Raw genomic sequence first — 54,332 nt, 5'->3', positions numbered from 1 at the left:
TGCAAAATACCAGCGATCATACAGCAGTGTATTTGTCACATGACTTGACACAATTCATGTCTTTTACTGTTGCAGATGTTTGCATGCACAATGCTTGCCACAAATGCCATGATGGTATGCCATGAACGGGAACGGTTTCAAATAAATTCCTGTGGTATCTAATGTTGTAGATTTTTGCCAATGACAACAGTGCCAACTAATTGCTGTGATCACAATGATTCAGATATGATTAAAAAAATACTTTTGTAAGATAAATCTAATTTCAGTCACTGCAAGAATAGGAAACACCATCTTTGTGACTTCTCGAGGGCAGTTATCCAATTGGATTTTTGAGAAATATTTGAGTAAACTTTATTGCTTTGAATTGTTGACTCTAAGTCCTGCCTAGACTTTTACAAAAACTTTGAAAGTATGAGGTCTGTTAAAAAGCACTGATAGCGTATAATACAGAAATGTAAGGCTAGTAAGATAATAAGTGGGGAAAAGGTTTGTTCTGTCCCATAATGGATCTCTGCTAGAGTCCTTGTGTCATTTTTCAATGCAGGGAAGACATTAATGTCTCATCTTGATGATCCAGTGACTCGTGAGGAATGTATGCTGGATGCTGTGGATGCAGCTGGTGCTCTTCACAAACTAAACTTTGTCTACCTCAACTGGAAAGGTAACTAGAATCTTATGCCACCATAGATTGAATATTTACTTCAGAACTAAACTATTTGAGCTATAGATGTCATTTAGCTTTGTTTGTCAGTCTCTATTTAGATATCTGTCATGGTCAGATTAGCCCCTTTAATAGAAGATCTCAAAGAATAACAAACTATACATGAACATTTCTGTGTCAGAAGTAAACTTTAAACTGTTTGACACTGTAAAATTTCCTAGGTGATGCTTGTTGTTCCGAGAATTTGTTTATCTGAAAATAAAAGAAGGTTCATTCATTGGAAGGTGTGTTTTTCCAAACATTCGTTATTTTGAAGCACACAAATTCCCTGTAGTGTTCCTAGATGTTCTTTATCTATAAAAGAAATAGTGTTCATTAATCCCAATGTTTATGGCATTATTCTGAAGGTTCATTTGTCCTAAAATGAAATACTGTTCATTTTTCTGAAGGTTTGTTAATCCAAAAATGAGAAGAATGTGTGCACCAGTGAACCTTCTTGATAACAAACCTTATTTCATTTTGAAGATTAAAAACCCTTGAGAATAACAAACCTTCAGATTAATGAACCTTATATCGTTTTCGGATTAATGACCCTTTGGAATAACAAACCTTCGGAATAATGGACTGTAACCATATTACTCAACTGTCCAATATCTGTCTAATAGTATTGAAAAAAAAAATTACTAATGCTTAGTATTTGCTCTTTTCATCAGAACATCAAAGTACAGTTGGTATCCTATATTTTGAAAATAATTACCAGGCATGTTTTTTGATGTGTCTGGAATGTGGCTAATGCAGCCACTTGGATCAATTCTGCAGAGATAATGTGACATGTATCGGATCCAATCAACAGTATGAATCACTCTATATAAATAGTTGATGTCGACTTTTATCTGGTCAACCTGAGGGGATGTTGGGAAGAACAGAGAACCAACTCAGCCACTGACAAGCACATCTGTATATCTGTTACCATTTATGCCTTGTTAACTTGCAGTATTGTACCTTGTGATTGTTTGTATGGTTAAGTGTAAAGTTGACGGTAGTGTTATTCCTTTCATCTAGTGGATCACATGATGATAACATTGAACCCAACCCACCTGAAGCTGTGTAACTTCAGCTATGCTGTAGACCTAAGTCTTGGAGGAACTGTGCCACACTACGTCAAAACTGGCTTGGATCCCAGAATAGCACCACCAGAGGTAAGACATCATCCTCAAAGAGGAAAACATTGGTATTACAGTGAAACCCCGTTATAACAAGGTCTGTGGGACCGCCGATATTACCTCGTTATAACCGGTACCTCGTTATAACCGTACGCATCAAAAACAAAGAAAAACATAAACACGACTTCATAAACCCATCAATCAAACTTAAGAGTAGCCTTTGCGTTGTTATTACACATTTATGGACCATTATTATAGAGAGAATAAAGGGAAATTATTTGTGAATTGATTTTTAAAAAAGCCGTGAAAAGTAAGGGTTGAAACGCGTTCATTTATTTTTCATCCGAAAATTTCTTCGCATGATAGTTGCACATTATGTTCTTGAAAAGAAAGCCTACTCGGCATGATCATATCTACACCTATCTCTTCCTCTTGTATTGAACCAATTTGAATGAATTATATATATATATATATATTTTTTTTTTTTACAGTGTAAAATGACATTGAACAAAATCAGATTGTATAAAATGCGTTTGTTAAGTTTTTCTCAACACCAGCGCAAATAGAGTAACATATACATGCGTTGTTTACCGTAACTTATGAAGTATTGTACGCTGTTGTTGTCAGCGGGAATGCGATGATTTTGTGAATCATTTCGGCTGTAATCCTATACAATATATGATCGTTGGGCCCCGAAGGGATTAAAAGTGCGTTCTTCATTTTCTTCCGAAAATCTCTTCGCGTTCTGTACATCCGTTCTTGAAAAAATATTCGACAGGGTTCAATTTGGAAGTTTGTGATCCTTTTAACGCAAATCTGTACCTCATGGACTATTTTGAGAGAAAGAAAAATCTTCACTGTGAAATCCAGTGTTAAGTAATAATGAACAAACTCAGATCTATTCAAACTGTTAAATGCGTTTTTTTTTCTTTCTGAACACCGACTCAATTACGTACTAGATAAACATGCGTTAATCAACTACACGTATTTTACGCTACTGTCACGCATCGGGATTGCGATCATTTCATTAATTATTTCGGATTTAATCATACACACTCATATTTACTAGCCAGTAAAAAAAAGAAATGGAAGTCGGAACTAAAAAAGGAAAGGATAATGATGAGTTGCAAACGCATTCCAATTTTTCATTTTTGGCAACGAGTGTCGCTACATGAAAAGTTTCGAATGCATTTGTTTTTCCGTTGCGGTGTGGTCTGACCTAATATCACGCACGCGTATCTTTCGATAAAGAAAATCGAATGATTTCAGTAAATGATTTACACATCGGAAGATATTTCTGTGTCTTATCGCGTGGTTTAGAAGAAAACCTGGAAGGATCTACGGTACTTTTCAAAACGGAAAAGAGACATGGATAGCGTGAATTCAGTTTCGTTTGTCGCGTGTTTGGAAGCGGCAAGTCAAGAAATGGAACCTCGCTATATTCGGTCAAATTGCTTATGTTTTTCTTTATCATGATGTACCGAAAATGTCCTCGTTATAACCGGAATCTCGTTATAACCGAACTCGTTATAACCGATTCGTTCTGCCATAGGTGTACACGTAAAGGAAAACGGGACCGACGCGATCACCTCGTTATAAGCGGTTCCTCGTTATAACCGAACTCGTTATAACGGGGTTTCATGAGTAGAACCAAGTTACCATGCTAATTTGAACATATCAGTCTTGGAACGAGAAACATGATTTCCTTGCTTTCAAAGATTCCTCTGATGCATGAGAAAGCAGAAAGACATATTGACACCGTCAAATTAAATCTGTTGAATAGGAACTAGGGTGAATCACTATTTGCTGTGTGGAACATTTGGTCATTCACACACTTTCTGGACAATATCTCACCATCTTTTCTCTCTTTCTTTATTTCTTTTCTGTGAGCTATATCATATTCCTTAGGCTTCTCTGTGCTGTCATTCACTGTGATACAGTATGTATGTGCAAGTAAGAAGATGACATCACCAGCTCACTCCAAGTGATAAAAGAAACATATACTCTTGTAGCTTTTCTCATCTCCTGTAGTGTGTTTTATCTGCACCATTATACTTCTCATTTTATTCTTTTCTTCTCATAAAACATGATGTATTTGACATAAGGGTGAAGAACATGAAGATTTCTAAATAATTTGAAGGGACTTGGTGTCTGACGAGCAGCTTTCATGAGTTGAAAACTGACAGAATGTAACATTCACATATGGATGTAATTGAGTGAAATGCCTATCTACGAATGACATTGTTACTCCTATGTAGGTGGTTGAAGGGAAGCTGTGTGTTAAGTCAGACACGTGGGGCCTAGGCTGTCTTCTTCACCAAGTCTTGTTTGAAGGTCTTCTCCCCTATCCTGATCTCAGGCACGAATGTCACAAAGACTTCCTCCGAAAGGTCAGTATTTGGTTACAGTTCTTTATTCCCAAGGTTCATGGTTCCCAGTTTACATTATTCCCAATTTCAATTGATTCTAATTTTCACTATTCCAATGGTTGATCATTTCTATGGTTCATCTATTATTCACAAAGTTCATTATTCCCAACGTTTATTATTCCTGAAGTTCAAAGATATTCCCAAGATTCATTACTCCCAAGGTTTGTAATTCCCAAGTTTCATTATTCCCAAAGTTCATTGTTCCCCAGGTTTGTTTTTCAAAGGTTTGTAACTCAAAGGTACGATAGTGTGAAAGTAAAATAAGGTTTGTTACTCCAGAATATTGTTGGTCTGAAAAGGAAGGTATATTCGCTAGTCTTCATCTTATTTCATTTTTTACTGTTGAACCTTTGGAAAAATGCCACAAATGTTCATATCAACAAACTCATTTCCTTTGAGGACTGAAAGACTTCTATATTATACAGGATGGTGTGTTTCAGAATATAGAACATTCCTAATAAAGTGAGTCTAAATTTTCATGAATCTGGACTTCCCAATAATTTCACGAGTGGTTAAATTCATGATCGTGAAGAATACAGTACTGAATGTAGGAATGTATACAAGCACGTCACATCCTTATTGGGATCTGAGTCGATATTGTCATGTTTTTAAATTCGAAATAGCACTAGACTTGCAAAATTAGCGAAAATTAAAACATCGCTAAATACTGTAAAACGTGATACATTCGTGGCATGAATTTTTCGGGAATTGGAGCCGAGGGCCTTTTTTGCATCATGAAATTTTTGCGAACTGCCACCGGCATTCCATGTATATAGTGTAGGCAAGAACTTTCACGTGTATTTTAATTTCGCGAATCTTGGAGCTCGCGAAATTCGCAAAATTAAAATGCATGCGAACATTCCTCATTTTACAGTATTCGGCATATACAATAGGTCTTTGGTTGGTAGCTATCATTCAAGTTATCAATGAAGATAACTGCAAACCAGTTCAGAAGACATTAGAATGTCATGCCACTCCTGAATTAGACCTCATATAATCATATGTAGAACTCATTGGTCTTCATCTTTCAACAAGAATGGCCCTGCATCATACCCTCTTTTTGTTTGCATTGAGCGGGGCTTCTTTTTATGAATTTATTGTGCTGTTCATTATCACTCAGAGAATACTCCTAAAAATTGTGTGGTCAATAAAGATCTACCCATAGAAGAATTGTGAGTTTGAATAAAGGCATTGAAACAATTGAAAGATAACTGAAAGCAGTTGTGGTTTAGCTTCCATCTTATTTCTCTGATACTCAACAGTGTTTACATCATGTTTGATGATGAAATTTTCTCTGCGTAAGCTGGGGTACATGCAGATTGTGATGGTATGTACCTTACATGTAGATTCCTATTTGTCCAAGTGAGCTAATAATTACTAGAAATTGAAATATTAAGATGTGTGTGTTGGCTTTTCTTACTTACATTTTCTCTCATTCAGAGAAAGGAGCCCAGAATGGACGTAGGAGAAATCTTCAGGAAATGTTGGAAACGTAACATGGAGGAGAGACTATCAACTGAGGAGCTCTGTAGTGCATTGGTGCAGAGGTTTGAGTACCAGCCATGTCAGGTCCAGGGCTTAGCAAGGTTTGAGAACCAGCCATGTCAGGCCCAGGGCATGGCAAGATGAAATGAGACAAGACATAGCCTGGTTTCTGAGATGGTAATGATGGCCAAAAATGACTCGGTGCATGCAACGTTTGCAAGAGATACAGACAGCGTGGAAAGACTGAAATTAGAAATCGGTTTAGATCAAGGAATGTCGACAGTCAGTTTGTATCAGGAAATGTAGCTGTAATCTTGCTGGCAAGGTAGATCTGTGGTTTGGAAGTATCTAAAGAATTTGACACCTAATATTACTTCATGAAATCAAACCTTGAGAGTTGTATTTTCCATGAAGGCAGTAGACAATACATGTATGTAGCATATGAGTATAGACTTCATCACCATTGTATTTGCCTGTTACTTGTAAGGCAAAGAATGAAAGATATCATCAGTATAGCAGGATATTGACAATGTTCCACATTCTTGACATGGATATTGCTGAACTCTATGAAGACTGCAGTATCATCGTTTTACTGGACTTTGAAGAAGCATATTCAGTAAGACACAATTATTCCCTTTCATTTCCAACTTGTTATTGGCTGAAGTACAGAAAATCAGCCATTGATTTTTCAGGTGAAGGCTGCTACCTTGAGACGACATTCAGTGTTGGTATGTTCTGTGAACAGCATCAAAGTTATCTAGAAAAATACCTTCTTCAGTTAATCCAGAGTTGAAACACAGATTTGTGAACACTTTAAAAGTGGAGTTTATGTTCCCGGGTAGGGTGCTTACATTCTGAAAAAAAAAAAAATTGTCTTTTTCATACATTTGAGGAATTCACATACCAAATGGATACTAGTATATAAAGTTCAAAGTACAAAGAGCCATGGGCTTTGAGTTTGATTATGTTCTGTATATGCTGTATATTTTGTGATTTTTTTTTATTATTATTTTTTTTTGTGTGTGCAAATTTTATGAGTTTGATGTCATTTAGAAATTCAACTGCATGCAAAAATATTGCCAGTTGCAGCAGCTAAGTGAGCTACAGCTGTTTACATAGCAGTACAAGTAGAAGACATTCACAGAGCTGTCAGGTTTCCCTGATCCTACTGGACGCTTCCTGGTAACTTTAATAGGTGTCTTGTAATCTCCTAGCAAGAGAAAATGTAAATCACCTTGATGACAGAATTGGGGTTCATGTAACTCAACAGTATCTTCCCAAGTGCTCTTTGAAACCTTCCTGATGAATATCAGCAACATTGCGTACATGGCCGGCACCATGTTTTAAAATATGGGGGGGCACTTTATATTTTCTGGTGCCAGTTTTGGGTTTCATCAGCTGATAAGCAAAAAACTAACAAACAAAATAACAAACAAATCTGGGTTTCTTCAGTTGACAAGCACAAAAAAAGGGCAGTTCCCACAAGCTTAACCACACTCTATGTATTGTGCAGAAAAAGTGTGTGTGTGTGTGTGTGTGTGGGGGGGGGGGGGGGGGGGGCCCAAGCACGCCCCGGTTCCACTGGCCCTGTGCATAGAACATATATGATCATACATGTGTCTAAATTATGTGTGTGTACCAGGTGCATTGTAACTACAGTATGTATACTGTAAATATCTGTTTCATTCAAATGACCTTGGAATGATTTTAGGAGTACATTTTAGTTCACAGCATTTTTGTTTTTAACCCTTTGGGGATGGACTGACTTTGCTACAACATGTGCTTCCTATAGACACTTGCCCAAGTATACACAGAACTCTGATAAATGAGTGAATGTTACAGATTGCTCTTTCCATCACTGTACTTCATGATCATTAGCCACTTGTAAAATAGCCGGAAAGTCCTTGTTTGCAAAGAATTAGACACCTCTTAAATTATGGCATACACAGTATTCTAGCAGACATGCAGTCTTCATCATGACTTGGTTTTGATGCCACTACTCTGAGATGGAAAGATACATGAAGACTCCACCTGTCTTCTCAGCTAGTAAAAGTCACAAAAACTTGGAAAGACTGTGATTGGTATAGGAGTCCCATTGGTTACATGAGGAGTATTTTGACTGTGACAGGAGTATGTGTGCATAGTTCTGCACTATATTAATCATGAACAATTACAACAAGAACATCATTATCATCTGTATTATTAGACAAATGTGCAAATTTGATCAGATTATGTGTCATGTGTGTATGAGGGCAGACTTCAAGGCTTGCCCCAGTCTCCTTTGCAATATGCAGAAGATCATTAGTAACTCTTTATTTTGTCTGACTGTATAAACTCAATTATATATTTGATAAAAAATGACTGAAATAACAAAATGTGGTATTCATGCTTAAAATATAAGCACCCCTTGTTTTAACTACAATAGACTTAGTGTCAACTCATGTGTGATACTTTCTCAACACATTGGTGAAATGACGAACATAAAAAAATGTGAATAGATGATTTGATGTAATTTGTTGTCTAAATTGGAAATCCTTGTATTTTTGTAAATTATTTGTATTCTGTATGGAAGCTTTTCGTTTGCACTTACTGTCACACACTGGTGAAAAATGAAATCATGTCATGGTGCATTATCTCGTCACTGACACTGTAAGGCAGGAAACAGTTCAGATTCTTATTTTGATATTGATAGTTGTGACTATTGATATCCTGCACTATATGCAATTTATTAGCATTATAATTGTATATATTATGCAATTGTGAACAATAGTCAGTGGGGGGGGGGGGGGGGGTGGGGGGATTACTCAGTTATGCCAACCAGTTGCTTCACTGAAATGTACAAATTGTATGTGTATATTCAGATTTCAAGACATTCCAAGACTTACTTCTAGACAGTCAGTCTGTAATAACAATGAAACTGAATGCGGACTGCTCTGCACTCAAGTTTGAGTTGTGGAGGGTGAGTTTAAATCAGTTGTTCAGAAATATGAGCCTTGTAAAAAATGATTCCAAGATGTAAAGTGTATAGATTATGTTTCCTCACCAACCTCCATCCAAGCTTTGGAGTATCACCAATACTTGGATGAAGTTTGGATATCTTGTGTAGATGTCATATCAGTACTAAGAGCATGAAATACAACTCGAATGATGCAATTTTTCTTTTGACATGAGGATAGCAAGCAAGTGAATATGAAGACTGCTTCAGGTTTTATATTAGCTTGCTTCTTTGTTGAGACCAATATTTGCCCTGCAGCTTTCATGTTGCAAACCAAGAATCAAATTAAGGAAAGTCTTTTGAACACTTCAAATCACAAGAACTTCTGTGTTTGGTTTTATTCACATGTAAAGCTAATCTTAATGACATTGTTGTTTCATTACTTGAAATGATGGTTCCATGACATTTGCTTCTGTGACAGTTGCTCACATGAAATATCTGCACGCTGAACCAAACATGAAACCTACCCACAGGCATAACCCTGACACTAATCCTAATCATGACATCAAACCTAAAACCTTATCACTACCCTAACCCTAACCGTTAGTCGTTGGAGAAAACAAGACTGCAACAATCTTTGCAGGAGCAAATGTCATGTCACTGAAATGACCGATAATGATTTAATTCAGTAAACTGTCTTTCTTTGTTAATGAGTCGATTAATCACTCAGACATATAAACGGCAAAAGTGTAATTTCATTGTATGAATTATATTTGAAATCAATGTCTCCCGTAATGTTGGCATCATGTTTGTTCTTTTCCCCTTTTTTAAATCTGCAAAGTTTTCTAATGGTTTGTGTGGATTTTATTTTTACAAATAATGATGTGTATATGTATATTTACCCTGTTAACCTATTGAAAATGAAAAGAAGAAATCGGCCAATATCAGCCAGGATTTTAGCTCCTTGATCTCAGTGCTGTATTATAAATACATGTATATTGTGATCATAAACAAAGTGAATATGACATGAAAGTGAATTTTCTTCATGTGGTGTGATGTATGCCATGTTTGGTTGTCATCATGTGGTGTGATGTATGTCATGTTTGGTTGTCATCATGTTCCTTCCCCTTTTCCACCCATTTCTCATTTTTCTCTTACTTTCTGTTTTCCAATTCTTTTCTCTTTTTTGCCTTTTTACATTCTTCTCTTTCTCTGTTGTCTTTCCCCTTCTACCTCCTCACACTTCATCTCTATTTCTAGTGTCTGTCCATCCATCCATCCATCCATCTATTTATCTATCAATCTGTCCATAAGTCCATCCATCTTTCCATCCACTCATTAATTTTTTATTCATCCATCCATTCATCAATCCATTCATCTTTTCGTCCATCCATCCATCCATCCATATATCCATCCACTTATCAATTCATATATCACTCCATTCATCCGTTATTCTATCCATTCGTTCATTCATTCATTCATTCGTTCATTCATTCAGCCATTCATTCATCCATCTGTCCATCCATTTGTCCATCCATTTGTCCATCCATCTATCAATCCATTCATTCATCCATCAACCATTCATCCATTCATTCATCCATCTATCTTTTTATCCATCCAGCCATCCATCTATCCATCCACTTATCAATTCATATATTAATCCATTCATTCAGCTATACATTCATTCATTCATTCATCTATCCATCCATTAATCCATCCATTCATCCGTATTAAAAATGTTATACAACGTGTACATGTATAAACAGTGTGCATGGACAAGATGCACCACATGATGTGTGAATGCACTGGACATAATTTGTCCCAAGGTCAGATGACACTAATCTGGCTCAAAAACATTTTCTGCTGTAACTTCAGCAAAAAGACAAAACAAAAACAAGTTCAGTAGCCCTACCTGTAGTAACAAGTAATATGGCATGGTAAGAATGGTTGGAGATACGTGTAGAAAGACAAATATCTACTGTGTGAAGAAGAGGTCAAGTTCGAATGTCACTGTTAATCTATTACACGTATTGTATTTCCTAGCAATTACGTCAGCTGGGGATGTTTAGTCGGGATGCAATTTTAAATTAGTGGACATATTAGAGATAGGACCTAAATTTGTTTGTACAATTACATTTAATGTAATTGCACAAACATGCAAGAGGTTAAGGTCAAAGTCATTTAAAAAAAAAAAATCTAATTTCAAGCGATAACAGTACCAACGATAATATTTGGGAAAGGTGCACTCAGTTGCTTGAAAAGACAGGGTAATGTGAAAGTCAAAAGGTAAATGTCAAAGTAACAAGGTCTTAATTTAACTAACAGTGCAATTTACTGACGATTCAGTCTAACAAGTGGGATGGTGTAATGGATTGGATAGAAATACAGTGTACACTCATTTGAATGTTACTGAGGAGCCACGTATCGGCTCTATATCTGGCAGAATGATACAATTCAATTAAATTAAACTCATTTAATCGTGCAATGAAAATATGAAATTCAATGCGGGATTTTTTTTTTTAATTTAAGAATGATGGTGATTCGATAAAAAGGGAAGAACATGAAAAATCATAAGATCATAAGTAAATACACACAAAGTTGATTTTAAAACAAGATCACATCACACAAGACCGACTCAATTGACGTATACTAGAAACTTCACAAATCTTATTCATGTGGAATACATACCACCTTTCCAGTACCGTTTCTAGTCCCTATCCACCTCCTAAGCAGGCCTGCCCAGAAGCAGCGATATAATCGCCATCCCCACCCCGCACCTGCGTAAATAATACGTAATGATGAACATGATTACGCAAGAAAGCGGATGTATGCAGTCCACTTCACGTTGCAGTGGAATTGTTCAAATTAACCCAAAAGCGCAAGTCGGTATGTGTAGAAAGAAAGGTAAGAAAAAGAATTGATTCAACATGAGTCGACGTAAAATGAGAAGATGTATCCACATTAATTGCTAACCAACTGGTCTTATTGTCTAAAAACACACAAGTCAAGTGGTCTTGCAGATTTCTTAAAAATAATCGTGTTGTTTTTCTCTTCTTCATCCTCTGATGTTGACATGCCTACAAACTTCGTGTTCATGTATCTTTATCTGTATTGCTAAGATTCCGCAATTATTTACGTTGCTGTACACCCGAGACACAAGTCCAACAGTCAACAGACTCGATGACATAATACAATGATGTGATGCCAATGATACCACTTGTTCTTGGCAAAGCGTGGATATGTTTCCAAACATACTGCAATCTTCAGGAGAGAGAGAGAGAGAGAGAGAGAGAGAGAGAGAGAGAGATGGGGGGGGGGGGGGGGAGAGGGAGAGATTGTGGGGGGGGGGAAGGGAGCGAGAAAAGGGAGAGGGGAGGGAAGATAAAGGGGAGGGGGCATTCTGAACGGACATAATTATGACTCGATCAGCACGGGCAGGATTCATGAACGATACAGGCCTACAATACAGTTCAATCTTTCTTGTAAAATCCAAGTCTTATTCTCTTCATGTTTTATGTGTTTGTTTGTTTTTGTTTGTTGTTGTTTGTTTGTTTGTTTGTTTTACCAATACCACTAGATGTACAATCCTCTGTGTATTTTTCCTGGCGTGTAGGTCTACTATACGTTGTATATACACACGTTTACCTATAATAGCATTTATTATGTACATCGTGTCGCAGCTCCGGGAGTTGGCTTCCATTCCATGCAATGCTTGAGATTCACTTTAAAGCCCGTTTTTGATAGATCAATTCAATCTCTGGATATTGCCAATCATTTAGTGTGGCCATAGACCCTGTCATGAATGAGATTATATCAAATAACACCCCACATACACAGACATCACGATGCAGTTTTACAGTATGAGCGAGACGGATCAGGGGACATAATCTATACGACTGGCGATCTGTAGCTCCATAGTGAGTCAAAGCAACAGAATAAGGAAACAGCTTATACCCATTCTTGTATGTCGTCCCCAACAGGCAGGTACATCACAACGAGCTGACCCTCCTCACTTTTACCAACCAGGAGCCTGTCTCGTAAAAAGATGCAATAATTCAAAGTCTGAATTAAAAAAAAAAAAATCAGGTATCAGCCAATCAAAATGAAATATTTTGAGACTTGTGTTTGATTTTCTGACTTGAGCTTGATCTCAACTTTGTTATTAAAAATGTTATTTTATCATGACATAAACACCTTCATTTTGTTCCAGTTTTTACCATTAATAAGGGAATGTAAAGGATTTTCAGATACCAGCGCTATTTTGGCTACCAGTTTGGTGGCCAGTTCGTCGGCCATCTCGAGTATCTTAAAATATTCAAGGATGAAAAAGCTGCACCATCCGGATTCGGATTCAGCTCCCTCGAAAGAAATTGTTTTCAATTTCTATCGTTTATGGGGAAATATATATGGGAATTACATCTTTTCTTGCGCCCATTTTCGAAGCCATTCTTAATATCTCAAAGTCTTCAAAGATGCAAGGGCTCCATCATCAAGATTCGCATTCAGCATTTTCAAAATTAGCTGAATCCACTTAAAACATGTGTCAGATGGTAAAACAAGGTTCAGCCTCCGGCACCCAGACCATATACAAATTATCCTACATCCGTAATTATTTGCTTGCCTATATCTTGTTCCTCATTGAACAGCGCCCTTTTGCAACGTCCAGTATAGGTTTCAAACTTCTCTGTGAACAAAGTTCCATCGATCTGGAATTATTTCACAGATTGCATAGAAAATTGGCTGTTAGTTATTACAGTGTGTTATAGCGGAGAAATTCGTAAAAATGGCGCTTGGGTCAAAATTACTCGTCAGAATACTAATCCACTGGGTTTTATCGCGTTTCTCCATTAATCAAACTTCTATATTCGATGACACGGATACACGGGTATAATATATCATCTCACCTTCCAGTACTGTAGTATAATCCCTTTATTATTTGGACGGAAAGTTGACACTTTCACAGTATCGGCTGCTCAGCGAGGATCAATATTCGTGGAAGTGTAACTGATTCAATACTATTCCAGTTCATCAGGGGAAATTTACCATCACGTGCCATGGTCTCTACAACCTACAATGTTAGGCACATATGGTTTTCTTAGAAATAGCCCTACCTGTAGTTGTTTGGTAACAAAATATTCTGTCAGGTTCAAGTTGTAAACAGCATATGGGTTGATGTTGACAAACCCTCTCTGTTACCAGCGGAGGATGAAGATAGCTAGGTTGTGTCAACGACCTCTATGAGAGCACTGGTCAGCGGAGAGCTGGCCGAGAGGTCGGCCTCACCGCGTTATTTGCATAAATGCGTCGGTACAGACAGGAGGTCTGGCACTAAACGCTATACCCACTTCACAGCTTGCAAGTCATTATCACCGACTACCACCAACCAGGGGGTGGAGCTCAGTCAAAAAGAGACGTCAACGGCGAAGGGCGTCATGGCTGTAGTAGGGAGATCAGCGATGTCGAAAGAGCTGATGTCGTCGTACTCACATACGAAAAGAGTTGGACCGTATCTACTTGGGAGAACCATTGGAGAAGGAAGCTTTGCCAAGGTGAAAGAAGCTATGCATGTCCTCGTAGGGGAAAAGGTGAGTTTAATTACAAGGCAATCTTTTGTGTCATCAATAAAAATGGGATTGATCATCAACTCCGATCAGTCGGACGATTCGAACAACACAACGTTTTGATGAGGTAGTTAGTTGATAAAATATAGGCCCTATCATCTTGTACTTCAAAAAAGTAATCACGCATCACGAATTCATGCATTTTACCCCCTTACAAGGACAAAGCTTGTTCTCAGATACAAAATCAAAACATTAATTTCCCGGCTGTTGCGAGAAAATGTTAAAAAGGTTAAACTGTAGTTATCTCAACATCTTGGGGGTAATCAAGCTGTTCTTTTGAAGAAATGAAATGTCAAATTTATTTTGTAAGTGTCGTTTGTTGAACGGACTAATAACACTATCCACAATGCGGTAAAGTTTCTGTGATCACCCAATTCGCGTTCATTGATTAGCGATTCAGTTTTCATATTGGGGCCCAAAACTTAATGAAACGTTTCCAACGAACAATCCATTTGTTGAAACTGCCTTTCACAATTAACATAAAGAACTGTCTCCCGTGTGTTTTTACTCTATACTGCAACTATTGTCTGTTGAAAAACAACAACAACAACAACAATTTATTAGCTGGTTGTTGTAGTATATCAAGTTGAATGTTCGGGTCAAAGAAAAAAGAACGGTACTAATTTATTATTATTATTATTATTTTACATGACGTACCATACTGTGTAATTTTTTTCGGCGTTGTATTTTATGTACAAACCAGTTTTAACTGCGTTCATCTGTATGCTGTTATCTGTTTGCGTGTATGATCAATAGGCATTTCCTGTTATTGAGAAAAAAAATCAAACTCTGCTTTTTGTGATGCAGATAATGCTGAAGTACTAGTCCGGCTGTTTATTTACATTCCTTTTTATAAATTTCTTTTGGAGTGGTCGATTAGAAAAATAGTGATGCACAGGAGCGGTCTTCTGCACCGCATAATTCTTTCTTGACGACAAGGTTTTCTTTAGCTACTATCATTAGAGTTGGACTTTGTTTGTATTCATGATATTCTGTATTTCATTATGTCGAATGTGCTTATAGTAATGTTTTCACGTCTAATAGATGAATAGTAATTGTTCGTAGGTCCACAACCAGAGATATGCCTGACATCACAAGTTTAAATAGTATCTTAGCGCTTATCGCACGATGATATCATTATATTCCCGTGGTAAAATACGAATGTGGTGCGGGGGCATGCAGCGTGGATTCTTTACGTTTGACTTTGCCGTATAAACTGCTCGAGCCATATTTCTAACCGTTTGTATAGGATATGACGTAATCAAAATATCCAGATAATTCAGGGACAATCAGGGCACCGTTCCATGAAAGTTGTCAGCCCTGACAAGTTGTCAATTACTGACAATCACCATGGTAACAGTCAGACACCAGAGCTTCTCAGCCAATCAAAACCAAGGATTTTACTGCAGTGGTCAGAGACTGACAACTTGTCAGGACTGACAACTTTCATGCAATGGAGTCAAGGTCAACCCGTAGAGAGGCGTGGAAGTGAAATGGAGAGGGCGAGCGAGGGACATAAAGTGAGAGAAAAACAAGTAGATGCTGAACATTGACTGAACCTCGAGATGACGTTTAGATGTTTATTTAGTCTCAGAAGAGTAACAGCATTTCTTTAAGTTTGCAAATTTAGTAAGAAAAGAATGCATTTCCGTCTTCGTTTATCATTTTGTAAGGCCAGGGAGGTGGTAAGGCCTAGAAAAGTTAGGGTTGCGGCTGCGGGCCCGGAGGGTGGGGGTTGTAAATTGAGTCGATGCCATCCATTCCACCCCTTTGAATAGAAGAGTCTCGGGACGGAATCCTCGGAAAGTCATGGGTTTTGTTGTTGTTGTTGTTGTTTGTTTGTATGTGTATGTGTTTTTGATTTGTTTTCTTTTGCTTTGTTTGTTTGTTTTTGCTTTTTGCTTTTTTTTGGGCGGGGGGGGGGGGGGGGGGTCGGGTGTGGGGGTCGCAGCTCCACCCGATCCCCCGCTTCCGCGTCCTCCTGATGAATGCTGCAACTAGAGAGTTTAGGCGCAACAAAATATTAAATCCAGTAATAACATATTGTCTTTTTAAATATTAGCATATAAAACTACGTTTCATATAATTTAAGTTATTATTATAGCGCCTGCCACCAGTATACCATCAATACAGCTTAGGTGTTTGGCAAAGTGAACCGCAAAATCAACCGCTAAAAGTAGGCCTACGCCTACAATCATATAGTGACATTGTTCACGAAGAATTAGTGTCACTTGGATTGCTTCGTACCCAAGAACAAAGACGATTCGCAAGCTCGCTATTTTTGGGAGAAATCAATGCTGAGGTTGGTAATCCGATGCTGATGGTCAGCACTTGCCGACTTCGTCAGCCTAAAGTGCCACTGTGACCATTGCATCTTACGTTTTACATTATTTCTTATGCTAAAAGTACCCGATAGCAGGCATTGGATATGTCTACTCAGCAAACAACATGTATACTATAGTCCCTCTGTATTATGTAAATCAACACCATGAAGCAAATAATGTTATACATGAGCTGGTGGTATCATGGTACCTGTATTTAGAAGGAAAGCAAGTCAATAATGCTATTCTTGATAGGCCTTATATATAATTGCACGTTGAGTTTTCGCGTATACTTACATAACAGAGACTATTATATTAAAAAAAAAAATCCTGTAAGAATATTAGATTTTGTGATCTCGATCCTTTTCTTTTCTTCCCACTCGTTGGCCCATTTCTAATCTTAACATGAGGCATCTTAATACTTTTTTTTTCTTGCACAATAACCATGGTATTTCGACTACATTGTCCACAATGCCTTATAACAATTTAACCTTGTAAGTATGATTTAAGTATTATTTTGTAACAATTTGTAACAACATACAAAATTATTTAAGTATTTGTAACAATTTGAAACAACATACAAAAGTGTGTGTATACTGCATAATCCGTATACTTTCATGTGTTATCATACATCATTTCTATATATTTTTGTCGATTTTTGATCAGCGTATAGACTGAACAATATCAGGATATCAAGCATTATGATATTGTTATGTGACGTTGTTTATATTAGTGACTTTTTGTACGGGTCTTTTTTTTTTGGTGTATCATTGCAACTATTCTTCATGTAAACATGACAATATCATTCTGCGGACGTACTGTTGTGCGTATACTTTTTATGTGCAATTAGCGCTAAATTCTTAATAGCGCTAAACAAAATTTGACCTTTTCGACTCGGTAGAGAGAACTTCTGGCATGTATCATACTGACATGGCAGAGTCACGGAGTGGCTGTCAAACGACTAGAGATATTCACAAGCAAAGATTGCAGAATCTGATGCAATTTGTGTGTTTGCAAGGTGTTAAGAAAAGTATTGACTAGTTCGAGGGAAAAAAAAAAAAAACTGTATGCAAAAATATATTTTACCAGATGAATTTTTTTCCTCTGACGTATGGAACAAGTTCTGTCAAAACAATGAAAAAAAAGATAAGACCAACAGTGTGTATTCAGCTCCCCATCAATCCCTGTGTTCATCGGTTTCTTGACAGACCCATGACATATTGTTTTTATCATTCGAATTTTCATTTTATTTGATACAGGTGGCCATAAAAGTCATCGACAAGATAGCTGCTAGGAAGGACCCCTATCTGAATAAGACTCTCCGCCGAGAGGCGGGGCTCCTACAGCTCCTTGGGCACCCTAACATTGTGCGGCTTCTGGAAACCATGGAAACAGACAATAATATGTACATGGTGATGGAACTCTGTGAGGGTGGCCCACTACTGGACAAGGTTTGTGAGCGGGGAGGGCTGGAGGAAGGCTTGGCTGGGAGGTACATCAAACAGGTGGTGTCAGCCGTACATCACATGCATCAGATGGGAGTCATGCACAGGTACGTGTTACGAAATCGTACCAGAGAGCGAAAAGTTGGCTCTCGGGTCAAAAGATATGTCCATTCTTCCTTTTTTCACTTGTCATATCAGTTTAAATAATGTAGATAAACATGTGAATGAACGTGTTCGAATTGTGCTGGGACACTGAGGATGTGACTATGCAGGTCTATTGAGTTGGACATAGATCTTTGACTTGTTCATATTTTTATATGGGGAAATTTTTGGATTTATCTTCGGGTCGGCATAAATATTATGTAGGCTAATTGTACGAATTGTCAGTTCATATTTTATGCTTATTGGATCTATTCCGAGTGCATATTATATGTGTGTGTATAGGCATATACAGGGCCAATTTGTGTGGGTACGGAAGCATTTGAATCATCTGCGAAGCTAACCAATCATGGCTATTATTGCGTGAAGCGTGAATTAGTAAACCTTTGTTCACGAGTCTCATCCATCTGTACGTAAAACAGAGTGTAGTAGAGTGAATGTTCTTTCTCTATTTTTTTCTCCTTCCCGCTGTGCTGTCTTCACACTGTGCTGTCTTCACACTGTGCTGTCTTCACACTGTGCTGTCTTCACACTGTGCTGTCTTCACACTGTGCTGTCTTCACACTGTGCTGTCTTCACACTGTGCTGTCTTCACACTGTGCTGTCTTCACACTGTGCTGTCTTCACACTGTGCTGTCTTCACACTGTGCTGTCTTCACACTGTGCTGTCTTCACACTGTGCTGTCTTCACACTGTGCTGTCTTCACACTGACATCAGAGATCTCAAGGTGGAAAACCTATTACTAGATGACGACGACAACGTAAAGATCATCGGTATGTATCCACTTCGAATGTTCGCTCATATTGTATTTATTTTGAGTGGATGTGACTTTTACTTGTTTTTGCGAATGATGTACAAATATTATTTCCTTATTCATCAGCAACAATGCATACTATATTCATAATCTTTGAAATCACTTCCTTGTTTTGCTAGGCGAAATAAAAACAATACAAAATCTCCACAACGAATCATACATCTGGGTATTTTTCAAATGCAAAATAATGAGAATGATATGTTCTTTTCAGGAAACAGATAACACTTCAAATGAAAAATAAGGACAATCTTTTAAAATGATTCTATACTTTAAATTGCAATGGTCCAATTCAAACTTCAAACTCTTTCAAAAGTTCCTTTAAGATTTAGTGCACATAATATTGTTTTTTAATAGATATAAAAGTATGTCCGAATGTTTGCAGACATTCAAAAATGCTTTATATAAAGGACTAGTAATAGTTTTTTATGGCATATTGAAAAGCACCACTTTAATCCCTAGAAAGGGACTTTTATATTTTCTTTACATCATTTAATTGAATATCCAGCGACATCACGAATGGCGGCAGTTTCCATGGCAACGATGGCAGCATATTGATCGAACAAAAGACTAAAACTTCATAACTTAGTTTGAACATCAACGGTAGTCCGATTTTCTACTAATTTAACCGTTGTGTTGGTGCAATAGTTCTGCATACAATAAATCCACGCAGTATGTTTTGGAGTAAATTTCCGTACAATGTGTCAATCATGACCATGATTGTGTAAGTGAACGAAACATTGTCAGTGCTGCTTTGTTGATCGAATTTGTGTGTAGTATAATTACATTGCTTATCCTATATATTGGTTTCGGTAGATTTTGGTCTTAGTAACCGATTCAGCAACATGGAGGGGCAGCACACGGTGAAAGAAGCATCCAGCGAAGAGAGGGAGAAGGGCGGAGTGAAGCAAACACAGACGGGATCTAGTCAAAGACAATGTCTTGATAGGAGAACTAACTCTCGAAATGATGCTATACCTACTGAGCGACAAGGTGAGAGTATGGTGAGTCCACCGTCTGTGAGTCGTACAAGGGAAGGCCAGGACGCACAGACAACCAAAGCAACATCTTTCCCTCATGACGGTAGAGCGGGAAAGTGGCGAGAGAAGAAAGGCCCAGTGAGTAAAGATGACTTGGAACCAGCAACGGAACATGGAAACAAGCAGCGAGCCAGACCCAGGCTACATGGGGGAGCAAGTCTACGTCACAGAAAGGAAGATAAATGTGTAAAAGGAAGAAAAGTAACAGAGGCAGAGTCAGTTGATGTGAGACAAAATGGCCGTGGAAAAAATAGATTTACCAAAGATCTCTTCGGGATAGAAGACTTCGCAGGAACACTGTGTGGAAGTCCTGCCTATGCTGCACCAGAGATTATTGCCAGGAAGCGATATGGACCTAAGGTGGACGTATGGAGCATGTAAGACGATAATGATAGGTCGCATGAAAAGGGATGGTATACTAGGCCTATAATTTTTGTTGAGATGTGGGATTCAGGTTTTAATTTTGTGCAAAATACTTGCAAACCACTACTAAGTCATAAAATGTTGAAGAGCATACAATCCTAAGAGGATTTCAAAGATTATTTGATGAATATCTGTTTTGAAATGGCTGAGATATTGAAAAACAAAGTAAACAAAGTGGTCATAATTAAAGGTGGGTCCCACCTTTTTATTAGTGCTTCTTTGGTTTTGGCTATCTCAGTAATTTTAAAACCAATTTTATCAAATAAAATTTGAATTCCTGTTACAATCGACTGCTCTTTCATATTCTACGGAGGTTTCTCATTATCTCAAAAAAGTTGGAAACCTGAATTACTTCAAATGTAATACCACTCGGACCTTATTTGAGTTAACATCACTTGTGGACAGTATAAAAACGAAACGGTACAGATTTTGTTTAATCGGACATAGAGCTGTAGATTTGGAGTTATCCTCGCATTGAAGAAACATTGGTAACTGGTCAAAGTATTGAAAATTACTGTATTAAATAAGATGATAAGATGTTGTATTTTTAGTCACGAGTTTCTCACTAACCTGAGTTCGAATCTTCACCAAGATCCTTTAATGAATTACGGTAAACAAATTGTCATTCGCATTAGATTGTTGTTGAATTGCAACTCCACAATGACAATATTGTCATTGTGGAGTTGCAATTCAAAAACATCTTAATGCGAATGATTTGTTTACCGTTTACTTTGTAACTTACAATCCCTCCATTCACAGCAATATATTCCTGTGGAGGGATTGTAAGTTACAAAGTATGCAGTGCAATACTTTTCTAACCCATTTTGATGCACAAACCACTGGGATATTGTGCGGCAATGCCATCGCTACCTCATCTAATTCATGTCACTGTGATTGTGAAACTCCAAAAAAAAAAAAATGTGAAACTGAAAACTTGCATAACTGTAGTCGTATTTTCATTTCCGCTTTAACTAGTCTGTCTATTTGATATTACTCTTTGAATCAAGCGTGAACCAGTATAGTTCACCTTAGTGTACCTTCACAGTCATTGTCAATATCCCTCTATGCAGATGGTTGTTAGGATGACGCTAAGATAATAGCATAATCATCAGACATACATTTTGAGAAACAATGTTGGCATCTACGCAGAAACACAAAACACAAATACAACGGTTTTTATTTGTATTTCCACGTTGATTTTGAGATGACATTTCTTTTTCTAAGTTATCATGTTAGTTTTTTTCGTTGCGAAACCGTGTCTAAGGTTCATTTTCACAGCCTCTCCTCTGCTAAACCTGTGTATTAACGAAGTCAAAAGTCACTAAAAAACTAAATACAAACGATGGTCATCTGCTTACTGTGCGGATATTATATACCTTTGTCTCGCATAATGAGAACGAAGAGCAAAATCTGGTCATTTTCGGGACGGAAATGTCAACATAGAGAGACCTGGTATCCTTTGGCGGACACTCTAATTACTCAAGACAAATATTTTAGCATCATTTGTAAGATTACTGATAGCCTATGACTTGACCCATGGTGATGCTAAAAGACATTAGAAAAGGGAGTTAATGGGGGACCTACCGGATTAACATACGCTCAGCGCTTCGTATACGTTTAACAATAGCCGCAGGAATTGGTGTTATATATTGTGATTACGTTTTTTGTGTCATAAATAATCGTAATGACATTTTGCTAATTGGCGCCCCGGCAGTAAAGACCATCTCAGTGTCACACCCTCGCACAATAGCAAACAAATATTATATTAGTAGGACTCCTATTCGCCAAGAGGGTCACAGTGTCACCATACAACACTGGATACACAATTCTATTTTTAAATCTTAAATAAGTAATTGAGCTGCGATTCATCTGGAAGTGTGCTCACATTACCCACAAACCCATAGAACAAATGAGTTATGACCACGATTAATAGGTCCATGTCAGGATCATAATTATGGTAACATGACAACTTGTAAGACCTGCACCGGAATAGATTTATTTCAGAGATTTAATATAGATGGATTGCTAATCATCAATGATTTATTATTATCATTATTTTTTTGCGTGTCTCTTATTCTTCTTGACTTCTCACAGAGGAGTAAACACGTTTGCCATCCTGACTGGCACACTGCCTTTTGTCGTGGAGCCGTTCAACCTCCATCAGCTCTTGAAGAAAATACTGAAAGGTGACTTGGGAAGACTCCCACCACGACTCTCTTCCGGTAAGATAAGGTGTCATTTTTTCAGTACTGGTATTATTATTTTTTTCAATGCCCATTTTACTTTTATTGTCTATACATACACTGCACAATCACACAAACGCACAATGCACAATGCACACACACACACACACACAACATAATATGCATTGTGCACGAACTAGCAAGTACACACTCTAGAAGAGAGAAGAAAATGTACTTTTTCACATTATCAAGAAAGGGAGATGTGAATGACTGTTATCATAATCTAATAAGAATAATGGTGGTCAGCAGAAGAAACAAATATGTGATAAGTAGGAGTATAGATGACAGCGAAAAGGAAAAGGAATGGACGGGAGGAAAAACAAGGAAATTGAAATACAATGAAATTCAAAGAAAGAGGGCACAAAGAAGGGAGATAATTCAGGCTCTCCGACTGAGACAAGAATGAGATGAGTGGCTGCATTAACAAGACCTACGACTAACAACTCGATATGCATACCACCTTGGATACATTGATACAATGGACATGACAAGCAAACCCGTACAGTCTCTTGAACCCAAACGCGATGCGAGTTTTGTGGAACAAACATTTACGAAATGCTGCCTCTTAAAATAAACGAGTTTGTGTTCGTTGAAAAGTATGGTATCACAGATGGCGTGCGTTGTTTCTCGTATCCTATGTCAAGCTGTGTCACTGAGTAGGTAAGGTGAGACATGGCTAATGAAACCAGTTGTGATTTCAGCCTTGGCGTCAGGTGTTAGTTTCTCATCATGAACGGAATCTTCACTGATACTCAGACGTGTTAGACTCGATCGTCAGCCCTCCTGCTAACACACAGTCAAGTGCATATTCTCAGAACGGACCATTCAGGATATATCGATTTCATCTGGCATTGTTCATTAGTCAGGTGTTAGTAGCAGCAGACATTCAAGCGAGGCATTATGACATCAGATTTTATCGTGTGTGTTAAATCTTTCGCCAAACTTGATTGACGCCGAACTCCAAATAACTAAAAAACTGGTGGAGATTGACCTACACAAGATTATGATTTTCATAAATATATTTCAATCAAACTGTGAAAAATGGACGTCTGTCTTTGAATGTCACACCGCACAACATCCAATTATAAATTTTCCCTGCTCGATTGTCGAGATATCAAGAGGAAGAATAAATAAGAACGTAATTAATGAAGTCATGAAGTGTTTACAAAAAGGTGCAACAATTGATACGTTTAGCTTAAAATAAAATTTCCAACATCAGGAATTTGGTCTACTTTGATCTTTGTTTCAAATCGATACCATTATTGACTCGGTATTCATCATTGAAATCATTAATGTTTGTTGTTCGAGCTAAGATTGGCACAAGGCTAAAAAAAAAGTTTTGCCTTCCATCCGCCATGTCCACAATGACATTCTCAGTGCGTGTTTTTGTCTATTATTTCCGAAGATTTCATGACTATTCAACCACAATAAATACTTACTGTCATCTGCAGACTGCAAGAACTTTGTACGGACGCTGCTACAACCTGACCCTAAGAAACGACCAACTATTGACGAGGTCTTGTGCCATCCTTGGCTAGCTGGGAGCTTTAAACCACTACATTCGCTCATCTCAGACCCACCGACCCCGACACCACCCAGCACACCGTGCTCGTCAGTATCCCCTCGAAGAGTAAGCCGTATGCTGCTGGACCACGATGTCATCAAGGAAATCAAAGAAAAATTTGGCATTAAGTCCTCGCTCGTTAGTGACTCAGTGCTGACAGGCCGAGCTGACGAGTTTTCCGCCATTTATTATTTACTCCTGAATCGACGAGCCCACGAAGACGTGCGAAAAATTCGAGGCAGACTTCGAGAGAACTGGGAAACATTTCGAGCGTGCTCCCGAAATGATAGAAGGGTGGATGAAGAAGTAGAAGCAGAGAGAGATGTTAAAGATTCTACAGTCCCTCATTCTGATACAAAGCCCAGCGAACAAACCACAAAGACTGAGGGTGGCGACGACTATCATCGGATGACTAACATCGACGACTTCAGCAGCGAGGGAGAGAACATTGTGGCAGAGGAGGTTATTTAGATCCCTTTCACTCCTTTGCAATAAAACATATATAATTAATATTTAATATTTAATAGTTGTATTTTATTTTTTGTATGAGCTCCCTCATGGAGACTGTATGAGCTCCTTTGCGGAGACGCCCATTATGAGCTCCCTCGGAGCCATCATGGTATATTTAACAGGGGCGGATCCAGGAATTCCATAAAGAGGGGGCGCGTTTACAAAATTAAAGGGGGGGGGGCGCACGCACCCCTCCCCCATTTTTCCTTTTATTTCTTTTGTTTCAACAAAAAATAAAGAGGGGGGGGGGGGTGGCGTGCGCCGGCTGCGGTCCTCCCTGGATCCGCCACTGTTTGATATTCTTGTTTAGTATCTCTAAGATTTATTTGTTTTACATTACTTTTGTCTGGGGCACATTCTTTGATGTACAAGGCCCCAGTTTTTCTCTCATTCTCTTCATTCTTTAAAACAACAACAACAGCAATAAAGCAATATGTGAAATAACTTATATACAACACGATAATTCCATGTGTTACTAGCAAGTATTCATCTGTTTACAGTCTGCAGGGTATTAGTCGTACAATTTGTGTTTACCTACCACATTTACTCCTCGATCTTCCAACAGACTGCCTGGCAGATTGCTGGAAAGCGACAGGGCAGCTTTCACTTCAAAATGGCAATGGTGATTGAAGAAGGAGCAGAAAAAATGAACAAAGTGACAGCTGACAGACCTTCTCCTCCACCAACCAGACGTCAAATCTACCGAGAAGTCTTGGACGATGACCTGACAACTGCTCCCATGGCTAATACACCAACGGAGGCCAGACTCGACGGTCAAGCTGTCACCAAGAATCAAGGAATCGGCAACAAGTTCCATTCCCGCGGGAATCAGCTGAAATCTAATAGCGGGAACCCCTGGATCATCCTCTTGGGGCGTGAGACTACGGATTCTTTCGGGAAAGGAAGCAGCGTCTCGAAAAACAACTCGAATCTCGCTGGTGTGACGACGGCTTGTTTCAAAGGTAATTATGTAGAGACTGATGGCTGTGAAATCGGTAAAGGAAAGAGACCGAAGGAAACATTGGTTCCTGTTTCTGTGTCAGACGAAGGCAGACCAAGGCAGAAAGCAGTTGGGTTAACTCGACGTAAAACAACGGACGGACGAATTCCTGGGCGGCTTTCCCTCAGCAGCAAACGTCCAGTTCATCTCACATTTCCACAGTCACATAATTTTTCTCGAACTACATTTGCGTCTCATTTTCGACAAACGTTTGCTGACAGACCACTCAAACAATCCAACTTGAAATATCCAATTCCACGCAAGAATGAAGGCACTGTTCTGAGTCATGCTAATGAAGGAAATGTGCGCGGTGAGCAAAAAGGAGTCACTTTCAAGAATCCAAAACCACAGAACCGTTTTAGGACAAATGCGGCTATATTGGGGCAGCCGGAGATGGCGGCTAAAGCCTGTGACACACTGGGAAGCGACAGAAGGGAGCGGGGGGAACATAGGAAACAGAGACATGAAGAAGCCGTGAAAGTTTTCCGCATGACCAGAAGAACAAGCACGGTGCCAAGAGAGTTTATCGCTCTAAGGAAGCGACGATCCTCCATTCACTCGAAACGAAAAGAAACGATAAGGTGCCCCGTTACCGTAACGCCAAAATCTAATGTTCCTATACGTGGGAACGGACCGCTTTTAAAGACAAATGTAAAAGTCACTTTAGCAGGCCGTCCTAGCACATCTAGTATAGAGGAAGAGAGAAAGAACCGGGAGAAAGCCGTGGTGTCCATAACTAAGTCTTGCTCCAGAGCTGAACAAAACCGATCCAACCGTCCAAATTCTAAGCAAGATGGTAACGGAGATCAGCCACAGATGCCGCGACGATTTTCGGCGAGTGACGAGGGTTATGACACGAATCACTCCTTAGAAGGGGAAACAGCCACGCTGAAAAAATTGCCTGACATGGCGTTACCAATGGTCAGCAAAGTCCATACATTACCTTCATGTGGTCAGGCTTCAAAAACGATGAAAGCATTGAAATTGACCAAAAAAAGACTGAAATGAAAAGATCATCTCCCATCAAATACACGACTAAAGGAGTCTATTCTTTTCCTTTTTGTGCATGTGTATGAGTACGCTGTGGACCTCCCTACCCCCAGAATCAGCATGACGAGATTGGATAACTGAATTCATTTCACCTTCACAGGGAGATGACAACACACCTCTGTCATGGAAAATTTGCGTATTTAACCTTTTTTTATCATCATTGTTATTTTTCTTTTTGCCTACAAAAATTATGAATCACTGCTCGAAATCTCATTATGTCGACTTCGTAAAGGTGAACATCGACTATCAGTGTTGATGGATACCGATGGAAAATTAATGTGCGAATGACATATTGAGGCTCACCAAGGCAATTTTTGTCTCTAAAATCTATAGGGCGCTTTGGCAAGTTTGAAGATGTCGCCTTCTCGCCTTCATGTGCAAGCATTGATTGATAAAACATTCTTGTCAACATATATAGTACAAATGAAGTTGCGAATGATGAAGAAAAAAAGGCATTCAATTTCGCCTATACTCAACTAGAATTTGCCTTGTGTCGTGCACTCTAGTTTGCACAGTTTGCACTATAATGCACTCTAATGTCATGGAGATATTAGACCACTGACAATAACAAACAATGAACAAGTAACTTTCTAACCTGGCATTTAAATTCTATTTTTTTTCCTATCTACATACAGATGTATATCGTTAAACCCTCATATTTGCTTAAAGCAATGCATAATAGCAAAGCAATATTGCGTAGGGTCCTACAATGTGCAGTATCAATAAGCAAATTTTACGGCTCCGCTCCGCCTGTCGACTGGCAGATTTTACGAAAGGATTTTTTTAAATGTTTTTTCGAGCACCAAATATAACGCCAACTTATTCTTGACTGAATCTATTACACCATGTCAAACTTACTTGCATACATTGAAGCTGAGGTATGGAACCCCTTGCCTGTTGATTAACGAAGCGGACCTTTCACCCCGACTCTGTACTACAATGTGTTATCCTTTGTCATTATCAATATATTTTCTACCTCACTTCTTCTCCTTCTTTTCTTTTTAATGTAGCCATTGGTAGTATTGCCGAGATTATATTTCAAGTACAGTGTATTCCATTTCTTAGTCATATGTTGTACTTACTTTGTACAGTGACACTTCAAATAAGCTAGGCTCGGAGGTAGAACCCTCCAAGCAACCAGCACATTTTGGAGCACTTCGTCTTCTGCTCTTTGTTTTTTTATTCTGTTCAATTTTTAAGAATTTGTTTATTATCATTTATTCGTTTATATACCATTATCATAATGATAATTATTGTTATTATTATCAATTCTATTCAATGTCATTACATTTTTTTTCTACTGATACAGCATCTTGGTTGTACGTCCGTGTCAGATTGGAACATTGTGATGTATAGTTACTATAGCATACCGATATTATTTGAAGCTGCATAGGTAGAAAAATATATGAAAATTGTGAGAATTTCTTGAACCTCTATGTATTCAGAGGAAAGTAAAGATAATTTGTGCCATGATATAATTGGAGGCATCAAAATATACATCAGAAAGATGAGGTCAAGACCTTTTTTTTTTTTTTTGCTTGTCAGCTGCAGAAACCCGGAAGTAGAAGGGAGTAGAGGTAGAAGTTGTTTTGTTTTGTTTTTTTTATTTGCTTATTAGCTCATCAAACCCGGGCCTAGACTACCGCTGGACTGAACGGGAACGAGCCACTTTAACAGAGAATATGTATACATACGTGTATATCCAAGCCATCGGAAATTAACTAGGTGTGTGTGGTATACATGCATTATCAATTATGTTACGGACGTCATTTGGATGTGCGAAAACCAAAGTAATATCAAATCCCAATTGTTTTAATCAAACATCGCATAATTAAGCATTATACAAACCTTGTACAAGACTTTGGCAAAGGTCAATGTTTGCACTCTCTCAAACAATGATGTGAGTGTGTGTACATATGTGTGTGTGTGTGTGTGTGTGTGTGTGTGTGTGTAAGTGTATCTGCTCATCCAAGCATAAACACATGCAACATAGAAACAATTATGAATGATGTGGGATAAGACAATCTCTTAAAACATGTATAATTAGCTTTTGTTCATAGTTGTTTTTCAAAATGAATTGCAATTTTTGAATTGTATTTTTTTATTGACCGACAATGTATAGTTGCATGTATACATGCATGACCTCTGAGTATGTTAGCATATCAAAACTCATATTTCATTCAATACAAAGACACTTTCTAGCCTTTCTTTGTACAGTGTATATTCTTTATTTAATAAAAATCACTCTACATTTAAAAATGTTAATTTCTCACATGATACTTTATGTATTGTGAGACTGTACACTGCATTTATATAGCTCAAAAACTATCTAATAATCATACTGTACATCTCGTACATCATATTATGTATGTGAACATGCATGTGCATCTCCAAGAATTTTACTCAGACAGTACCATTATATAAACTGACAGTTAGCACGATACATAATTATACCCAGTCAATTTATGTAGCAACAGCAACGTAAGTACACTTTGTACGATGAAAAGAAAGAAAGACTTACAGCCTCATAATGAGAAAGATTTGTCTACACTCAAATTATCACAGAATAATGGCTTGGGCAACACATCAATAAAATTCAATTTCATAGAAATATTTCACGTATAATTTGTAAAGGAAATGGAAGCAGTCCGAGAAACCACTTCTGCTGTATCCACCATCTTTCTCTAATACACTAGAAGCTGAAGTAACATGTACACTGCCATTCACACAAGGAAGCTAAAGTCATCTGGAGGTGTGTATAAATTATCTGATCACTAGGATCTCTAAATGCTTCACAATGAATAATCATTGTCATCTCAGTGAGAAGAAAGTACAGAGATCTAATTGAGCATCTTTTGCCAACTCCCACCAAATCCCACAAAAAATAAAACAAAACAAAATAATAAAACATAAAGACAGGTGCAAACAGATCTGAAGACATCAGAGATTTGTGATACTGAGAGCAGACAGAAAGTACTATATGTAGTTTATGTCACATTCTGTCTGTCTAATCATGATTACTATGAAATAATACATTACTTATAAAACGCAGATTTCAAAGAAAATTGTACTGAAAAGGAGATCGCCACAAAAATAGTACAAAATGGTATTGGTGGTCACAGCAATGCTAGAAAGTGGGAGAAGATGCTGATGGTTGAGATACAGTGCACTCCCGTTATAATAAATATGGTGATAACGAAATCTGGTGATAACGAAATAGTTCAGGCTGCAACATTATTCTCTGTATATTTTTTTACTGTTTGTTTGTTTGGTTATAACAAATTTTTAATATAATAACAAAAGAAAACAGCCAGTCCCAAGGACTTCCTTATAAGGGAATCTACTGTACCTGAAACCTGTGTTGAGGTTCATAGTTGCAGGAATGACAAGAATGATGAAGAGGACATGGGGAAAGTTTGCACTCATTCTTTGCTCAACTTTCATGGTTAACATATCTTTTAAAGAAAAATCGACATTATCAGAACTGCAAAAGCTTATACATGTACGATTACACTGACACATACATGTACACTGTAAAACCCTCCATGTTTCTTCTACAACAACTCCAGGAGAATGCATTATATTCTGAAAGCTGTATGGGGGTAACAAATTCAAAGTGTGTAATCATTAACAGAACATATGCTTTTGGTTATTAACTCCTGAATGCTCATTACATATAAAATCCATCCAGTTTTTCTGGTTGGACCATGATAAAGACAACAAAAATGGCAAATCCTCACGATCCATTAAAATACATGTGCATACACATGTAGCAATGAGGTGAAGGGAAGCTCTCATAAGTTCACAAAGCACACTGCAAGTTGTAAACAGTGTGTGGAATAGTAAATTACATTAGCAGCTCAGACTAGCATGAGACTCCATAAAGATGAGATACAGTCAAGTAAAATTCATGTTGGGCACTGAATACATTACACTTACAATTTTAGCAATGCAAATGACTCGATGATACAGAGTGTATGTGTATATCAAATACACTTTGAATGTAAGGGTAAAATAATGGCAAGTTGAAAATAAATTAACTGCTCCTACCTTCCCAACTTTTCTTGTGTGTTAGTATACACTGTACTACAGAATGATGTGAGTAACATTTGTCAAATATTTGATTTTTATTTTTCACCAGCAACTGAAAAACTCCACCCCAAAAACAGATAGTTGGAATGAATCAAGTGACAGTAGACTGAACTGGCAGGAGACATAAAGATAATGACAGTTTATACTATAAAAAGCCAAGATTAATAAAATCTCAGTATGGACATGTCTGGAAAGAACAGCTATTTCACAGTACATGTATTCTCAATATAAGTAGTGTATTCTAAACATGAGTAGGCGTATTCAATAGATTTATGCTGTGAGATTGCCTATACAGTATGTCCCCCCCAAAAAATTACAATCAGATTTTCTTATTGATAACACCCAATATGATTAAGCTGTCTAAATGCTACTTCAGGGTCTTAAAATATAACATCTTTGCTCTATTTTGCAGAAAACCCCATTCAATTTGGTTAAGCGGTCACAGAGAAATGTGGATTGTTGTAAAGCATGTCATACGTCTGATTCTTCGAAGTGTAGCACTTGGATACTCTTGTGTGTGAACACAATAGACGGAACTTGGAGGGAAGAGATTCCTGACATGCTCTACAACATTCCTCATTTCTCTCTGAACACTTAAGCAAATCGAATGGGGTTTTCTGTAAGATGTGGGCAATGAGTATAGTTTCGTACCCTGAAATTGTAAAGTGTATTTGGATTGAGTCACTATTTTTAAAGTTATCATTGCGGAGGGTCCTGTTGTAGTTTGTTTTTGTTTTTGTTTTTGTTTTTGTTTTTTTTTTTTGGGGGGGGGGACATACGGTATATCAAAACATCATCTACATCTCACTTTGACATGTTACTGTGTAAACTGTTCCATTTCAAATCTATGTCACTCACTGAACCATGCACCTAGCTCTGAATAAAAATGTTCCTTAACCTGAATGCAGCATGTCATTACAGGGCTTTCTCCTCTGGTTATTAGACTGTATCAGTGTTCATACCTTCATCTTTGACTACAAGAATATAGCTACAATTAAATTGAAGGAAAACTTAGTATCTGAAAAGAGACTGTATCAATGTACACATAACTAACCAATGCAATGCCAAATTTGATAACATAAAATTCACATTCACTGTCTTATTTCAAACTGATTAATACAAACAGTTGCTTGTCTACATGGGCAAGAGGTGTTGAAAATGTCATGACTGTTTCACTACATAGGAAATCAGGATGCCAGATGTAATGTATTACAACATATGATCTCATGAAAGTAAACACAAAGGCAATAGTGTGGGGTGGATAGTGGTAGTGTTAACAATCCATTCAAACATGATATGCCAGTATGTATGACAGTCTTAGACTGTGATAATTTGTCTTTGCACTGTCATCCAGACAGCCTCAAATTGAAGATGTTTGTGACTGCTTGTGATTCTCCGGTAAACTGCTTCTAACATGGTACAAAAATATAGATATCTTCAAAACTAATCTGCCTGCATGGTGAAATACTACAGCGTCACATATATTTTGCAACAGCACCAAAAATAGGGAAAAAGAAAAATCAATTCTTTAGATTACATAATCTTGATGGTTCCTTGAAGAGACAATGCCCTGAAACTGATGAAATTATAAAACTGAAATGACATTCCTGGTTTGAACAATTAGCCTAGAATGTCCATGTCATCAATCACAGAGAAACAGACTACTCTGAGAAAGATTCATAGAACACAAGAATCCCAAAGGACTCTACACTCAAGTGATTTCAAACTTTAAATAAATCTAAACCACTGTGGTTATTATGAAGATAAGCATTTCACTTGTAATCATGTGATTCATAGTTCAGTCAGTTTATGTTCATTTAAACACTAGAAGCTAGTTTCTATGAGAGCACACGTCAATTCCATTGGTATACATATATAGAGCATTATATAAAAAAGAGGAATGTCTCTCTTATATGAATTCATGGAATTAATCAACATACAAAAAGTACCAAGGTATGCTTTCAAAATAAAACATTCAACTTTTCTTGGTATCAGTGAGAACCCACAGATGGTGCTGGTGTTCATAGGTTGTCTGAGGTATTCCAGTTTTACCAGCAAACAGACTTTGGAGGGAAAAAATCTTAATGGTAACAAGCACATAGCAAAGCACTGCAAATACCAGCAACCACCCATACACACCCATACACACGCACCCTTTGTGTACATACAAACACACACATCAACCACAAATCTACCAACTTATATCAATAGCTGCCATGTAGTGACAGTGTTGAAATGATCTTTATGTTACACAAACGTTTTTCTGGAAATTTCAACAAGCAAAGACATGGCTATTCAAAGACCACCTCTATGCCCTTGATTCAGGCATCATACCATAACATGTGAGCTCAAGATGTTAGAAATGTCTGGAATATGTATTAAATAGCATTACATAGGCACAATATAGTCCGTTGGTGTGAATCATACATGCTTTCAACACACATTATTTTTCCTTCTCCATGCAAAGTGCACAAAGTCACAGGAAAACCAACACAAGATGATGGAGGTAATCTGGCAATTCATCCTGTCTCTATGAAAGTCTTTTGGTATTGCCTCTTGTCTCAAAACCTGGCTGGTTTAGGTGCAGTCCATATCTCTCTCAATGGCATCTTGTACTACCTCTTTTTCTGCTTCAAGTGATGCTTCCCATGAAGAAGTTTGATGGTTTTCTCTTCAGCACTACATGGTTCCAGTATCGGGAAAGATGAGGATGAGGATGATGATGATGATGATGATGAAGATATGAGAGAGAGAGAGAGAGAGAGGGGAGGATACAGAGAGGGGAGGATACAGAGACACTGATTAAAATTCACAGTACTACGAGTCTTAAAGGCATAATTTACCATTTGCAGATGAAACAGAAACCCAGCTTCAGTGCTTCAAATTAGTTCTACAATGTGTGTTAGGGATAGAAATAATCAATCATGTAAAATTTTAAATTCATATTTTAATCAATGCTAAGTATTGTTAAATTTACAAAATATGAATAGTTGTGTGATAGAACTGACCTACAGTGTACTCATATGCATCAAATGTGATATCTTGAACATCTTTTTTTAAATCACCGCTCCCAAAGGTAAACAGAACGTTTAAACATTCCTATTAAAGATCCTTCATGGGGACCATACATACATAACTCATGAATGAATAATTCTGCACTCCCATGATTTTCTGAATTAAGTCAGTTTGGGGCATGTGAGGCTTTACCCCTGGCGTGCCATGGAGACCACTAAACAATTTACACAACACTAAATTCCCTGTCTTTAAGAAGGATGTCAACTGAATTTGGTATCTGGATGTCAGGTACTGGACGACAAAATGATGAAAAGCAGTTAAGGCAAGTACATAAAAGTTAAAACATGTACACTGCGCATTTAGCTGCTTGCATGGCTTTCAAAATAAGCTAAGAGAGTAAAGTCCAGTCATCATGAGTTTTATCTTCCAGGATCAAATTTTCTGGCAATGTTTCACGAGTCATTGGGCCCACATGTCCATGAAGCAACTTTTTACCAAAAAAGTTGCATATATGCTAGAGTTGTAATTTAATCTTTACTGCCAGTGGAAATGATCAATATAATGTCTTATGTAGTGGATAAGAAATTAGCAAATTATGACGGAAACAGCTAAAGGCTCTCATACATGATACTAGAGGCCATTTCTACCAGAAATTTTTGTCTATCTGTGAGATTACTAGTGTAACTCATAATCACAGAATACTTCCCATGAAGAAAATCTGATCCTAAACCTAAGAACTCACCTCCCTGGTCGTATGATAGAGAACCGACCTATCTCTGAAAGGTCAATGACCGTTGAACCTTTCCTGGCCTCTTCTGAGTCACTTAGGATGCCTCCATCAAAAACCAGATCTATCTTGGACCACAGCTCTTCAAATTCCTAGGAAGAATTTGAACAAGCAAAAGCAACCATCACAGTACATCAGAATATCTAAAGAACAGTATGAAATGTAGTAGGCAAGATCTACTAAGATAAATGTGAAGGTACATTGTACTTCATTACCATTACCTTCAGCCTTTTTGTTAAAGCAAATCAAAATTCTTGCATCTTTCACTCTCACTTGCATGTTACTGACAGTGGTGGATTACTTCTTGTTACAGTCAGTGAACCCAACCAAGGATCGTTTACTGCTATGGAGAGTCTATCTACCCTGTTCATAATTTACTCTTACTAAAATTCAGAGGGAGCCCACACTGTAAACTGCTTACTGCTACTGGTAGTGAACACATACTTTGGACTGCTCACTGCTACTGGCCGTGAACTCACACTGTAGACCACCCACTGCTGATGACAGTACGCTCAAACTGTGGCTTGTTTAATCATACTAACAGTAAACCCATACTGTGGACAGCTTACTGCTACTGCCAGTAAACTCACACTGTGAATTATTTAAAGGCATTATTCACCATTTGCAGATGAAATAAAAACCTGGTATTAGTGCTTCAAAATAGTTCTAAACTGTGAGTTACGGATAGAAACAACCAATGTAAAAATTTGAATGTGTATAATTAGTGTTAAGTAATGTTGAATATTTAGAATGTGAACAATGGTTATAATAAAAATGTTACCAGACTAAACTGTCTACAGTTACGGTTATTGAGAAAAATAGTGATATCTCCTTATATTCTAGGTTTTATTGCAAAATTTTTACATGACACACTTGTAGGATGTTTTATGATACAACTGACCTGCACATATGCATCACATGTGATACAGTATCTCAAATATTTCTGAAACCACTACTCTCAATGGTAAACATGACCTTTAAAAACATTGGGCCTCTGCTGTGGATTGCTCACCTGTACTGACAGTGTGCTTCTCTCTGCTGACAGGTTAGCACTGGTCAGGGCAATAGGTTCTCCCACTGATGCAGCCAACTGCTGAATGAAAGGATAATTTGGAATACGAACTCCAATCAGGTCAGTGGCAGGATTGAAGTCAGGATTTAACTCAGGTCTTCTTCTGAAGACTAGAGTCACTGGTCCAGGAAGGAGGTCTCGAAGAACATCATCTGTCACAGTAACATAGCTCCACCTGGTGAACGACCACAATGCACACAGGAAAATTAATAACACTTAGAACAATTAGCAATGTGTTTAATAAGCATCATCAATGCCATGATGTCAGTAAATAGTTATTAGAATGCAAGCTATACTGAAAAAAAAAGGAAAAAAAGAAAAAAAAAGTGAGTTCATTTTGAGTCATTCCAGCAATGAATAGCCTAGCATTTTTCCCTGGAACACTCTTCATTTCTCTGACAAAGTTCATAAGGGCTGAATACCACATATGAATACAACAGTCACATGTACAAGATGTAGGATAACTAGGAAAACTGTGTTAACTGCTTACTGGCGTTACAACTGTCTGTTTCATATCACACAGAGATTGTTGTAGGAAGTGCATTTCATTCACAGATTTTATCATTGATGGCAAGGTACAATTGTACCTGTCTGAAAACACTGCTATTTGTTTTTAGCCCAGTGGCATGCGAGCCTACACTGTCTGGCTAGGATTACCATAATTTGTAGTAACTATGATGTATGAAGAAGATAATAAGCAGCCAAAAATTTACTGAATTCCTGCAGTTATGTACCAAGTTCCTCCTGGTCTGATTTGAGCTACATTTGTATAACTTGTGGGGTAATTTTAAGTTTGAGCACAGAAAGATTTTAATGCTTGATAGAATTCATGATGATAAAGACTTGACCAATATCCACTACTTCACCAGTCTCGTAGCCTTCATATGATGGCTTGTGCTCAAACCAGTCAGACCACCATTACCAGACATGCTTTAGTTATTACCTCAAGTTACCTCAGTAACAAAGGTCATAAAAACAGTCATATTATTTGAGATTATGTGTGTGGGTTGAAAATCCAAAAATTGTGAAGGTGGCACAAAGCTTAACACAATTCAGGTATAATGCATAGTACTACAGTGATCCAGATTAAATAAACAGTATTTCAATTTATATTACAAGCTCAAATACAGACTTCAGTACAATGAGTTGATATTCTGAATAAAGTTTGGTTTCCATCAACACCTCGATTACTGTAAAACATGATATATTCGCGGCATGAAATTTTCGCAAATTGGAGCCGACAGCCCTTTTCGTGGCATGAAATTTTCGCGAATTGCCACTGGTGTTCAATGCATGTAATGTAGACAAAAACTTTTGCATGCATTTTAATTTCGCGAATTTTGGCGCTCGCGAAATTCGCGAAATTAAAATGCACGCGAAAATTCCTCGTTTTACAGTATGTAAGCCACTTATCCTTGACTGATATAGAATTGTAGACTATAATTCTTTTAAAAAAAAATATATTTTACTTATTTCTTGCCTGAACTGAATTGCCTTCTTAGTAGAGGGTCTTAAAGGGACTGTACAGTACTGGTTGAGGTAGGGATTTGAGAGGTTTTGAACATTCCTAACTGAGATAATGAAAAGCCTCTAATGAAATATGAAAGAGCATGTAATTTTAAGAACCGATTCAACGTTTATTTGATGAAACTTGGTTTTCAAATGGCTGAGATATCTGAAAAAGTGCTAATAATATTAAAAAAAGGTGACATGCCACAACTTTATTAGGATCTCTTTGTTTCACCTTGTTTTTGGATATCTCAGCCATTTCAAAACCGATTTTCGTAGAATAAACTTTTGATACCCCTTTGAACTGCATGCTCTTTGACATCTCATACTTGGTTTCTGAATATCTCGCAAAACGTTAAAAGCTAAATCTTCACCTCGACCAGAACTGTACACACCCTTTAAAAATTATGTACAAACTGTACATGTAAGGACAATCTAGTAACTGCAAGTGTATAACCCAGTTACTGCAAAGTTATCAGAAGACAAGACAAGATGATCATACTGTGGTAATTTGATAACCTCCTGGTTATAGCTCAAGGCATTCACTCACATTATGTGTGTTCTGCGTAAAACATTAACTTAAAATAATATGGGCAGAAGCTTTATTCATTAATCATCACTTGGCATTTAAACTCTGAAGACAAAAATAAACTGCCATGTGATATGACTTCACTTTTTTCTAAAGATTTAATCCAAGTCTACTTTAAAATGGGCTACTCACCTGTGAATGTCCTCAATACAGCTGACCGATATGGCAATAGGCTTCTGTCCATTCCTCCCTTTGATTTCATACAACTTCTCGACTGCTGCAGTATTCTGAGCAAGAGCTGCAACGCCATAGATTGTGTCTGTTGGCACTGATATGACATTTCCACTTAGCAGACTGTTTGCTGCTAAAGCAACAGCTCCAGCGAGACAGTCGGGATTGTTTCCTTCAATAGAAGACAAACAAAACCTAAATTTAAAATATGTAAAGCAAACTGACTACAAACATGCTACAAACCCAACCTATGGAGAGTGAGCTACATGTACTTCAAGACCTACTTGCTAGTTTATATACAAATATATTGCAAATCCAAAATATCAGAATAAGTTTCTGAAGTCAAGGATTAAACTGTTTCTTCCAAATTTCTCTGAGAGCCTTCAATGCCCCCCAAAAGATTCTTTTGCCAGTCAAAGGTTGGCAATCTATCAGTGCAAAGCAGTCAAGCAGTATGTACAGTACAATGTCGTCCCATTTCATGGGCAACTGCATGTGCCATCAAACACAACATGTTGTCTGGATCTGAGATTATGACTACAGCGCATGCTGATGGGTTCGCAAACTCTTTTGTTACACTTTCAGGACCGTATCAAAAGGGGTCAGCGAAAGACAGTAGTAAGCTCAGCCTGAATTACATGTACATCTTCATATGAGTACTATACCAAAGTGTGCACTACAATGATGGAAAAAAGTGAATTACCGGTAGACCCCCCTCCCCCCCCCCCCAAAAAAAAAAACAAACAAAAAACAAAAAACAAAACAAAACAAATGCATGCTTTGCAGTTTTGATACAGAAAAGAATAGAAATTGATAGAAGAAACTCTGATCTTTTCATCAAAGTCATTTTCAGGTCAGCATTACACAAATAAACATAAATTTCGGCCACAAATGTAGACACTCCTGTCGACATTTTGAAAATCTGGCATCAAGTTCCAGTACGGAGCAGGTTAAAGGGGATGGCTAGCAACTAATCAGTGGAGATCAGTGGGAATCAGTAGGAATGCTGGGGGATGATTGTTCCAATTCTTTTGGGATCATTTAAGAGTACATATCTATTGTTGTGTGAAAATGATTTGCTTCAGAACGGTCTAATATTCAAGTAATGTGCAGTTTAAGGCCCCATCACTGTACAGGCATGCTAACCCGGAAACATTAAACTGCACATTATTTGAATATGAGACCATTCTGAATCAAATGATTTTCACACAATAGATACAGTACCGGTATAATGTACTCTTAAATGAATCCCACAATCACAATCCCCCCATCACACAATAGGCTAAGCTTACATGCATGGCTGAAGAGTACCGTACACATCTTCTATACACACCCTCAATGGAGAGATTTAAAGACTGTTGTGCTAAATACTGTTAGTAGGTTTATGGAGCAAGACTCGTCAGTAAACCTTCTCTGAATTCAAAGATTCATCTTAAAGCTTCAGACTAGCAGAAAATGACAGTTAGAAAACTAAGATCCAGGTACATGTACATTGTAAGTTTTAATTGATGTCAGTGCTTATGTATTCAGGAATATGGACAGTGGGAAATTGACAGGTTTGGTATACCTAGACATAAGGAAACCTTTCGACTCCGTGGATCATGGCCTGTTATTACATAAACTACGTACCGGTACATATGGTATAGGTGATAACGCAATATCACGGTTCAAATCATATTTGATACGTGGGAAACAATGTACAATGATCCATGGGAAAAAAAATCTGATACACTGGATCTCAAATCAGGAGTACCGCAGGGTTCTATTTTAGGACCCCTGCTCTTCACGCTTTTTGTTAACGACCTACCCTCTGTTGTCACACACAGCAAAATCGTTTTGTATGCAGATGACAGTGCTATTATGTATAGCGCTTCGAGTCCCAAAGAATTAGAGACTGTATTGAATGATGATCTAAGGCAAGCAGAGTCGTCGTTTCACACTCAACACTGAAAACACAAAGTTTTTGTTAGTCGGCACCCCACAGAGAGTAAATGGTATCAGGGAAGACATTGATATTCAGATTGAAAGTGTGTGTCGATAGAACATGTGAAGACGGTCAAATATCTTGGTGTTTGGTTGGATCAACACTTGACCTGGAATGAACATGTTGCCCAGGTATCTGCCAAAATTGCTTACAGGCTAGCTTTGCTCTGTAGAGTAAGAAAGTATTTGACTGTAGAGAGCGCTAAGCATATTAGCAAATGCTCTGATATTACCTTACTATGATTACTGCTCAAGTGTGTGGACAAACTCAAGTCAAAGAATAAAGGATATTCTCATCAAGCAACACAAACAAACAGCAAGAATAGATGTTCACACGTCTAAAATGGATAGATATAGAGAAGAGATGGAAATTTCAGAAAGGAAAACTTATGTTTGACATTCTGAATGATTCTGCCCCTGTATATCTGCAGAGTATGTTTTCAGCTGCCATGAGTGTACATCGATACAGTACGAGAAATGCTCAAAGTAGAGGTTTAGTTGTACCCAAAGTAAAAACTGAAAGTGGCAGAAAGGCATTTTCTTTTGATGGTGCAATACTTTGGGATAGTTTTCCAAGTGAAGTGAGAAATGCTCAAACAAAGTAAACATTTGTACTCAGTTTCTGAAAAGTCGGCAATATTAAGATGCTGTATTGGTGATTATCATACATTTGATAATTTGGTATGTTTTTTGTTTTTTGTTTGTTTGCTTTTTTTCACAAGCAATGTTGTTTTGATAATGCCATACCTTTTCATTTGAAGATCATGCAAAAAATGCATTTTTTCTCTGAGCTCACATATTTTTTGAGCACACATGTGCTTTCTATGGTATGTACAAGTTTGTAGGAATGCAGACCCACCTTTTGTAGTTGTCGGAGAGTATGTGCTGTGGTGACAGGTTTTGTTTTGTTTTTCTTTTCTCTTCTTTTCTTTTCTCTTTTTTTTCTTTCTCTGTTTTGAAGGTCATTCAAATTGCCAGTGGATGAGATAGGCTTTCTGGTTAACTGTTGTACAATGTCTTGCCATGGTAACAGTATAATTTGAATGAAAAATCATATAAAAAATTATGGATTTTGTTAACTCATAGAGTTTTGAGTATTTGGTTTGAAATTTGGCATATGTGATTATTATATGATTTAGATGTTTACATTTTTGTTATGTTATAGTTGAAGTGTTGCCATGTTAACAACATTATTTGAATGAAAATTATAGAATAATACTGCTTTTTTTTAGTTTTTTGAGTATTTGATTTGAAATTTAGGATATGATATGATCCATGATATCATACTTGTGTATAATTTTTTTTCATGTTATACATTGTGTTACCATGGCAACAGCGTTTTCACTGACAAACACAGAAATTACCGATATATTTATTTTTCTCAGATTATGAGCATTCGACAAGAGATACGATATACAGCTGTATATAATGTGAATGTCAGTGGGCAGTGTATTCTTATTCAATGTTGAGTAATATATTGTTATGTAAATAAGTTTGTTAATTAGAAAAATAAGATGGTTGCTGGTTGGGTATTTATCACTTCCAGTGACAGTTTTAATTTTTGATGAAATTTATGGTTAATTATTTGGTTATGATAGATACGTAGGCCCACCATGTTATTATTGCTTGTTTGACTAGTAAGCGTGTAATTGTCAGTGTATAGTTATTGTGTGACTGTATGTAGGGGACTCGGTGGAAAAATTGTACTTGTCCACATACAGTGTGTTGTATTTGATGTATATGTCTCTGTTTTGTCAACTGTAATGCTTTGTTTGTGCAGGGCCCCCAGTAAGAACAGTACCTGCCTACTGATGGGGCTACCCTGTTGAAAAAAGACTGAATAGATAGATAAATAAATAAATAAATATCTCACAGAATTGCACAAAATCCCGAAATATTTCACCTTGAAAAGGCCCCAGAATACGGTCACCGCAACCAGTATTTGGTCACGCGATGTGCACGTTCAAAGTCAATGCGTGTTCAAGGCAGCTGAAAAATGCGCGTGCGCGCTACCCTGTTGGCGCAAAATTGCATCAGGGACGTTGCGACGACCATTGGTGACCGAATACTGGGGCCTCGGCACGCGCACCTGTATTCAACACTTGTACATTGAGACACTGTATCGGCATGTACGGAAATTTTGTTTTTCTTTTGCGTTTATGAGGATACCATTACACTCCAAGCATGCGATAAGCAAAAAATCCCGCAAGAGAACGGCGTATTTCTCGATTTTTAGTGCTTTTTCGGTGAACCATACTCTTTGACTGGGCCTCATCTGCGCCGATTCCGCACTTTTGACGGTAAAATTTGGGATTTTGGAGGGCTTTTTGGAGGGGGCTAAGGGAGTTTCCTGTTGTGAATGAGTGTGTAAGTATGTGAATTGATGTGATTTGCATGTGTTGTGACATTTGAACTTACTGGCTGGTGGCTACGCTACTGATAAGTGACTGAATATTTACCGGTACCTGACCGAATACTGGTGCCCTTACCCTAACGTGTTAGATACTGTTTAATAATATGAGTGTTTTAGGCTCTGGCTGGCCCTTAGCCTGACCAGACCGCTGTGCACAGCACAGCAGTCTGACATGCGTTAGTGTTTCAACGTTGTAAACGACCGTCACTATTGCAAAATCACATAAAATACCTTTTATTTTGTATGATTTTAAGAGTAATATAATGTTTAACACTCACCTACAGCGTATTTTCCTGATGGTTGAGTTGAATTCGGCGTTTTGTTAGTATCCAGACCTTATTGTTGAATTTTTCAGAGAAAATCGTGCGGTGGCATCTTTTCCTTCGAGAGCTTCACAAAATCAACAAACTACCACGCATGCGCAACCGGAAGTGGTTGCGTTTTACGTATGCCTGTGCGCCCGTGCGTTTTATGTGTTACGTAAAGCTTATCTAGTATTGGCCTACCTGTTCATCACGCGCGCCGGCAATGATTTGACCTTTTTTAGTCGGGGTCATCTGACTATCTCATCACTTCTGCCCCGACTACCTACGTTGTAGTATACGAGAGTGAATGTCATTCAAATGATACGCAGATGAGGAGTGAAGCAATAAGGACGTTTACAGACCTGATTTTAGCCACAGATTTCGGTGAGTTTTTGACAAAAAAACAAAAAATCGCATACCGATTATTGAATGATTATCATAGATTACGATAATTCCTTATATTTTAGTTTTCCACGATTAATAAAGATATTCATGAAGGAAACGCACACCCACCGCTGAAACATAACAACGTCTGCGAAGGAATAGACGTGCAGCCACTGTCGCGAAGCGACAGCAGCTGCGTGTAGTTAGCTGGCCCTGTGCTGTGGCTGCCCGAGCTGAGCCTGAGTAGAGGTGCAGGTGTGCTAAATTAACCCCCGCCCCCTATACTTACTGTACTAAAGTATAGTCTGATAGTTTTAGATCTAGAGAGACAGATGAGAAAGATCCGTCTGCCCATGTGCTGTGCGGAGTCTTCTTTTAATTTGTTTGACGTTATCGCTCTCCTCCGCGGAGACTGAGTCTGGTTTCACGCTAACGTCAAAAAAATAAAAGACTCCTCCGGACAGACGGATCTTTCTGTCTACTGATGTGCATGCTGACGAGGCCCAGACACACAACACCATGAACACAGAGCAGAGAGCTCAGCTTATTTTGAGTGAGAGGCTAGCGCCAGTAGCGGCTCGTAGAACTTATTTACTTACACGTAACTCAATACCTGGGACTGCAGTCTACACGCGTCTACTCCACAACAAGCTGCACTACCAATACTCACCAAGTTGAATAACATTAGCCATCTTCTTGTATATGCCAGCGTGGTTTCCACACGACGAACGGGACAATGCACGCAGAGCACTGATAAAAACCATGAATTATAGAAATAACTACTCCCTGTCCCAATTACATCGGAGCACAAACTGGCGCTGTATAAAGGGTATTTCGCAGTCTTGCATCATTGATAATGCAAGTAGTCGACAAAATATTGTGATTGATTGTCCACTGCATGCATGCACTGTACTCAGTACTGCGTGCGCGGCATATGTCATGCTGTCCAAAGTTACACACACACGCGCACGCGCGTCCTTACGTACGTGTAATACGTAAGCTCTTGTGAGCGCTGAAGCAATTAATGCATTATTCATCATACCTGATAATTCGCACATTCCATTCAGACTTTTGACCAATGAGTTTAGAGAGATTATTTTGACGTCATGCATGTATACATGTTATTGGAATGCAGTGTTTGTACCCGCCACGCCTACATCCTGACGATGTTGGTGGTTTCACGGATCATGGACCATCTCAGCACGGCCGCCGTGTCCCGTACGATGGTCTGTGGCCGTGGGTAGATGCTGGCGGTGCGATGGCGTTCGGGTCTGGTTCTACCAATGGGTAGGGTGTGCAATAAACCACCGGCACCGCGCCATGCCCAAATACAGAACAGTAGACAACGAAAAATGGCCAGAGTTTGGAAAATCAATCTGTGTTGTTTGTGGTATTTGACTGCACTAATTCTTCTCCAAAGCGTCAATGGTAACCTGGTATCAGAATGTAATAGCAGATGTTTGGATCACCTGGTAAGTGAGTTAGGCTTTTCAAAACTTTCCTTCATTTCTTGACAGTAAGGTATTTTGCGAACGTTATTGAGAACGATTCCTGCTTCAGTTGAGCATGGTGTGTGACCCCTCCTATCTCCCCAGGTGTCCCCCAAAGTTACGGCAGGAAGTAAAGTTGGAGCATGGGGTGGTGGTGCGGCACTGTAGTGCGGCATTTGGTGTTGCTTGATGTTGATGTAATATAAACTGGAAGTTCAATAGGAAAAGTGAGGGGGGGGGGGGGGGCTAGGGGGATCAAACACATCATCAAGAAGGTTCCCAAAAAAGGTGGTATAGAAAACTGTAAGAAGTATGTATTAATTATAATTGCATTTTATTGTTTCTGACCTGCTGATTGTGTTTTGCACAGGTCAATTTACTCAGATACTAATTGATGAACTACAAAGGAGTGTATTTTGTACTGTAAGACAGACGTCTGCTAGTTAATAAGTTCATGATTAGAGGGGGGGGGGGTACTGTAGTGCTAAATTAATTTAAGCAAAAGATTGTGACAACTGCTTTCATGTTTGTCTAATAATGACTTAAGAATAATAATGTTTTTATGAACTCTTCAACTGTCCCAAAGGCCTAGAAAAGCTGATATTGGGTCTTGCATCTCAGATGTTGACTTGGAGCTTAATTGCCTTTGGCCAAAAACTTTTCTGTTTTGAGCTATGATCTGGATCGGGTCCAGATTCTGTTGGCTAGGTCATAGCCATGGGGAATGGCATCAAACTTGAACTTTATGTTATACTTCCAAAACTTGTCCAGACCAATTTCAGAAAGTAGATGAGTTGGTGCATAATAAAGTTTTTCGTTTTTGTTTCTACTTGTCTAAGGTTTCTTAATTTGTGATAAGCATATGAAATGATATGTTTCATGTATGTAGTGGTGAGTGCTCTAGAATAGAAATCTATAGTTTTTATTTTTTATTTTTTTAATTCTGTCCTCTTGTCATTCATTTGTCAGGCCTGTAAAATATATTGCAAGTCAGGGACTTATATAATAGTAATATACTTTCTGATCATATCTGCAGAGCGTGAATGCTTTAATCCATATTACCCATCATCGGGTGGTCAGCCAAAGTTTAGAATCCAAGGTGTTTTTCTTTTAGCCTAAACATTCGCTATAAATGCTAGGGCATAAGAGTCACATTTTGTATTTCTTACAAAGGCAATGCTAGTCATTCCAAAATGTATAGCCATGTTTGTAGTACAATGTGTATGTAGGAATATATGACTATAAAGAAGTGCATGTATTTTATTGCATATGGAAATAAGAGTTTACATGGCAAAATTTGTGGTATATCGACTTTGTGGTATTGCATTTCTTTTTGTTTTTTGTTTTTGTTTTTTTTTAGGGGGGGGCATAAGGAAGTCTTTCCTCATACTGCAGGTACATATGTAAGACTCTTTGCCCATTTTAGGTATCAAAGTACACGTAGTGGAGAAGTACAGGGATGAATACCTGCATTAACCCGTTGAGGGTAAGTCCCGAGTATACTCAGGCAGGGGTCTATTGGAAATGTATGATGTAGCAAAATCAGTCCGTCCTCAAGAGAGATTTGTGTTTAACAGACAACATGTTCAAACTCTTGAATGCTTTATCCTCAAATTACTTCATAGTTCAGGCAACTCAATGAGACTCAGAGAGTCATACAAACAGAGCCCATCATACAAGGACTAAGTTAATGCAGTATTTTGTATCATTTTGCTCGTACTTTCTGCACCAAGCAGAAGTAAATGTTCCAGTTCTTGTGTTTTGTAAATTTTTCAAGCATTTGTAGGGTTATTATGCACATTCAACCAGAAGCACTGTGATGCAGAATACCAAGCTGCAAACTCTGAAATCCTGTTCTAAATACCACAAACCTATCCTAACATTTTCAATAAAATAATTGAACTAGAAAAGCACTCAGAGAGCGCAGACCTCCGCCAAGCATGAAGCTTATTTCCACCACTACACTGATCTTGTTCTTCCCAGGGAGGTGCTCACCTCCCTGTTCTTCCATAGAGATATCTTACGTACACACACATCGGTGCTAAAGCCTCCCAAGTCCATTGACCCTACCTGCCAAAATATCAAAAATCCTTCATAAATTCCCCCAAAATTCTCGGATCACTACCAAAAGTTAATTGTTTGGTACGTGTGTCATTCTCAACCTTTCCTGCAAGTTTCATCCAAATCTGTTAACTACTTTTTGAGTTATTTTGCACACGGACAAACTAACTAACTAACTAATGAACGAAAGAACGAACACACAAACCAACGATAACGAAAACATAACCTCCTCCCTTGGCGGAGGTAATAATCATCGGTGTCTATAGCAAATAAGAAAACAAGCAATTGTCTGCAAAAAAAGAAGAAATTATCACCTTGATAAAGGTAACAAGCTGACAAATTCCTGACAGTGCACAATTCCTGTTTATATGACTTCAAAGTTCAAACAAAAGCCTGAACAATCAGAATAGCTTTATAGCGAGGAGATTAAGTAGTCCATGACCACAATGACTGAAAAACAACAAATTCATAGTGATTTAAGGGAAATTAATCACAAACAGTCACAATGTTAGAATATCAGTACCAGGGAGTTGGGTAAAGACAACACGTGGCAAATGGTTACCACATTAATTAACTGCAACTTTTACATGCAAAGGGTTGTATTTATACAACCATATTTTGGTCTGTGTTGTGCTGAACAAAAAAAAAATGCTTTTTGTTTGTTTGTTTTATTTCTTTTTTTTTAGCAAAACAAATCTTAATGCTCGTCATGTCAATTGACTGCCTGAACATAATGCACTGTACAACTGAACATTGCATGCTGACGCTCTAACTAACAAGTTTTTTAGTCATGAAATTAAATATTATTTTCAATATCATTGATTAGTTGTCAAATCATATGATCAGTTCCCACTTCAATGTTCCTTTGAAATGAGGTATTGTAGCTTGTACAGGTTGCTCTTGTATTAAACTTATGAGTGGAATCATGTACATGAAGACAAACTGTCTATGCCTATCTTCAACATACAATGTATGTGCCACAAAAAGTGACTTAACTTTTTGTGGTGTGTGTTTTAGTGCAATTGTACAGTCTGTCCCTTAAATGTCCAGATACAGCAATCTTTCTTGATGCTTGTACATTGTACATGTATTTTTTTTTTTTTTTTTGTTATCTTACTATCTGAAGCTGTTTACTAGCTCTTATCCTATTGTCATTGTTAATGCTTTGAGATGTGGGTTTGTTTTCAGCCAACCCTATTGCATTTTCATGATTCTACTGCCTTTTACTTTAGCTATCTATAGGCCTAATATGTTTGGCATCAGTTGTTTATGTGGAAATCAAAGAGTGTAATTTCTATGAGAAGTGAAGGTCTGAGAGGATGGCTCTGGTCAAGCAGTCAAACAAATCCAGATTTGAATTGTGCTATCATTTGAATTTCAGTATACAAATGTATGATTGATTACTGGTGAAAACATATAGCATATAGAGTATGTTCAAGTCAGAGCTTTACGTGCAGTAAAGATTTGTAGTGTACTGAGTGTTAGTGAAGCTGGGAGGAAAGCTGAGTCTCCCAGAGTCTCAGTTATCCACCACAGCTGCCATTGATCACCAGCTGGAATTTGATCTGTATATTATGTTTGAAAGAAGTAAACAAAAACCTGCCTCCTTAGTTTCCATTAGATTTCAAATCTGCCCAAAATCATGAAACAAACTAGTAACAAACAACTGGAATCACTACTGAAAGAGGCAACTTTGTGCAAATCTTTGTAACTTTCTCATTTAAAGGCAGGCATACAAATGGTCAAACTTTGTGATAATGTACAGTGTAGGCCTACATTGTATCCTGGTGGTGCTGGATTGGGGTTACAAAAATGTGTGCGGCTTACTTCGTTCCTTCGGGTGTTCGCGTTCGCGTCGGGTGGTCGCGTTACCCGACATTTCGTAGATTAGGTGCCCTAATATACGAAGGGTCGGGTAAGGAGGGGTAAAATAATCAAAATTTGATACAGATAATCCTTGACTTAAGGCTGATCGTTTAACGCGACTATACGTAAAAAAGTGTCATTCAAGTCACGAAGTATCGGGTGAATCAGGGACGGCGAAACCAGTGAATAAATCAAAGCAAAAGACATCAAATAGGCCACAAAATAGCACAAAAATGGCAATAACAAATATCAAAAAGAGTATAAAATATCCTCAGAGACATAATTTTATGGCTAAATAAAACAATTAGCATTACAGGATGGAGAATATGAATATCTAAACTTCCGATCAAAACAGCAAATCTATAAGCGTTAACCTGAAGAGTTTTATTGCAAAACGCGCTAACTCCATTCTTGTTAATTTGATTGATTGGTTGATTTATTGATTGATTGATTGATTCATTCATTCATTTATTGTCCACTCTGGAAATTCTTTGTACATCGGATATCACAGCAAAATAAACATTAATTACATCACAGGTACACCACAGATATGTCACAGAATACGAATGAAACTAACTCATACTAACATACAATATACAGCATATGCAGGGCTCGCTCCACACTAACTTTTATTTTTTGGCGGCCCGATCGATTGAATTTGTATTTTTTGGTGGCTCGAAAGTAAAATCTGGTGGCCCGAAAAAAAATCAAGAAAAACTAAATCGGTCCTACTAAACATATAGAAAAAGAAATATTAAGTATTACTGAAGTGATACAGGTACCCATGGCATGTCTGAAATAAATGAATAAAAAATTCAATCATCTTACCGTTATTCTGAGTTCTATAAGATTTAGCAAATGGGCTTATAGATTATTGTAAAAGTTGATGCTTATATCAAGTGGTCAAAACTTACATTTGAAATGATAAAGTGGGAGCATTGCAGATATTGGTAAACATTCGACATTTTGTTTTGGCATTGTAAAGAGCCGAAAGTTACCGTTAATCATTTCAAATGTAAAAGCAAACAACTGAAATTTCATTTTAGCATCATACGGAGCTGAATATTATCCTTATTCATTTCCGAACGTGAAAGCAAATACATGTATCCGCTTTTTATTTTAGCATCTAACTGAGCCGATTGATACTGTCGATTATTTCCAAATGTAAAAGCAACAATTTTTCATTTATTTTAGCATCGTCCGGAGCAGAATATTACCGTTATTCATTTCCAAATTTAAGAGCAAACATCCGACATTTATTTCATTATCGTACGGAGCCGAATGTTATTGCTGTCCACTTCCGAAAGTGAAATGAATCATCTGACGATTATTTTAGCATCGTACAAAACCGAATGTTACTGTTTTTCATTTTTGAACGTCAAGGCAGACATCAGACATTTATTTTACCATCAAAAACCGCTGAATGTTACTTTTATTCATATCGAAATGTAATAGCAAATATCCGACATATATTTTAGCATCGTATGGAGAAGAATATTACCGGTATTCACTTCCGAATAAAACGTCAAAGCAAACATTCGACATTCATTTCAGCATCTTCCGGAGCCGAATGCTATCCTTGTTCATTTCCAAACGCAAAATCAAATATTTAACATTAATTTTAGCACCCTACGGAGCTGAATCTTACCGTTATTCATTTCCAAAAGTATAAGCAAACATCCGACATTTATTTTAGTATCATAACGGAGTGGAATATTACCGTTATTCATTTCCAAAATTAAAAGCAAGCATCTGACATTTATTTTGGCATCTTACGGAGCCGATTGTTACCGCTGTCCATTTCCAAAAGTAAAAGGCAAACATCCGACTTTTTTTTTTCGGTGGCCCGATCGGGACACCAAAATCTTCATTTCTCAAATTTTGGTGGCCCGACGTGCTTTTTTGGTGGCCCAGGGCCACCGGGCCACCGGGCCGCCGTGAATGTCGAGCCCTGGTATATGTACCATAACACCATAATACATTAACCCGATCCACATTTACAACTAAACTATCAATATATATCACTTTTATACAAGGATTATTCAACACATAAATATATTCATTATATACTATCGTTTCCTGCATCATCATTTATGTTCACCAAACAGTATATCACCTACATATCCCAATGTATATGTTTTTTCCTAATTCACTCCAAAATTTCTCAATTTCATCATGTACACTAAACTTAGATTCACTTGCTTCAAACTTGTGAAAATAATCACTTAAAATCACCATATACCCCAGATTCCATCATAATTCATTCAGAACAAATAAAAATCCCCAAAAAACATCGCGACGCAAACTTTGCGACGAACCGCCCGACCGCCCGACCAACCACTACACAAATTCAGGACTATATACCCTCTTATACACTTTGGGTATGCGGAAGTATAGTACAAAATAGGTACACATAATAGTTTCACATTTCACTACATTTCCATGATATAAGAATTTTGAGTTTGAAGATTGATATTATGATAGAAAGGTGATACTAGAGGCAAAACTTGTTTGAAGTTGGGTCAAAATGACGCAAACTATGTAAGATGGTACATCTTTGAAAAATGTTTTTTTTTTCAATTATCTCTATTACCACTATGGTTTGATGCTTAAATAATAAAAAAATATTTCAGGGCCATTAACGGCCGTATTTACTTACTATTTTGATAATTAAGCATATTGCAGCCAAGAAACCCCCATTTCATCGTCTATTAGGTCCTATATGGAACAGTAAAACACGCAAAAACTTACAGACATGGTTGTCAGTGTACGCTTGCTATGGCAACCAGATACATGACATGGCTAGATTATGTTAAAAATGTTTGCAACAAAATCACGTACACAGAATCTATGCTCATTCAATCCCAAAGTTTGCATTTTGCACAGTCTATAGGGTCGACAAGACATAGAATATACATGATAGAGCAGAAAACATGAACTGAGCCAATTAATCAGAGTTCTGTGAGTCTACTTTGACCAACCAAACAAACTAATGCAGTTTTGAATAATATTTAAGAAAGGGATTAAAAAGGTTTCACAATCTTATCAAATTTTGAAGGGATTCTTTCATGCACCGGTAACTAGATTCTGATCATATCTGCAAAGAATTCCATCTTTTCAGTCAAATAACACAAGTATTTGCAGTGATCTGAAAGAATGTCTCCATAGATGATACTATGTGGTTTTGTACAATAAACGACATTTATCCTGAAATAGGTCCCCACTCCATTCACCAATTTGTATTTCGTCATAGTGCAGCCGGTGACTGCTATCAACCTCCATAGACTTTGCATATGGTGAAGACACACGCACAGAGGGGACCGATATCACGATTCAGCCCAATAAAGTCCATTGAGGTGGTATGAGCTAGCTGTCACGAGCAGTGAAGAAATGAGTGGAGACAGAAACCACGATAATGCTGATAACAATGTTGTCAAGATGTTCAGATAGAAAAGGAAGGACCACATCGTTGTATGTAATCCACGAGTCGAGACAACTAAAACTTTCGCCGCTCATACTGTACAATATGAATGGCCGTACCGTCCATTGAAACCTGCATTATCACTTTATCGCAAGCGAGCGTATCGCTTTGCCATAGTTATGCACGGCGAGCATTACAGTATGTGCTGCTAGCCTTGTATACAAACGCTTGTGATAATTTTTTCAGAGTAAAAACATAGGAATACAATCGCGTATTCGGAGATTAAACACGCGAACGTTCGTAAATTTGCACTGGCTTTTTCTCGAAGATTCGGGTAAGTTGTACCCGATACTTCGTAAATAATAGGGGTCTAATTCTCAAATGCTCCACCCGACCCTTCGTATATTACGGCATATAATCTACGAAAGGTCGTGTATCGCGACCACCCGACCCGAACGCGATCACCCGATGAAACGAAGTAAGCCAATGTGTGCTTTGTGGTAGGACTTGCAGACTGAAACGTGTGTCAGCACACAGATCCTGTTCAGGGCTTGAAAAACCCCTGCTGGTAACACAAGGCTCATGTCAAGACCACTAGAAATTCTCCTATGCGGTGTGGTAATGGTTTGACTGTCATCTGCCATCTTTCTAACCTCATTTCCTTTCTGTAATTCCATACTTCCACTGTTTTAACCACCAAAAGTCCAATGGAAGTCTTTATGTAACCGTTATTTGATACAGAAATCTGTGTCCGGTTTCTGTTTTCCGATGATGGCATTGATGCTGACTACACCGTAGCTCCTTATGACATTGCGGCCTATTGGTCAGACTCATTTCTTACGAACAACAACAACAACAAAAAGAAGATGAGTTTTTATCACAACACACACTTCCACACCTTTCCTTGTTGGACTCACATTCCTTAAACATTTTGCTCAAAAGCAATTACCATCATACTTCAAAGATTGTGCTCAAAGGATTCTATGTGAGATTTTGTGCGTAACATCAGGCATTTGATGCTATTTCACCTGACTTCTCTATTGATGATATCCAGAGACTCCAACTCTCCCGTTTTCGACGGGAGATCTCCCGCCGAAAACCCATTTTTGCAAAATCTCCCGTTCTCCCGTTTGAGATTTAATTTCTCCCGCCCTGGCTCTGTGTCTCCCGTTGGAAAGGATTTCTTACTTATTGCTATCGTATGTTGAAAAAATAAGCCTTAGATCGCACCAGAGAGCATCTAGAACCCTAGGAACTTCGCGCTTCGCACACATCAATTTGGAGTCTCCCGTTTGGTAGGGGTTTCAGGCGGGAGAATCTCCAGATCAGAAGGTGCTTGGGGTTGGAGTCTCTGGATATCAAGAAAGTCAATACTATCATTATTGAAGGGGTGGAGCTTAGTGGGTACAAAAAATAGAAACAAAAAAGGAAATGAAGTGATTAAAAAAATCATATTTACTGTATGTATTTTAATTAAAGAAAATTACAATTTGTGACAATGTAGTAAGTATTCCCATCTGTAGAAATCATCATAATGGATGTTGAGGGACAATGATGATCATATAGTCAAGACATACTCCATCATGAAGTATCTCAAATCAGCAGGTTATACCTCCAAATGTACAGTGAAAAAGGCAGATTTATGGTGTAGAATTTTTCATTGCATACACAGTGTTGGTGCTGTAATTATGTTGTCATTTGAGCACTGTATGAGAGGTTTCAGATGTCGAAAACAGAGTGATCATAATAAAAGGTGGGACCCACTTTTTATTATGATTGTTTGTTTTACTCTGTTTTTTGATGTCTCAGCCATTCCAAAACTGATTTCCATCAAATAAACTTTGAATTGCTCAGATTATAATGGTACAATGTATGCTCTGTACTATTCCAAAGTGGTTTCTTGGTATCTCTCAAAAAGTTTAAAGCCAAATCCTCATCTCCACCAATACTATACCATCCCTTTAAGTTGGCCTATTCTGGCTGTAAGTGTTATTGAAAAAAATGAGTAAAATGGTAAATTACACCAATTTATATACTTTAATGAGGTCATGGAGAGCCTGACAGCAATATTCCTTTCATCTGATGGAGAGGAACATTTTGTGTTTGTCTTTAATAAATGTACTTTAATTGTAGGTTTGTTATGAGTGTTACCTTACTCTGTGTGTGTTTGCTGGTTTATCATTTCTTGCCATATCTGTCAATTCAGCTCAGGCTTTATAGGAACAAACCTGGACATAAGACACTCTTATGCAGGTTGAAGGAAAAACAGTTGATGCTGTCAGTGATACTGGCATTGTGTAAAGGGATAGAGAC

At 37.8% G+C, this 54,332-nt stretch overlaps 2 protein-coding genes across 2 annotated transcripts; one reads left to right on the top strand and one right to left on the bottom strand.

Moving 5' to 3' along the window:
• The first annotated feature begins 13,910 nt into the window (after window positions 1–13,910).
• Window positions 13,911–27,253, top strand: LOC139713856 (hormonally up-regulated neu tumor-associated kinase-like). The gene is made up of 9 exons (XM_071625560.1): window positions 13,911–14,258; window positions 17,875–18,167; window positions 18,938–18,993; window positions 19,848–19,859; window positions 20,337–20,448; window positions 22,589–22,716; window positions 24,189–24,763; window positions 25,377–25,773; window positions 27,195–27,253. Exons 1-9 carry the CDS (start codon window positions 13,911–13,913, stop codon window positions 27,251–27,253), a joined length of 1,980 nt encoding a protein of 659 aa, XP_071481661.1.
• A 6,254-nt stretch (window positions 27,254–33,507) lies between these two features.
• Window positions 33,508–44,006, bottom strand: LOC139713854 (threonylcarbamoyl-AMP synthase-like). The gene is made up of 5 exons (XM_071625558.1): window positions 43,852–44,006; window positions 38,058–38,268; window positions 35,768–36,002; window positions 34,711–34,847; window positions 33,508–33,632 (listed from the first exon to the last, which is right to left on the bottom strand). The coding sequence occupies exons 1-5, from the start codon at window positions 43,943–43,945 to the stop codon at window positions 33,569–33,571; spliced, it is 741 nt and encodes a 246-aa protein (XP_071481659.1). The 5' UTR covers window positions 43,946–44,006; the 3' UTR covers window positions 33,508–33,568.
• Between the last annotated feature and the right edge of the window lie 10,326 nt (window positions 44,007–54,332).

Source organism: Diadema antillarum, unplaced genomic scaffold (assembly GCF_040938485.1).
Source record: "Diadema antillarum isolate AM-2024a unplaced genomic scaffold, OU_Dant_1.0 seq00002077_RagTag, whole genome shotgun sequence".
Classification (NCBI taxonomy): domain Eukaryota; kingdom Metazoa; phylum Echinodermata; class Echinoidea; order Diadematoida; family Diadematidae; genus Diadema; species Diadema antillarum.
Note: the sequence above shows the minus strand (reverse complement) of the source record. Positions and strands in the feature narration are given on the sequence as shown.

Bases quoted from the DNA above. Each gene is read 5' to 3' on its own strand.
- LOC139713856 (XM_071625560.1), top strand. From the start codon at position 13,911: ATGAGAGCACTGGTCAGCGGAGAGCTGGCCGAGAGGTCGGCCTCACCG. The intron at 24,764-25,376 runs GTTATTTAGATC...ATCTTCCAACAG, and splicing joins AGAACATTGTGGCAGAGGAG to ACTGCCTGGCAGATTGCTGG. The intron at 25,774-27,194 runs GTAATTATGTAG...TAAAATCTATAG, and splicing joins GACGACGGCTTGTTTCAAAG to GGCGCTTTGGCAAGTTTGAA.
- LOC139713854 (XM_071625558.1), bottom strand. From the start codon at position 43,945: ATGGTTTTTATCAGTGCTCTGCGTGCATTGTCCCGTTCGTCGTGTGGA. The intron at 36,003-38,057 runs GTGAGTAGCCCA...GTCGTTCACCAG, and splicing joins TGTATTGAGGACATTCACAG to GTGGAGCTATGTTACTGTGA. The intron at 34,848-35,767 runs GTGAGCAATCCA...AATTCTTCCTAG, and splicing joins GAAGCACACTGTCAGTACAG to GAATTTGAAGAGCTGTGGTC.